Below are 72,089 nucleotides of genomic sequence, written 5' to 3'. Positions count from 1 at the left end.
ACTTTGGAAAATATATTGGCAGTTTTTCAAAATGTTGAACATAAAGTTACCATATGACCCAGCAATGCCACCCTTGGGTATCTGTGGAAGGGATATGAAAACATATTCCTGCGACAACTTGTACATGGATGGTAAATAGCATCATTATTCATAGTAGCCAAAAAGTAAATAGAACCCAAATGTTCACCAACTGATGAATGCATAAAGAAAACATGGCATGGATGGAGCTGGAGGCCTTTATTCTTAGCAAACTAATGTGGGAACAGAAAACCTAATACCACATGTTCTCACTCATACTTGGGAGCTAAATGATGAGAACACATGGACATATAGAGGGGAACAACACTCAGTGGGGCCTATTGGAAGGTGGAGGTTGCAAGGAGGGAGAAGAGCAGGAAAAATAACTAATGGGTACTAAGCTTAATACCTGGGTGATGAAATAATCTATACAAAAAAATCCCATGACACAAATTTACCCGTATAACAAAACTGCGCATGTACCCCTGAACTTAAAAAAAACAAAATGTGGCATATTCACACAATGGAAGAATATTCAGCAATAAAAAGAATGAGGTATTGATAAATGCTATAACGTAGATGACCCTTGCAAACATTATATTATGTGAAAGAAGCCGGTAACCAAAGACCACATATTTTATTATTCCATTTACATGAAATGTTAATAATGGTCAACTATATATAGAAAGTAGATGGGTGGTTTCCTAGTGCAGGGGGATGGGGACAGGAGATGAGGTGAGTTTGGAAGTGAGGTGGGAGGAATAATGGGGTAGTGACTTCTTTTTGGGTGATTAAATGTTCTAAAATTAGATTGTGGTGATCCTTGCAATACTCTGAAAATGTACTAAAAAGCATTGAATAGTACACTTAAATGGGTGACTTGCAAGCTATGCGAATTATATCTCAATAAATTGTTAAAATAAATAATATATGGAACTGTAAGAATCTTAGATTTCCAAGCACTTTGCCTTCCACAGGGGCTTCGGAACTGCTTCTAGTTGATAAAACCATTCAAGCTGAGGATTTGGGGCAAATGCTTATGCTCAATTCTCTTCAATGCACGTTACCACAGAGGGAGATAGCAGGTGACTTAAGTCTTTAGTAAGAATCATTTGAGGGGAAGAGAAACTCAAAATGACAATGTTCACTGCCAAAGCTTCTCTTTGGGAGTTTATTGATATTCCTAAATGATAGGAGAAGAAAATTGATGGAAGAAAAGGCAACAGCCTTTAAGGGGAATTAATTTGGCATCTTGTTTTTCTGCCAGTCTCATTACAGCACTTGACAGGAAAATAGATGCCTTTGATGGCATTTACTCTTTTCAACATAGCCATTACCTCAGAAATATTATCACTTTTGATTTTTCAATTTTTGCTGAAATGGTGTTTGATACAATTTTGTTCTCATTATGGCGTCTCTGTCTCAATTTGCTGAAAAAGATTGCAACCCCAGTGAAGTATGGCAGAAAATTAATTAATGTGTTTGGCTATTTAGAGATCATTCAGAGAGAACATTAAGTGGTATTTTCTACACTTTCTGACTTTGATCTGAACATTCTCTTCATAGAGTGACACAGATTTCATGACTGGCAAACACGAATTAAAACATAGATGGTTTTATTATTAGTATTAGTATTATGGTAAGAAAACTTAACACGCAATCTACTCTGAAGAAATTGTTACGTTTATAATACATTTTAACATATGTTGACTGTAGGTACAATGTAATATAACAGGTCTCTGAAGCTTATTCATGTTGCTTGACTGAAACTTTATGCTTGTTAATTAGTTACTGTCCATTTTCTCATCCTCCCCCCCCCAGCCCCTGGAAACCTTCATTTCACTCTTTGATTCTATGAATTTGACTACTTTAGATATCTCATATGAGTAGAATCATGCAGTATTTGTCTTATTGTGACTGGCTGATTTCACTTAGCATAATGTCCTCAAGGTTTATCTATGTTGTAGCATATTGCAGAATTTTCTTTTGAAAAGCTAAGTTGTATTCTATTCTGTATATGTATATACCACATTTTATTTATCCATTCATCTACCACTGGACATTTTGGTTGTTTCCACAGTGCTGCAATGAATATAGGAATGTTAATATCCCTTTGAGAATCAGATTTCAGTTATTTTCATAAATACCCAGAAGTGGGATTGCTGGATCAAATGGTAGTTCTATTTGTAATTTTTTGAGAAACCCCCATACTGTTTTCCATAATGCCTACATTATTTTGCATTCCAACCAACATGGTGTAAGGATTCCAACTTCTCTACATCCTCCTCAACACTTGTCTTTTTTTTTTTTTTTAATAATAGTGAATAATCAATAGTTGGTAGGCTAATGGCAGGTGTGAGGTATTGTCTCACTATGATTTTGATTTGCATTTCCCTGATAATTAGTGACATTTAACATTTTTTTCATATACCTATTGACTGTTGGTATGCCTTGTTTGAAAAAATGTCTGTTTAGGTCCTCAGCTCATTTTTTAATTGAGTTAGTAGTTTTTTCTTAAAAATATTGAGTTGTAGGACTTATTTGTGTATCTTGAGGATTCACTCCTACCAAATATATGGTTTTATGGTTTGCAAATAGTTTCTCCCTTCCTGTAGGTTGCCTTTTCATTCTTTTGTTACCTTTGCTATGCAGAAGCACTTTAGTTTGATGTAGTCCCAGATAGATAGATAGATAGATAGATAGATAGATAGATAGATAGATAGATAGATAACATATATGTATATCCCTACAGTTTCAGGTATTATGTTTAAGTCTGCCAATTTTTAGTTGATTTTCGTGTATGGTGTTAGATAAGGGTCCAATTTCCTTGTTTCACATGTGGATATCCACTTTTCCCAACACTATTTGTTGAAGAGACTATCCTTTTTCCATTGTGTATTCTTGGCACCCTTGTAGAAGATCAATTGACCATATATGCATGGATTTATTTAGCAGTATACAAAATCAACATACAAAAATGAGTTGCATGTCTATGTACTAGCAATCAACTATCCGAAAAGGAAATTAGGAAAACAATCTCATTTATGATATCACCAAAAAGAATCAAATACCTAGGAATAAACTTAATTAAGGAGGTGAAAGACTTGTATACTGAAAATGAGAAAACATGGATGAAATAAAGAAGACACAAATGGAAGGACATCCTGTATTCTCGGGTTGGAGGACTTAATATTATTAAAATGTCAATACTTCCCAGAATGATCTACAGATTCAAATAAATTCTTATTAAAATCCCAGTGGCATTTTTTACAGAAATATTAAAAACAATTCTAAAGCTTTTAATATGGAACCACAATAGAACATGAACAGCCAAATTGATCTTGAGAAAGAAGGATAAAGGTGAAGACACCATACTTCCTGATTTCAAAATATATTACAAAGCTACAATAATCATAATAATATAGTATTGGTTTAAAGATAGACATATAGGCCAATGGAACACAGGTGATGTGCCAGTCAGAGAACTACTGGGATTATGAAACTCTCAGAAACAAGTAATTGGTGAGGTGTCAGGGTCCCACTCAAACAGGCAAGTTCAAGTTGATATTTTGTTGTCAATAAAACATTGGAATATTTGGTAGAAGGAAACAGGATAGAAGTTTGTTTTATAGACTGCTTCAACCCAGGCTAGGGTCTATGTGAGTAAGACAGAACCCATGTGGTACACTTGGTGCTATGTCTATGAGAGCAAGGCTGATTCTAACTCCGTTGAATGGTGGGCTAATAAAATTCATGCCATCATCTAGCATGATGGAGGAGCTGGGTTTCTGTGAGTCCAGGTAAGAGTGGCTGGGAAAGACAGAGGCTGACCTCACTCAAAGATGGTGTTAACACTTGTCTTTGTTATGTAACCAGACATATGTAATAAGATGCAGCAGAGTGCAGTGATTATGAGCAGGGGCCATGTCAGATAGACTGAAGTTTGATTTTCATCTCCTCCATTGTTGTGACATTGGGTAAGTTGCTTACCTGCTCTGTGACTAACTGTTCTCTTTTGTAAAATGATGTTAAAATGATATTTATCTCTAGGGTGGTTGTCAGTATAAAATGAGACAATTCACATCAAGGGCACATAATAACATGTCAATGTTAGCTATTCTTAATGCTGCTATTATTAAATTAGTCCTTCCAACTCTGATCCCTGATTTTGTCATTCAAGCTTTGATTTAAGTAGAAAGATGGAACATTTTCCAATAAAATCAGTTCAACAAGGCACAGTATGATATAATGCCTTGTTACTCAGTATAGTCTGCAAACCAACAGCATCACCTGGGAACTTGTTAAAAATGAATAATCTTAGGCTCCATCCTAGATGTTCTGAATCAGAATCTGCATTTTAATAAGGTCCACAGATAATTCATATGCACATTAAGGCTTGAGAAGACCTGTATAATGGATTACCTTAAGATATGTATTCTGCTTTCACCAGTTGTTGCCTGTATTACCTTGCGAAATTTACTAAACTTCTCTGACTATGTTTTCCCATCCATAAAAATCGAGCAAGTAGTATGTGTTATGGTTGTTACAAATATATAATAACACTTATTAAAGTGCTTACCACAGGAGCAGGTAGTACAAACTGTGCCTGCTAGGAAATGATCATGATATAGTTGTCAAAGCTTCAGATATGGTCAGCTATTGCTAAGTCATTTGCTTTGTGTGTCCCTCACCGTCATCCTAAAACAGATAGCAATAGTAGAATATATATCCAAAAGTGATAATAAATGTGGGTTCACGAACATTTTCTTTTCTTCTCCCCCTCCCCCTCCCCCTCCTCCTCCCCTCCCCCCCTTCCCCCTCCCCCCCTCCCTCCCCCCCTCCCCCCCCCCTCCTCCCCCCCCCCCCCCCCCTCCCCCCCTCCTCCTCCCCTCCCCCCCTCCTCCTCCTCCTCCCCCCCCCCTCCTCCTCCCCCCCCCTCCTCCTCCCCCCTCCTCCTCCCCTCCCCCCCCCCTCCCCCCCCTCCCCCCCCCCCCTCCCCCCTTCTCCTCCCCCTCCCCCTCCCCCTCCTCCCCCATCCTCCCCCTCCCCTCCTCCTCCTCCCCCCTCCCCCTCCTCCTCCTCCTCCCCCTCCTCCTCCTCCCCCTCCTCCTCCCCCTCCCCCTCTCCTCCTCCCCCCCTCCTCCATCTTTTTTTTGAGACAGGGTCTCACTCTGTTACATAGACTGGAGGGCAGTAGTACCTTCATAGCTCACTGCATCCTCAAACTCCTGAGCTCAAGTGACCCTCTTACTTTAGCCTCCTAAGCCGCTAGGACTACAAGTGTGCACCACCATGCTCAGCTAATTTTTTATTTTATTTTATTTTGTAGAAATGAGTTCTCACTATGTTGCCCAGGCTGGTCTTGAACTCCTGGGCTCAAGTGATCTTCTCGTCTTGGTCTCTCAAAGCACTGAGATTACAGGGATTAGAGGAGTAAACCACACAGCCCAGCCCACAATTTTTTTTTTCTCTGAAGGGCCTGATAGTGATTATTTTTGGCTTTGTGGGCCATACAGCCTCTGTCATGACTATTCAACTCTGCCCTTTTAATGTGAATGTAGCCATAGACAGTATGTAAGTGAATGAGCCTGGCTGTGTTCAAAAATAAAAAACAAAACAAGTGGCATGATGCATTAGATTGCAAGGAAATGAAAGGGAAATTGGAGGCAGATATTGGAGTTCATTCCGTTTCCTTCAGATCTTTGGGAACCTGGGAGGGAAACAGAGATGACCATATCATTAACTATCTCTTGGAGCTGAGAGGTGTGGGATGAGGAGGAGAACACATCTTTTGATTGAGGTGGATATTGCTTCTTGTTTACCATCAAGGTTGTACTTGAGAATGGATCTACTCCTGGTGTAATCTCTCCTCGTTCAATGCTCTCTTACGCCTAGAACCTTCCTAGCCCAAGTGTACTCTGTTAAAAACTTGCTAGAGTCACATCGTATTCCCAGGAAAACAATCTTTACATAACATGGATTATACGTGGAAGATTTGTCCGTGGCCACACATCGCAGATCCCGGTGGTTCCAAATCTGAGCCTTGTGTTCAAAGGGAATTGAGTGAAGGACTGTATGGTCATAAACTGTGTGCTCTTAGTTGCTAGACTCACTTGACCTCTGTCTTTGAGCAGGGAAAAACAGGCTTAAGCTGAAACCTGGAGACTCTGGAAGGATTGACTGAGCTATATAGTCAGTGTTTTAGGTTTTAGTAAATTTATCTTGCGTTGGGTGTGTCATTGTCATCCAGATGATTCAAGCAGTGGCTGAGATCTTGGCAGCAGGAATCTCTGGGTTGCAAGTTTTTCCGGGGAAGTTGATCTGGTTGAGGCAGAGCCTGACCAGGTAGAAACACTAGGCTCCAGCTCTTCAGGAAAGGAAGCTGGCAGGGGCTTTTTGTACACCAAACCCAAAAATCAGATGGAGCAAACCCAGTAGTGAAACCTAAACACAGGAATAGGGAACGGGCCTGCCAGTAGGAGCCAGGGAATAGCTGCAGTTCCAGGAGGCTCCTAGTACAACCATCAAGCGTTTCCTCCCTCCCTCCCTCCCTCCCTCCCTCCCTCCCTCCCTTCCTTCCTTCCTTCCTTCCTTCCTTCCTTCCTTCCTTCCTTCCTTCCTTCCTTCCTTCCTTCCTTCCTTCTTGCTTTCTTGCTTTCTTGCTTTCTTGCTTTCTTGCTTTCTTGCTTTCTTGCTTTCTTGCTTTCTTGCTTTCTTGCTTTCTTACTTTTTTTTTTTTGAGATAGAGTTTCGCTCTTTTTGCCCAGGCTGGAGTGCAATGGCGCAATCTTGGCTTACCGCAACCTCCGCCTCCTGGGTTCAAGTAATTCTCCTGCCTCAGCCTCCCAAGTAGCTGGGATTACAGCCGCCCACCACCACATCCAGCTAATTTTGTATTTTTAGTATAGATGGGGCTTCTCCATCTTGGTCAGGCTGTTCTCCAACTCCCGACTTCAGGTGATCCACCTACCTCGGCCTCCCAAAGTGCTGGGATTACAGGCGTGGGCCACCACGCCCGGCCAAGCATATTCTTATTAAAGACAGGTCGAAAGGCTTCTTTGTCCACTGTGAGCCACAGAAGTGTCAAGCAGGGACTCACTGTCATGAAGTCTCAGATTTGTATACATAATTTTGAGTTTTTGTACATCATTAGATGCTATATGTTACTGTACATATTTTCAATATCATGACTTTGTGTACTCATTCAAAGATTGCTGAGGATGTTGCATTTGGACAGAGAAGGGGAAAATTCACCTGTGTGAGTACTCAGTGGGCTTTTATAGCAATCTGAATGTTCAGAGGGTTTCCAAAAACCTGTTGCATTGTAAAGGCTGAGTAACTTGGCATTTTGTATCACTCAATTTCCAGTGAGGAGGCAGAAATCTCTTCAGTTATTTTAACAGGAAAAATATGTACTTCGGTAAAAAGAATTGTTAACAAGGTGTAGCGCTGTTAACTAAGAAGCTAAAAAGACCAAAAGAACACACTAAGAAATCAGGGAGGGAAAAACTACAGAAAGCAGCTTCACCCCTGAGGCTTAGGGAAACAAAAAGATGAGGTTGGAATTCTTAATACTCTGGAAACTTAGATGGTCAGAGGAGAGTCTCCATGGAGTTGAAGCCCAGACCTCTGAGGATGGTTGGTTCTGGGGTTTACGAAGGGAGCATAATAAAACTGATCCCACGTGGCTTGGAAAAACTGTAAACTGCATTCAGCTGCTGTCACGGGAGACACTGCCACTGCGGTGGTGAAGTGTTGGTGGAGAAATCTCAGAGGGAGCAGACAGGAAGAAGCAACTCCCTCCTGCTTCCTCCAGCTCTGCAGCCCCCTTAGAGCCTAATAGGGCTCCAGCCAGAAAATCAGAAATGTGGATTGAAGAGGCCCTGCCTCCACATCACAAACCAGCCTATGGAAGAGTGAGTTAGGAGCTGAATGAGAATGAATTAATAAATCGCTGACAGTACTCGTGTGTTTTTCTGGGACAAGCTTTGTGGGTTTGTTGGGCCTGTCTGTCCATTGAGATGAGAATTTACTCAGGAAAACATTCCTGATTTTTCTATCATCACCCTCTCCCAACACCTACTTCAGTAATCCATAAAGAATCCATAGTGGGTGCTCAGTACTGTGGGTTGAGTGACTAACAAGATGAATGAAGAACTCTCGTACTCTCTGATCCTGGAGATGGGAATGAATGCAATGACAGAATTATCTGCCTTTATCTTCCAGAAAAATAGAATTCTGGCTACTGTAGCCCACACATGATCCAGTATAAAATGACTACATGGCAACAGCGTAGCCAGAGAAAATGTTTCTGTGACAAGAAAATCAGAGGCAATATCTTCTGGTAGGGAGTTCTTTTGAATAACAGCCATTCTAGAATGTGTTCTACGTCTTTGAGAATTCAGGGAAGTCAGTGACAGCTCCATCTCCTACACTGCTGCTCAGAGAGGGGAACCATTCTAAGATAACTGTGAAGTTATTTGCAGCCCATATTTGCAAGTAATATATTGGAAGAAAGAAATCCTACTATATTCAACACAGCACAGAACAGAATTGGAGCTAATTGGTAATGGCAAGAGCTAGAAGATGTTAGACAATTGGTGACAGTCCGACAGTTTTGTAGAGTTGGTTAGTTACCCCTGTCACAAAGATGACACCACTCTAAATTGGCATGTAAATAACAAAGGACAAGAGGAGTAGTTAATTGTAGACTCAGATACTATGAGAAGAAAACCTGGCTAAGATTTTCACCTTTTCTTTTTGAGGAACAATTAGAGTTGATGCCAGACTTACCATGTGTATTTATTATTAGTGTGTATGTATTTGGTTACATTAATTGTTTTATAAATCAGACATTTTTAAATGCATAGTTTATTATTCTTACCCTAATTTCTTTACCAGTCAATACATCTAGTTTATCCACCAAAATGTGAGCCTACAAGTTCATAAAAAGTACTTTCAAGTATCAACTGTAGGGTATGAATCCAGATTTACTTTTTTATCCTGCTATCTTGTAATCATGGCTTGCTCTTTTTTTCGCCTCCCCTCTCCTCTCCTCTTCTTTTCTTTTTCCTTCCCTTCCTGCCTGTCTGGTGGCCTGCCTTTCTGCCTTTCTTGCCTTTCTTTTCTTTCTTTCCTTTTTGTGAGACAGGGTCTTGCTCTGTCACCCAGGCTGGAGTGCAGTGGCGCGATCTCAGCCCACTGCAACCTCTGCTTCCTGGGTTCAAAGATTCTCCTGCGTCAGCCTCTCAAGCAGCTAGGATTACAGGTGCATGCCACCACACCCCACTAATTTTTGTATTTTCAGTAGAGATGGGATTTCACCATATTGGCCAGGCTGGTCTTGAACTCCTGAGCTCAAGTGATCCGCCCACCTTGGCCTCCCAAAGTGCTGGGATTATAGGCGTGAGCCGCTGTGCCTGGCCCATGGTTCTTCTTGATATGCACTGACTTCTTCCATTCTAGTTGGCTTCACATCATAATTTTTCCGACCACCATTATTAATGATCACTTCTGGCTCTATTATCTAACTGATCATTTTCAGTCAGTGGCCCTCTCTGGTCGTATCCTTTGACCTGTGATAAGAGGCAAGGCTTACACACCTATCCCAGGAGATCCCTCCCCCAGCAGAAGTCAGAGGTGTGGCATCAGGCATTTCTTTTTTTTTTTTTTTCCATTTTTTTTTTTTTTAAAGCAAACACTCTTTTTTTTTCACCCTTCCAACTTTTGTTTTAGTTTCAGGGGTGCATGTCCAGGTTTATTACATGGGTAAATTGCATGTCATGGGGGTTTGGTGTACAGATTATTTTGTCACCCAGTTAACGAACATGTTACCCAATAGGTAGCTTTTTATCCTCACCCTCCTCCCACCCTCTACCCTCAAGTAGGTTCCTGTGTCTATTGTTCCATTCTTTGTGTTCATGTGTATTCAGTGTTTAGCTCCTATGTATAAATAAGAATGTGTGGTATTTGGTTTTCTGTTCTTGCATTAATTAGCTTCGGATAGCAGCCTCCAACTGCATTCATATTGCTGTAAAGGACATGATTTTGCTATTTTTTATAGCCGGGTGATATTCCATGGTGTATATGTGCCAGATTGTTTTTATCCAGTCCACTGTTGATGGGTATCTAGTAGGATTCCATGGCTTTGCTATTGTGAATAGTGCCTGTGATGAACACGTGTGTGTGTGTGTGTGTGTGTGTGTGTGTGTGTGTGTGTGTGTGTCTTTATGTCGTAATGATTTATATTCCTTTGGGTATATACCCAGTAATGGGATTGCTGGTTCTAGTGGTAGTTCTAAGTTCTTTGAGAAATCTCCAAACCACTTTCCATAGTGACTGAACTAATTTACATTCCTGACAGCAGTATATAAGTGTTCTCTTTTCTCCACAACCTCCGCAGCATCTGTTATTTTTTGGCTTTTTAATAATAGCCATTCTGACTGGTGTGAGATGGTATCTCATTGTGGTTTTGATTTACATTTCTCTAATGATTAGTGATGTTGAGCATTTTATCATATGCTTGTTGGCCACATGCATGTATTCTTTTGGGAAGTGTCTGTTCATGTCCTTTGCCCATTTTTTAATGAGATTGTTTGTTTTTCGCTTGTTAATTTGTTTATGTTCTTTAAACATTCTGGATATTAGACCTTTGTTGGATGCATAGTTTGCAAATATTTTCTCCCATTCTGTAGGTTCTCTGTTTACTCTGTTGGTAGTTACTTTTGCTGTGCACAAGCTCTTTAGTTTAATTAGGTCCCATTTGTCAATTTTTATTTTTGTTGCAATTGCTTTTGGTGCCTTAAATCATCCCTTTGTAATTACAGTGTAAGCTCAAGGAAGAGTAGCCCCATGCCTTGTTCTGGCACCAATGGCAATTGCAGTTAAGATTCTAATGTCCTGAATGATTAAAACAAGTAGCAGTTGCCCCCTACAGAGCAGTACATAAATTATGTAGAGTGTATTCAATATTGATCCTTCAGTAGAACACTACCTCGTGATGTCTGTGGTTGCAGGCAAAGTTGGGTGAAGAACAAAAGCCTCAAATTCCGTAGGTGTTAGTGAATTTATATTCATATTGCTTTGCTGTGTTCCGCTAAAGCTTGGGTCCATTTTTTCAGAGCCACATGAGAAGACTCTCACTGGAATTGTTAAGAGAACAAATGATGTCAGAAATGGAAAATGCAATTTCCAAGGAAAGCAGCAATATACAGGCCAGTGTAATAATTGCAAGTTTGGTCTGCAATGGGAAGTGTCATTCCTGGAATAAAAAACAAAAGGTTACACACCATCAATTGGTTGGTTGGGCTGTTAAGACTATCTGAAAAGATTAGGAATTACTGGTTAAAATCATGCCCATGGGAGAAAAATGGAAACTACAGAATGATACACAGATGAGAGGCAATAAACACTTTTGGTTTGGTGACATGGTATTGCAAAGAAAATCTTTTGGATAGAAATAAGGGAAATAAGGTGTCCAGAAGAATATAATTTTCTTTGCATATGTGCCTGCCTCTTAACAATATTAGCTGACAGGTAGCAGTGAGAATTAAGGCAGAGAGGATCTCTGAAACACGCTAGGTGAGCAGAGATTTCCGTTAAAAACATCCTGACCGGCTGCTTGAAGTCTCCAGGTCAAGACTGCTAAGAATTATGAAATGATGTGAATCCATGTTGGAAATACAAGTGCGTATCATTCAAGGAACAGGGGACTAAATTAGGTTTCCTTTCTTTATGGAGGGACACAGGTAAAGTCAAAGAGATATTGTCCTTTTTAACTATACTCTAGGATAGGTTACATCTTATTTATTTGTTTTATGGAAGGGTAGCGTGCTTTGCCCCATGAATTTCAAGGTGAATTGTTCATTTCAATGACTCATTCACTAAAAATCATTATTTATGTTGACTGTGTGCTTGTGCTTGTGCTAGAGGCAAGTCATGCTCTTTGTTCAAGAGTAACCTTCCCCATAGAAAAAGTGGGACTGTAGCTACTTCCTACATTTTGTGGTTGATGAGCCATCCATGAAGCCGAGTAAATTGCCCATGACTTTTACGAATCTTGGCTCACATGTTTCCAACTGGATAAAACAGTTGAGGGCCGTATGTACCTATTACTTTGACTTACGAATTGAGCACATGTGGCTTAGAATTGGGTGTAAGTTTGCTGATGGGAAGTGTATTGAGATAGTGCATCCCACTGCCAAAGTCGGTTAGGGATCTGCTGATATCATCTCAGTGCCTACTTTGGTCAATTGGTCTTGGCTGCCTTCAGGGTTGAATTGAAAAGGATTAATTATGAGGACTCTGATTGATCTATGGTGTCTCTCATATGCTGGTGAGGGGAGGCATCATGCTAACACCAGGCATTTGCCATCCCTTTCCTAAAGAAAAGTATCTAACTGAATACTTTGATAAAAGCCAAGCTGTTAAAGGGTTGTATTAGATTAACTTGATAAGCCGTCTTCCAACTACCCTACTGTGTTGTTCTCTGGTTATTATGAGGCATGAAGGAACCATCAATATTTTGAACATGAAAATTTATATACTACTCACTGAATGATTCTACTTGGTGCTGTAACAGCCCAATAATTTTAACCTTGTTGCAAAGGAGATAATAAAAAGTTAATGACCAAAATATTTGAAAGGAATCAGGAAATGTGTTGCTCTAGGAATAAGTTCGTACATGACAGTGAAAAGTCAAGCCACAAAAATCCCTCATGAGGATTTACTATTTTCAAAGCTTTGTTTTCATTGATACCCACAGTTCATTGTAAAAAGAAAAACTAAAAGAACATTACATGATGAGATCTGTCTAGTATTCTGGTCTGTATAACAGTGAAATATGTCAATGGAAATGAGAAGAGCATATAATAAAAGGGAAAGCAGAGCTTTTTCCTCCTAGGCTTATCTCAGCAATGATCTCTCGGTGGAGTTTCATTAATTGGAATACATACCCTGATGAAAATTAGGCCAATATCCAGCCTTGTCTTTCCTTAAGAAGGGAACATTCTTTTCTTGTTGAATGAAAGACATTGATTCTGTTTATGTCTCCTTTTCTCCTATGTCTGTTGTATGTCAGAAAATCATCCAGCATAAGAAATAGGAAGACATTAGGAGTCTTTGTAAAAAAACCCTGATGAAAACAAAATTTGGCACAACAAACCCTATTGTTCCTCTGCATTTATTTACTGAGAAGTAACTCAAATCCTAAAGTATCACTGGTGAGTATCTGTAAAACCAAGAGTACTCTGGAAATGAGACAGTACAGATTTTTCTGCTGAAATTTTCCTGCAAGAAAGAAGCAGGCCCCAAGAGAAATGTTTTCCTGAACTTGAGGACATTCTCCTGGTGAATGGGATTAGTTAGTAAATCATAGCAAATGAATACTAATTCTACTTTATTTTAAGGAAGCATAGTAATAGCCTGCATAATTCTGAACTATAAATTGTTTTGAAAAAAAGGCATTTTGAAAAACAACAGTTTTGTCATTTTGGGGTATTAAAACTCTCCATATAGTAAGGAGTTTGGGGGCCTGCTTAATTCATAACTACCTTGTATTCACTTCATAACATTTAAACACAGACAACCAACATGGGCTGGATGAGATAATTCAGTATGGTTTGCATGTCCTGGTGGCCCTTTTGGTCAGGGTCAAGGGTGGAAGTATAAGGGTATGTTTATTACTTGATTGGTTGTTAGTGGACATATCATCCAGGTTCTCACTGCTCAGCTGGCATAACTCTGAGGTGTGTTCTGCACAGTCTCCTAGAATTTCTGTAAAGTAACTGGACTTTAATTGCCCACAGTGGAAACTTGGTTGGTAATGCTTTATTGTACACTTGTCCTTCACCGCCTCAATTCCTCATTCCATTACAGAGGTTTCCTTGGATCACCTCCTACAGGAACCACTCATACTTGCAGCTTTGTCAAATAATCCGCTTCTTGGGAAACCCAAACCAAGACACATTTACATAAAAAATAAATTGCATGAGACTGAGAGGGAGAACGGCAAATATAGTTTAGGATGAAAGACCTGGAGGTTTTATTTTACTGTAGACGTAATGAGTCAATGACTGTGATGTGGGAGAGGAAATTATTTCTATTTCAGATTCCAAAAATGAAAACAAACCTAGTTGTCCAGATCAAGGAAAGTTTTACAGTCATTGTCATTCAAGCTATGTGTGTAAGACCAGTCCCTTCACTGTAAGAAAAGCATTACTGAGTGAGATTTAAAGATATGGACATCATACTATTGAGAAAGCATTACAGGAACTGGAAACCTTCAGTCTATACAAGAAAAGAAAATGTACAGGAGACATCAGAGTTGTTCTCCAATTGTAAAAGAAGTAGAGGTGGGAGTATTTTTTTGTCTTTTAATTTTTTTTATTTTTGTGGGTACATAGTAGGCATATATATTTATGTGGTACATAAAGTATTTTGATATAGGCATGTAATATTTAATAATCATATCAGGGTAGATGGGGTGTCCATCACCTCAAGCATTTATCCTTTGTGTTACAAATAATCCAATTATATTCTTTTAGTTACTTTGAAATGTACAATTAAATTATTATTTTTATATAGTTACCCTGTTTTGTTAGCAAATATTAGGTCTTATTCATGCATTCTAACCATTTTCTTTTGTGTCCATTAACTATTACCACACCCCAGCCCCACACTATCCTTCCCAGTCTCTGGTAACCATCTTTCTGCTTTCTGTGTCCATGAATTCAATTGTTTTAATTTTTAGTTCCCACAAATAAGTGAGAACATACAAAGTTTGTCTTTTTGTGCCTGGCTTATTTCACTTAACATGATGACCTCCAGTTCCATCCACGTTTTTACAAATGACAGGATCTCATTCTTTTTTATGCCTGAATAGTACCCCATTGTGTATACGTACCACATTTTCTTTATCCATTCATTTGTTGGTGGACATTTAGATTGCTTCCAGATCTTAGCTATTGTGACTATTGCTGCAATAAATGTGAGACTCCAGATAATCTCTTTGATATCCTGATTTCCTTTTTGGCAGGGGTATATATCTAGGAGTGGGATTGTTATGTTGTATGGTAGCTCTATTTTTAAATTTCCAAGAAACCTCCAAACTGTTCTCCATAGTGGTTGTACTAATTTACACTTGAGGTGGGCTTATTCTGAATTATTCAGCCAAAGAAATACTGATTGGGGGATACAGAGGAGGGAATTTAGTATTCATGAGGTAAGTGGAATGAGACAAACTTGACTTGAAATCTCGTGTATGTAATTTACTTTGTAAACTTTCTGAGGGTTTTCTCATCTGGAAAAAAGGAATAATATCACTAGCTCTGGGATCAGACATGTAGAGAACCTCATCCCCTTTCCTTAATTCTATAACAACTAAAGGTAATAAACAGTGGCATTGGGAGCTTTGCAAAGGGAAAACCATGACAATCAAGTGTTTAAATAACTAAATCAGTAGTGCATATTGCTTATTGGATTCCTTTGATCAAGAAAATCTAGTTCTAGCTCAAGATTCTTTTACTGTAAGAATTTGGGTATACTGAAAGCATCTATATATTTGGATTAGGAAAGTTGATGATTTTGTGGCATCTGTATTCCCTGTCTGACAAGGAAGATGCTGCTCCACCTTTCTTTTAGAGTTAAGGCTCTCCATGGAATCACCCCAACCCCTGCGCCCTTGCCAGATAATTTTAGCTTAGACTCTGGAGAACAGTGGAAACTATTTTTAGCATCACTCCTCCTCCAGTTTCTCCCATATCAGGTAAGAGCAACCCCCACTCACCACTCCCTCTACTCAGAGGTTCTTCTTGCAGATACCTCCATGAATGAAGTGGAGGCAACAGTGAGTATAAATGCTCCAAGGCAACAATATGCACTGCTGGTTAGAAGAGAAGGCCAGTGTGACTGGAGTGAAGTGAACTATAGGAAGAGAGGTGGGAGATGGAGGTGACAGGTAGCTAGAAGCCAGTGCAAATGTCAGGTCCATAGAAAGGGCTTCCCAACTGCTGTCTGAAGCAGTGCCCTCAACCTCTGTCACTTGCTGACACCCTTACCCCATTTTACTTTCTTTCTCAAGACTTATCACCATCTAGCATGTCATATATTTATTTTATTATTTGCTTAGATGTTTCTTCATATCTGAATGCAAACTCCATGAGAGTAGATACTTTGACTCTTTTTATCATTCATTTATTCTCTGAACCTAGAACAGTGGCAGGTCACAGTAAGCAATTAATAAATATTTGTAAAGCATGAAATGCATGTTGAGCCTGAAGGTCTATCAGGGTGTTGAGAAAGTAAGCAGTTGCTGCATGACAAACCTACTCCAAAGATTAGTAACCTCAAAGTACCACCATCTTCCAGGAAGTTCGTCTGGTCTGGGTCTCATTCAGCCCTTTTCTTGGGCCTTAGGAGTATGTCTTCCTTGTCTGACAGTTTGCCAGCAGTTTGGTGAGGTGGGGACAGAAGGGAAGTATATTAGTCCATTTTCATGCTGCTGATAAAGACATACCCGAGACTGGGCAATTTACAAAAGAAGGACATTTAACTTTCTTAAGATAGAGGTTGGACTTTTAGTTCCATGTGAATGGGGAAGCCTCACAATCATGGTGGAAGGCAAGGAGGAGCAAGTCATGTCTTACATGAGTGGCAGCAGGCGAAGAGAGAGCTTGTACAGAGAGACTCCCATTTTTCAAAACCATCAGACCCCATGAGACTTATTCACTATCACGAGAACAGCATGGGAAAGACGTGCCCGCATGATTCAGTTACCTCCCACCTAGTCCCTCCCACAGCATGTGGGAATTCAAGATGAGATTTGGGTGGGGTCACAGCCAAACCATATCAGGAAGGAACCTGGATTCTGCTTTGTTCATTATCCTGCAGGATTCTGCATGTGTTAAGTAAACTTCTATTCCTTTAGCCAAGTCAGGAGAACCAACCCAGATTCTAGTGGTGGAAACTGGGTGGGGTCCCACCCATTGATGGGTGGAATTACAAAGGCACATTGATCATGAGGGTTTGGTGATGGGGAATGGAAGATTCGTGGCTATTTTTGCAGTTTACCACAAGCTCTTTGTTCTTTGTCTAGTTGGCTAGTCTCTATTTTATTGAGCTACATGCCTATTTTTAGAGCAGTCAGTGAGCTATCTTGTTTATCTGAACATTATCTAGTTCCAACTTTCTATTCTAGTCTTTGGAAGTTCATGTCTTTTCATGAAATTGTTGGGCATCCCCAATTGTTCTGATATTGTTTTATCTTGCCTTTTTTTTGTAGAATAATTTTGAAGCATGTAAGCTATTTAAAATCCAGATAACTGTCATTTTGTGGTGATTCTGGCATGTGGCTTTCTTCATAATTTTCATGGTTGGGAGGAGCTGATGTTATTTCTGTCTATTGCAGAAGCATTTTATTATTGTGGCATTTCTAAGCCAACATCTGATGTCCGTGATCCACAGTTGAGTCATCCTGTTTTTCTTTTCAATAGGTTTTTCCCTTGCCGTTTGGAGAGTCTTTTTCATTTCACTGTTGGCCTACCCTTTTTTCTGTGGCCTAATGTTTTGTCTACGTGTCTATAAATGTGGCACAGTGTTTTGTGCCACGTTTATAGAAACGTTTTTGTTCACATAGCAATGCGAAAACACACATGCTATTACCTAGTAAAACATACATGGAAGCAAATGTATGCTGTAGCACATGTTGGTTGTGTCCCTCACCATTTTCATCCAACTTGCCTGCACCTATATTTATTGTTCTGAGGCTTCTCTCTGGCCTCCAGGGTCTTATTTGCCTACCTGCAGCAAGTCATAAAAAGTGCCACAGAATTACCCATTCCCCACCCCATCCCTCAACACATTACTAAAAAGAGTTGGGGTATAAATCCCCACCTCCTTCACCTTTGGGTTAGAAGTGATAATTTTGAGATGTACTCAGATTTTCTCAGAGGGCTCAAGCTCCAATTTCTTAGCAGGTAAATCTGCTCACTCGTGTACTCTTTATTTCCTGTCTTCCCTTCCCCAGTCATTTGCATTTTCTTCCCAAATAAACTACCGGCTTGCCATTCCTTGTCTCAGGTTCTGCCTCTAGGGGACCCCAAACTAAGATATATGCACCTATCTTTCTAATTTGCACAGTAACATTTCCTCAAACCTAAACACTCTTTTACTAACTATTACATTACGTTTTGTTTCTGTTGCTTCTGGGAATCCAGATCTTAGAAAGGTCAGATTCTGTCAGATAAATGGTTGCTATTCTAACAATTCCTGCCCCTGCTTGTAAGTCTGTGTGTGTGGGGGGAGGAGAGGAAGGTGGGTATGAATGTAGGTGAGCTTGTGTGTGCATGTGCTGTTTGCGTGTGTGTGTTCAAGGGGGTGGGAATAGGTGAATGTATATATGTGTGTTTACATGTATCATGTGTCAGTACGGTGAGGGGAAAAAGATGTGGAAGTATATTTTTTAAAAGAATTTAAAAATTTTAAATTTTATATATTTTGTTCACTGCTGCTGTTAACAATTTCAAGAGTGGAAGGGTGATGTTAGTACTGCATTTAATGACAGTAACATGCTTGGTGTTAAGGGCAATTAGTAGTGAAAAGTGAAGTACAATAGCAAGAGATCTTGTTTGTATTACTAAATTATAAATTGAAACATCTGTAAGAATGAGGTTGAGGCTCTACCCAATAATCTCACTAAGTGTTGTCAGTGCAGCTAGGTAAGGAGAAAAAGTAGCTTTGTTCTTGCTGCACGATATGGTTTGGCTCTGTCCCCACCCAAATCTCATCTTGAATTGTAGCTCCCATAATTCCCACGTGTCATGGGAGGGACCTGGTGGGAGGTAACTGAATCGTGGGGTTGGGTCTTTTCTGTCCTGCTCTCATGGTAGTGAATAAGTCTCACGAGATCTGACAGGTTTTATAAATGGGAGTTCCCCTGCACACTCTTTCTTGCCTGCTGCCATATAAGACAAGCCTTTGCTTCTCATTTGCCTTCTGCCATTATTGTGAGACCTCCCCAGCCATGTGGAACTGTGAGTCTATTAAATTTCTTTCCTTTATACATTACCCAGTTTTGTGCATGTCTTTATTAGCAGCATGAGAACAGACTAATACCCTATACTTCTGTGGGAAGGTAGGATTATGCCCTAAAATCTGCTTAGACAGCTGTTTTTAGAGCGTGCGTGTGTGTGTGTGTGTGTGTGTGTGTGTGTGTGTTTGTGTGTGAGACGGGGGCCAGATGGGGGATGTGAGTGGATGTGCATGCATATATGTGTGTAGCAAGGGGTGGTATGTATCTACCAAAAAGTCAAGTCATCTTTCTCTCATGCTCAAATGCTTATTTCATTCTCAGGCCCCAAATCTAATGATGGCTAACTTTGTGTGTTGCTGTTTTCCCCTAGTGTCCTGGAAAGGATGAGTTACTTTCATTTTCTTAGATACTCCTACCAAGAAGTAGAAGACATGTGGAACATGGAAGTATTAGCAGAATATGATCATGCAGAGTTGTTGCATGTACTAGGATATCATCACCCCAGAATGAATAATCAGTAGTGATTATATAAATTATCTTTTCAAATATCAGTTGCATTTAGAGCTTTAAGTACCAATAATAATATTTTAGTAAACATATACTACCTGGTTTTTTCCTATTAGAAACAATGGTTACAAGTTAAGAATGTTGCAAATATCAGTGGTAGAGAAGCCTCAAATTAATTCTCGTCTGATGATTTTGTTCACGGTCCTGGGAAGTACACAAGCTCTTCACTCAACTGTTAGATGGAGTTTCCATTTGTACATCATTCTTTTTAATGGACAGTTGTGCTAAATCTGATTTGTTGGTGAAATATAGAGATGGGAAACTAAGATGGGACAACTGAGATGGAGGAGATTGTATAGCAGTGGGTAATCCCAAGAATAGCATATCCTGCCAAGGCCTTACCACCAGGCCTCAAAGCCATGCACCCAGTCCATAGAGGACTGTCTTGGGTATATAGTGTTGTGGCTCAGCAGCTAAAATTTCAAGATAATAACATAGTGTTATTGTCAAAGTAACTTGTCATCAGCTGCCAAAACTTCCTAGATGCTACCAAATCTCCATCACTTCAACTAGAAGGTGATTGGGGATGAAGTGGCAGAAATGATACCAACATGAATTTTGAGCTTGGCACTTGTTCTTGCCAATGAGTTATGCTCCCTGTACATATGTTGTGGCTTAAATTCAAAACATTTCCAGGGTCAATATCGGATGTTGGGTTAAAATTACTAATATTATATTATCAGAAAATATAAAACTCAGCACCTCTGGTTATTACTTGAAATATGTGGGTGACAGCCTGCAGTCAAGTTTATGAGACTATGTTTCGACTTTCTTCTGCTGGAGATCTAGCTCTTTATTGAGATACAACTGCAGCAGCTATGTGTTCTTCCCTTACTGTACTGAACTGCATTAATTTCTCATGTATTAGTAGGCTCTTATATTTTAATGTCCTGACAGAACTTCCAATCTAGTTTGGAAGAAATGATCTAGAAACTAAGCTCAATATCATATATGAGTGGAGCTCTTCTGTGAGTTTTTTTTGGGGGGTTTCAGGAGTACATAGACTTCTGGAAGGAAGCAGAAAGCAGGGGCTCTGTGGGAGGGACCCTGACTGTTAGATGGGGGCACAGGAACAGGGACACAGACAATGTTTGGTACTCAGAGTCATCCAAGGGACAATATGATTAATCAGAACAGGATCCAGGAAGCTTGCAAGAGATTGTGGGAGATAGATGGTGAGACACATGGCAAGAGGATCTATCTGCATTGGGAAGAAGGATGTATTTATATGTGTGGAAAGAGTTAAAGTGCTGGTCAGGTGGGCTGAGATTTAGGGAAATGTGCAATGCCAATATGATACTAAGGCAAAAACTCAATTCTACAAGATAAACAGCAAGTGTGAAGGCAAGATATGGGGTACTCAGGGCTCACCTCATGCATGCCTGCTATGGAGTCTACAACAGGACTAACTTCAGGTCCAAATGTTGAGACTGACGTCTCTGTCACAGTTGAAGTCTATTTGGACCTGGTAGGGAAAGTGGTTTCCAAGAGAAAAATATTAAGGATGACTGGGGAAAGCAAGGGCTTAATTTCTGTCCAAGTTTTAGGATCATTCCTATACTTTAATTGATTTTACTGTGGTCTAACTATACATAAGCTGTTTTTGTTTTGTTTGGTTTTTTTGTTTTGGACACTGAGACTTGTCTTTTCCTACTCCTAAGTTGGATTTCCAGTTTCTAAACGCTTGGCTTGATTTGGCAACGGTGGGTACTCCAATTCCTAATTTTCTACTTTGTATTCAGATTTTGTGACTTACACTGTGAGCTCCTTGAAGGCAGGAAAACATCTTCCTGATCTTTGAATCTTGAGCCTATACTTAGTGCCAGGAATGATAGATTTTCAGCAAATAAAGGAATATCTAAATCTTCTCACAGGACCTGGCCCAATAAATCTTGACCCTGTTGTTCCTTATGTCTTAATATGGCTATCTGTATGGTTATGGATATGAAAACACATCATGCTAAAGCTTTGTTATAACCAGATATGAATGCAGAGTTAAAGCACAAACAACAAAGTCTTACGTGTCAGAATTTGGCAAGTTTCTGAAATGAGGCTCCAGTAGCCTTTTTGATTTATTCAGTAGTGACTAATTTTAGCTTATTAGGAAGGGGAAATAAATTCAACTTTTTTGACAAACTCATCTGACAGTCCCTAAATCTCTTATGTCCTAAATGTTTCTTTTTCCATTATCTAACTACCTAAGGAGGCAAAAGCCAACATAAGTCAGCCCTATCACCGTCTGCTCTAGAGACCTCTTTAGTTCTCACTCTTATTTTCTCCTGGATGTGTCAAGTTCTTACTAAAAAAGAGATCACAGAGTGTCCAGAATGCCTTTTGAAAACTCAGGGAATAAAAAAATGGTCTTGTTTGTTAAAACATAAAAATTATCCACCTAATACTAGCATTAAAAAAGAAATGGTCTCAATATGAATGTTGTTGGTGTCACATCATACCCCCCCAGCACTACTCTCTGTGACAGGAGACTCACACAGTTGCATCTCTTTGCCTGAAGACTTTCTGTGGTTACAGGAGAGGCCAGTAGTGCTAGGGAGTTAGATGCTCCTGGGAGCAACGCTTCACCAATGATGGATGTGGAGGTGATCATTAAATATCTGAGGTATTGCCTAGAGGTCCCCAGCAGTTCCCTGTCGAGCCAGTTGCTCACAGTACACACTGTAGTTGCTTCTTTCCCTTCCCTGCCTTATTCCACCACTCATCTCCCAAACAAACTATTAGTATTCAAAGCTTTGGCTGTGTGTCTGCTTTTGAGAACCCAAACAAAGGCATTGGGTGGATACAGACATGGACTGTCAATGTAATTTCCTACTGGATATTAAGATGAGCCCATGTAGGTAAAACCAGGATACCTAGGTCTTAGTATTCATGTGAACCCATTTGTGTAGCAGCTGGCTGATTAACTGGGGCAGTGTACAGACAGTCAGTGGGGTCCCCAGCACCGGTTCACATTTCTACCATTAAATGAATGTCCTTTTCTCTGAAGTTATGTCTCTTATAAAATGATGTTCACAGTAGATGGAATTTTCTTTTTTTCTTTTTCTTTCCTTTTTTAAAATAAAATTACTCAGCAAAATGATAGTTTGGCAAGTATACTCAGCAATCAGTGGTTTTGTGTTTATAATTGTACCTGTCTGTAAAAATCCCAAAGTCCTAAACACACAGTTGTCATGGAAGATGCAAGGATATAGAAAATATATGGACATGGGAAATGTATAGTACCATATTGGCATTGCACATTTTCCTATACAGGACATAGAAATGCCGATCTGTATTCCAAATCTCAGCATAATGCAATATTTCCATGTAACAAATCTGCACATGTACCTCCATATTTAAAAGTTGAAATTTTATAAAAGATATCTGAAGTGAAGAAATGAAGGAAAAGGATCTGCAGTTTTGTAGGTGAGCAGGTAACAGTGTTGTCTACATATTTGTGAGGAAATCCATTGAACTCTCTCGTCCTCTGTATCCTTTTGAGTGAAACAAGAGGCTGTCAGTGATCTCTGAGGCTTCTTCTAAGGTCTAGCAATCTTGAACTGCTCTGGCTATAGGGCCTCTCAGACTGTAAAAATGAACATGGTCTCTTTGGTGGCCTCTCATCTCTTTTTTTCACATCTTTCTGCTTCCCCAAAGCCTGCCTTAAAGCCCGTTGGGCTGTTTTTCCTAATAAACATGCATTCTGAGGACACGAAGCATCGCTTAATCATCGTTTAATCTGTGATATGGGGGGTATTTATTTAAAATATTATGGAATAAGTGGCTTCTTCAAATCATGTATCTGAGTCATTTTGTAGAGACTGGCTGAGTTGGCTAAGAACTGGGTGTGACATAGGGCCCAAGGAGAGCTGGTGCTCAGAAGTTGCCTCCAGAAGAAAAGAAAACTTGAGGCAGAGAAAATTTGAGCAAAAGCCTATTGGTCTAGGAGATAAGAAGTAGATAGACTATGTGAATTCAGGAAAGGCAGCAAACTCGGGGTGTTATAAAGCCTAACCACTCTTCCCCACGTAGTAAACTGAGCCTCAGAAATCTAAAGTGTTCCCATCACCCAGGTAATTAGCATGATATCCGATCTGTATTCCAAATCTCCGCATCATGCAATATTCCCATGTAACAAATCTGCACAAGTGCCTCCATATTTAAAAGCTGAAATCTAAAAAAAGATATCTGAAGTAAAGAAATTAAGGAAATGCATCTGCAGTTTTACAGGAGCACAGGTAACAGTGCCCTGGGTTTCTACCAGAGTGCTAAACCATTGCTTCCAACGTGGGAGGAGGAAAGTGCCAGTGGTGACTTGCTTGCTCTTTAGAATGAAAGGGAAAGGGATGTGCAGATGGAGACTGGCCTCAGGCCCTACAGAGGGGAGAAAAGGGAGAGCGTGTGTCAATATTAGCAGAGAAGGAGGTAGGAGATAGTGGCTCAAAGGTCAGCGGCAGGTAGGCGCATGTGTCAAATCCTTGGTGTTTCACCTTGTTATTCTTTTTTGTTTGTACTTCTATGAGTCCTTCAAATTTTTGTGCTTTCTGAATTTAGTTTTACTAGTTTTAAAAGTAATACATATTAATTATTATGAATTTGGAAACGATGAAAAAGCAAGAACAAGTGAATAAATCACCACTAATTTCTATGCTTTTTAAATTGATCATTTTTACAACTTCCCCCCCTTGATATTTGCATATGCTTTTTGTTGGTTTTAAAGCAGTGGCATCATAGTATGTATGTGTGTGTGTATGTGTATATAGACAGATACAGTTTTTTTACCCTGGTTTGTTTTAGTTAATTTTATGTCATGAATATTTTCCTAAATCATTAGTTTTCTAAAGCATAATTTTTAAAATGATAAAATATCATTTCACTTAGCCAATTCTTGTTATGCGTCTGGCACTTTGCTAGATACTGAGGTTATAGATATAAATAGGACAGGACAAATTCCATCTTTCATGACAATTATGACTTTAGAGCACAATCTCATGAACATTATTGGAATTAGAGTTTGTTCCCAGTAATGTCTCATTGAGAATGGCTTCAGGCTTGAGGTAAGCATTGTGTGTGTGTGTGTGTGTGTGTGTGTGTGTGTGTGTGTGTTTTGTATAAACAATGGTACACAGAGTTACATCAGAGATGTTCTCAGTTTTGTCCTGGTCTGTCCTTCTTCAACTCCTGTGTAAACTGGAATAACCCAAAGATAGGCCACATGAACTTTCTGATAACAACTATGTAGAAAAATACTCAGTATAAAGGAATAACTGAGTTCTTCTCTAAACAAATCTTAAAACTGTGATGGGAAGAGCCTCCTTGCAGGATTATTGCTAACCTAAAAGAAAGCTCCCTTTGACCCAAGGCTTCCTCAATTCATAAGATAGCATATAGGTTCGGGGCAGGGAGGGAGTCCTTACATGGATCCTTCACATCATTGTGTCAGAGGGATCTACTCATGGGCTCTATGGTCGTATAGATATATCATGGTAAGTGGAATGTCTTGCTATTTCAGGCATATCCATTTCTAACACATCAAAAGTAGCCTATCTATTAACTATATATTTTGGGATTTTAACATTGATTGGATTGATTACATTTTTTTCTAAAGTAGCAAGAGCCTTCTCAGATAAGTCCAAAGTGCAGAAACCATAGGTATCCAGATGAATTTTCACAAATTGAACATACCATGTAACGAGCAGCTAGATCAGTAAACATGGAGCATTATCAGCACCCAGAAGCCCTCATTGTGCTCCCTTGCAGCCGCTGTTCCCCTCATCTAGGTAACCCCTTTAAGCAGCATGGATAGCTTTTATCTTTTTAAAACGTTATAGAGTTTGCTGTCTTTGTATTTGGATTGTTTTCCTTAATATTATACTTGTGAGATTCAAACATATTGTTGACTGCAATTTTGTTGTTGTTTTTCTTAAATTTCTCATTACTGTGTATATTTCATTGTAACAAATATACCACAATTTATTTTTCATTCTACTGTTCATGAATATTGAGATTTGTTCTGGTTTGGAGTTTTTAAGAATACTGCTGCAATAAAAATGCCTATAGAAGTCTTTTGATAGGTAATATGCACACATTTCTGTTGAGGACATACTAAAAGCAGAATTATTAAATCATAGGGAATACATATATTAAGCTTTGATAGAAGTTGACCAGCTGTTTTTCAAAGTGGTTTTACCAACTTAGACTCTTACCAGCAGTGCATGAGAGTTCTAGTTATTCATGCCCTTGCCAACATTTGGTATGTAGATATATTTATATAGTTTTTTGCCTTTTAACCACAGTATTTATAAGAAATAACCAAGATTCAGATTTTTGGGCAGTATGTTCAGAGAGCCTTTAATCATCTTTGTATCAAAAATGTTTAATCAGAAGATATAAAACCAGGTGCTTAGTAATATTCCATTCTTATTAAAAATGCGAAGATGTTATTTCAGAAGATAATAGTGTTTATATTAGTTTGTCTTTTTTCCTTTCCTCTGAACAGAACTCAGACACAAATATTAGTTTTTCTCTAATATTCACTTGACAAATAGCTAATAGTAACAAATAAACAGCTGCAATCCCTTTTCACTCTGGCAAAATGGTTTACCTGAGCCCTGCTAGGAAAGAACAGTGACATTCCATTAACCATCATTTAGCTACACAACCATAGACAATTGAGAAATGAACTTTAACAAATAAAGTTTTATTGGAACACAGCCACACCCATTTGTTTACGTATTGTCTGAGACAAAGTTTAGTAGTTGCAGCAGAGAATACATGGCCTGCAAAGCCTCAAATATTTACTATCTGGCTCTTTACAGAAAATGTTTGATGACCCCTCCCCTAGCAGTATCTATTTTAATTACTAGCAAAATCTGAGAAGCGCGTTTACCATGCTGTTTAGTGAAAATTCCAAAGTCTCAGTCCTCATAGGTCTTCATTTAAAATTGATACCTCTAAGGTAGGGTTCGTCAATTGTTTTCTGCAAATACTTGAGGAGATAAAGCTTTATTTGCAGATACTGGATTTGAACTTCATATATTTTTCATGTTTTATGAATTATTACTCTTCTCTTGATTTTTCCCCAGCCATTTAACAATGTCAAATCCTTTCTTAGTTCATGAGATGTACAAAAACAGACGTGCTAAAATTTACCTGCATGCCATAGCCTACTTATCCCTTCTCTAGGGTATTAATTGCTGATAAGCCCTATGAAGTTAGAGACCTTGTCTGCTTTGTTTCACTCTGGAGCTCCAACCCTGGTATCACACCTCACGCAGAGTCTATGCTCCAAAATACTTGTGGAATGAAATACTACTGCCATTTTAAATTTTGCAGCATGGCACAAATCGTATGTTGAAATTGAGTGGGCTATATTTATTTTACTCTGCATATATGTATCATATGCCTACTATGTGTTCTCCTTGGTGCGAAAAAAGATTATTTACAGGACGTGATGCCAGCTACTTGGAAGAAAAACTCATTAATGTGTCATTCATCTTATACTGCAGATGTCCTACATTCAGGACACTGGGTATTAGTATAGTAAATTCATGTGTCTATGAATAGCCACAGTTATTATCTGTCAGGCATTTTGATGAGAGAATCAGGAGCATAACTTAATAATGAAGTGGGAGATATTTTTTTCCCTTTTCCCATAGGCAAACGAGAACAGCTAACATTTCTTTAGATACTTCATAATAAATTATGCATAAGTGCAAATGTATAAACAAGTCAAATCTCAGCCTGCAACATGGGTTGATATAGTACAAGCTGGTAACACTTGCGTTTTCTTTTATCGTACTCATTATTAAAATAACTAGTCGTCATATAAAATTTTTAGACATTTACAGAAGAATAAGGAGGAAAATAAATACCTAGTAAAATTATCACCAAGGTTACCAGATTTGACATTTTGTTGCGTCTTCCCTGACTTTATCATCTCTCTCTTCAGTCAGGACATGAGAAAACTACAAACTTCGAATTAAACCTACTGCTGTTCATAGTGGCTCATGCCTGTAATCCCAGCACTTTGGGAGGCTGAGGTGGGTGGATCACCTGAGGTCAGAAGTTCGAGACCAGCCTGGCCAACATGGTGAAACCCTGTCTCTACCCAAAAAAAAAAAAAAAAAAAAAAAAAAATTAGCTGGGCATTGTGGTGTGCACCTGTAATCCCAGCTACTTGGGAGACTGAGGCAGGAGAATCACTTGAACCCAGGAGGTAGAGGTTGTAGTGAGCCAAGATGGTGCCACTGCACTCCAGCCTGGGCGACAGAGCAAGACTCTGTCTCAAAACAAACAAACAAACAAAAAACTACTAGTATTATATCCTCTTTTTGTTGTTGAATGACTGTGTGACTTTAGGCAATTTCTTAATATCTCCATGCCACAGTTTTCTTACCTGTAAAAGTAGGATAATAACAGTATGTACCAATAGGGTATTATGAAGATTAAATATGATAATACTGCAAATTACTTGCCATAAGTACACAATAAAGGTTGGTTGTTATTAATATTGAAATTTATAAAATAGGCATCACACCAATTTGGTATTTTTTGTCTCCTCCTCCCCTTCCCTATTTTCCTTCTCCCTTTCCTTATTTCAGTTCTTCCCCTTCCCCTCCCTCTTCCTGATCTTCAATGGCTTCACAATGTTCCCTTTTATGGTTATGCTCTAATTTACTGTAGAACAGTTAGGATTATTTTTCACTTTTCACTACTCTAATATTGTAGTAAATACCCTCGTGTATCCATGTATGTTCATTTCTCATTGAATATGCCATTATTTCCACAGTATATTTTGGTAAAATGTAATTGCTGGGTTAAAATGTAAGCCTATTTTTAAACTTAAAAAATAGTAAAATTTGCCTTTTTAAAAGCTTATACCATATAATAGTCATAAAAGCAGTCTGTGAGAATGGCGGTTTCACTGCCATGTATCTTTTACTGCTGGCTATTACCTGATTCATGCCAGATAACACGGAGTTTGTACTAGGGACTACCATTTCTTGGCTAATGTCTGTTCTTCATCTTTACTTAGTAATAAAATCTCCACTTTTTAGCTAAGGATGTAGGCGCAGGGAGCAAATACAGCATTTCTCATATTCCCATGCAGTTGAGTGTGGTCATATGATGCCAGAAAATATGATATTTGCAAATCCTAGCTAGAATAGGGAGAATTACAGGGAGAAAGGAGAATATTTCCTTTTCAAGGAGGGAAACGAGATCTTTTGCCGATTCCTCATTCTTACTGGCTAACATGAAAATATAATGGCTGCAGCTCTAGCAATTGTGCACCATGATGTGACCTTGGGAAAGGTCAATAGTGGAGCAGAAAAATAGAAGCAGCCTGCATTCCTGACGCCGTAAAGCCCCCAGAGCAACTCAGGGCTTCTATCTTTTTAAGCTATTATTTGTGAGACTTTGGCTAATTCTTCTTGATTCTGATTAAGAGTTTTCTTAATAACTTACAAAAACTCTTTATAAATTAAGAAAATCCATTTCTGACAAATTTTTCAAATATTTCTCAGACTGATTTTCCATTTCATCCATGGTCTTTGTTATATATAGATGCTTATTATTTTCATATATATTTAGAATAATGTCTACAGTACTTCTTCTGTGCTAAGCATTTTTCTAAACACTTTCAAATATTCACTTAATCTTCATGACAAATCTATAAAGTGGAAACTCATTAAAACCCAATGATAAGGAAATTTAGGCATAGGGAAATAATTTACTTAAGGTCACACATCTAGCAAGTGGCCGAACTGGAATATGGGAGGTCTGATCCGGAACCCACATCCTTACCCACTGTGCTGTGCTACTTCAGTTGTATCTCCTCCAAGTCAGTCTGCGTTTGTGACTACTGTGATCGTTTGGAGCTTATGAGCCTTCTAGATTTTAAAAGAAATATACTTTTTAACTTTTTTGTTGACTGTTTTTGTTTTGTTTTTATATTTAACACTTTATGTAGAATTTCTTTTGATGGATGGTATAAGATAAAGTCCTTATCTGAAATTTTAAAAATATGAAAACTTTCCACTCACTTTTGAGCATGTATCCCTTTTTCACTGCTTGTTACAGTTTCCTTTAAAAAAAAAATACTACATTCTCATATATTCTAGGTTGCATTTCAAGTCTACTTAGTCCTATCTATCTGTCTGTCTCTCTGTCTGTCTGTCTATCTATCTATCTATCTATCTATCTATCTATCTATCTATCTATATTTTGAGACAGAATATCACTCTGTTGCCTAGGCTGGAGTGCATTGGTGCCATCTCAGCTCACTGCAACCTCCGCCTCGCAGGTTCAAGTGATTCTCCTGCCTCAGCCTCCCAAGTAGCTGGGACAACAGGTGTGTGCTACCACTCCCAGCTAATTTTTGTATTTTTAGTATAGACGAAGTTTCACCATGTTGACTCAGTTCACCTGCCGTGGCCTCTCAAAGCGCTGGGAATACAGGCATGAGCCATTGTGCCCTGCCTTGATCTATATGTTGTTTCATGCTCTATTTGTCAAACAAATGTCTACATAATGCCTATTATGAGCTGGACATGCTATTTAAATTATTGCAATTTTATAATATGTTTGTCAGTTGAAGAAGTATAAGGTTCATAAATTTGGAAAGGAGAGCTTTAGTTCTTACAAAGAGTTGTAGCCTACAGGTTGGCCATTTTGACAGTCTGGGAAGCCAGAAACAGTCAGTTCAAGAGAGAGGGAAAGGGAACAGAAATTTATGCTGAGTAGGTTAGCTAATTATACACATTCAACAGGTTATAGGAGGAGCTATGAATATTCATGAAGGGGAGGCACAGGCATGCATAGTAGGCCAGCATATATGCAACACGAGTTCCCATGTTCACTTTGGGGTAGAGACTTAACATTTAAGTGTATTACAGTTAGACCCTGTACTTCAAAAGGTGAAGCAGTGGACACAAAGTCCCTCTGTGTGCAGCCTCTGTAGACTGGCTAGAACCACTCCATGGTCAGTGGTCTCTTACCAAGAAGGAATGCTATCAGTTGCTCTGTCAAAACTTCAAAAAGAGAGGGACAGCAGTCAGTGAGCTGGTTGAAAATGGTGGTGGAGCAAGTCTTTTGAAAGGCCTGGTTTCTATTTAGCACTTAGGAAAGAAAGCCTAATGGCAGTAAGGGAGTAATGAGGTATAATGAGGCATGCCTGACCTCCCATCCCATCATGACAAAGGACTCAGTTTTAAAGGTTTCTCTGGGATCTCCTTGGCCAATAGAGTGTCTGTTCAGTCAGTTGAGGAGTTTACAATTTTATTTTTATTTCTCATGTTTAACAGAGAGCAAGTTCTCACTCTTTGAAAACCATTATTGTTTTACAAAAAAAGTTAAAAGAATATTCTTCCATTTGAGATTTGTTCTATTAATAATAGAATCTATTTTGTGTATGATTACTTAAGCCCATGAATTAACTTGAAGTGATTGACTTCTTTTAATGATTCACTCTTTACAGGTGGATGGTAGTATGTATCTCCATTTATGCAAATATTTTTTTCCTTACTCTCTAGAGTACATATACTCAAGATTATTATCTGAGGTATTTTTGCATATTTTGTTGTTATTCATTATCATATAGCTATTATTTTTTGATAAATAGAACACTTGATATTTTCTATTTTTTTATTTTGTGAGTTAACTAAATCTTGACTGATTTTAAGAATTTTTCAATGGATTATCTTGAGGTTTTTTTTTTTTTTTTTTTTTTTTTTTTTTTTTTTTTTTTTTTGAGACGGAGTCTTGCTCTGTCACCCAGGCTGGAGTGCAGTGGTGTGATCTCGGCTCACTGCAAGCTCCGCCTCCCGGGTTCACGCCATTCTCCTGCCTCAGCCTCCCGAGTAGCTGGGACTACAGACGCCCGCCACCACGCCCTGCTAATTTTTTTTGTATTTTTTAGTAGAGACGGGGTTTCACCGTGGTCTTGATCTCCTGACCTTGTGATCCGCCCGCCTCGGCCTCCCAAAGTGCTGGGATTACAGGCGTGAGCCACCGCGCCCGGCTTATCTTGAGTTTTATAAGAAAATTTTTGGCCGGGCATGGTGGCTTATGCCTGTATTCCCAGCGCTTTGGGAGGCTAAGGCGGGTGGATCATGAAGTCAGGAGTTCGAGACCAGCCTGACCAACATGGTGAAACCCCTTCTCTACTAAAAAATACAAAAATTAGCTGGGTGTGGTGGCGCGTGCCTGTAATATCCCAGCTACTCAGGAGGCCAAGGCAGGAGAATCGCTTGAACTCAGGAGGCAGAGGTTGCAGTGAGCCAAGATCAAGCCACTGCACTCCAGCCGGGGTGACAGAGGGAGACTCTGTCTCAAAAAAAAAAAAAAAAAAAAAAAAAAAAAAGAAAATTTTTGTCTCCTCTTTTCAAAATGATTTTATTATTGTTTCTTGTTTTATTGCCTTATCCAGCACTTCCAGATCACCGAAAAGGTAAGAATATAATGAAAAGAGGCCTTTTTATTCTACTTAGGAATTAATGTTTTTGTGTATGTTTATTAATAATTAACATTTTTCATTTCAACCAAAGTGAAGTCACATTCTTCTCATTTATACTTAACAAAAGTATCTTAGAAATAGATACTGAATTTTATTAAATGCATCTTTGACACAGTTTGTGCTTTTTTGATTTTTGATGTGATATATATTTAATATTTGTCTTAAGTCATATGCACATTCTAGTGAAAACTCTACTTGTCATATTGTAGAAGGTTGAAATAGTTAATGAAATTTTTTGCTAGTATTTGATGTGGAATTTCCGTTGTAATTTTCATAAATAGGATTGGGTTCTAAATTTCCTTTTTGTGCCACCTTTGTCAGGTATGACAGTTATTTAGCTTCTCAATATGAACTAGGTAGTTATCATTTGAAACAGTTTATAGATCTTGGGGATTGTCTATTTTAAAAAAGTATTTTAAAGAGTTCACCAGTGAATTTGAACTGGTCTCTCATTTAAACAAATTAAAAAATGCCATCAGAGTTTATGAAAAAATTCTTAAAAGTATCAAATATGTGACAAATAGTAAGAAATTGTCTTGCAAACATTTAGTGAAGACGGGAACACAGAGATGTAGGTAAAATAGTGAAGCCAGTTTTTTATTTTATTTTTAAAATTGACCTATATTTTGCAATTTAAATTGTATACATTTAAGGTGCACAATTTGATGATTTGATATACATGTACAATGTGAAATTATCACCACAAGCACACTAATTGACATATCCACATGCCTCCTCTGTTCTGAGTCTAACCGGGGTTCAGAAACCACATTTGCAATGAGAGGATTGGTCATTCTGGCACACTGGTTTTGAGTTTTTAAGGTGTCATATTTGTGGATGGGGAGAGAAAATGAAAATAGGAAGTAAAATAGGAGAAGCCTCAAAGTTGAGACACCAAAATGTTACAAATAAAACATTTCCCACCACCCCACATCCATTGTGCTGCAAGGAACTTTACCTGCTACCAGATGCTATTTTAAGTGCTTTTCATACATTAATTTATGTAATTTTCCTAGCAGCCCTTTGTGGTAAAAAGCTCCTATACTCCCTTGCTACATCCATTCAAAAACACTTCTTTTTATCTAATTTTTACATCTCAGAGGGATCGATCAATAGCATTTTACAGTTTTAGTTGTTAATGGGTTTTTTTCCTTTCTTTGAGGCACATATAGTGATGGTGGGTAGAACTGAGGCAATAACATTGTTTTGTCCTCATTTACAAATGAGAAACCTAACATAGAGACATATTAGTTGGTAGAATATTAGACCTGGTAGTTGGTAGAATAAGGGTTTGAACCTAGGAGGTCTGGCTCCAGAGTTTTTGTTCACTCCCAGAGTCCCATACTGCTGTAAGCTTTCCACAAGCTTCTTTACTGTATCCCTTCCTCTTAGGCTTCTTATGCTGACTGGATTGTGGTGCATTTGGCTGCTCTAAGCTTTATGACTTGCTTAGATTACCACGCCTGCTTGAACTTTCTGAACCTCATATCCTTGATGCCTGCCTACCACCCTGGTCTGCTCTGCTGCCCCAGGGTCTTGAAATCGAAGGTCAAGCCTCTCAGGCCTGTCATATGCCCACCTCTTGCATCTAATTCCTCATCAGCTTATCTCTAAGCCTTATCTTGACCTTCTGTGCTTGATTTGTTTCCCCTGTGTAATTCACTGCTTATCTCAATGTCATTAGTGCCGATAATGATAACAGGAAGGAGATATAAGAATGGAGGTTCCTGAAAACGTGCTTCCAAAGTGTTCTGGCTAGCATACCAATCAGTTGTGAATATAGAATCCAGAGATAAACTCAAGCGTTCACACATTTGTTCACTTATATACAAACATGATAGTGCTATGCCTTTATAACTATTTATTTGATACAAATTATCTCCCACAAATACTTAAATATATTCAAAATGTTAAATAATTTAGGGCCTGGGTTCAGGGACCTTGTCCTGTAGTCTCTGTCTTCCCTGGAATTTTCTACAGATTTTTAGATGCAGTGAGTGCTCGCTGTGTTTGGATGGGATTCATTGCCTTGAAATGCATTTGGGTCCAAGAAATGACATTATATCCCCTTTGCATTTATTGTTCAGCATTTCTAAAGTATCATTTCCTTCCTAGGTGGGAAACCTTTCTGTAAACAGCACGCTTGCTTTCTAATCTGAGCCTGTTCTATATAGTTAAGAGAGAGAACAGTTTCTCAGTGTGGCCTCAAGGGCAACTCTCTGGATAAGGACGATGACTCATCCTCCCAGGGTCTTCCTGCTGAAATGCTGCAAATAAATATATTCTGCAGAGGACGCAGAGTACTGTGGTACAAATAACAGAAAGCCCAACCCTTCTGGACAAGGATGATTTGAAGTCACAAAACTGTCAGCCACAGCTGAGAAACCCCTTCCAAAGGAAGAATCAGTGGATTAAATGGTGCTCCTGCATGTTTTGCCACTTTAAAATGGTGCAAGCTTATTTACTTAAAATTTTAAAGAATTTGCTTAATTGCAGAGCCTGGAAGGCAACACTGAAATGCAGAGATAATAAGAAAATGTCAGGCCAAAAAACTAAGGATCTTGGTGAAACATTAACAGTGCCGAACCATAAGAGGTGTTTAGCTATATTTATGCAAATAGCTTGTTTTTGGATAATACTTGTAATTATATAATTACTGGGAAATATAAGAAAACAGGTTTTTAAAAAAAATCTCTCAACCTAGATGGTAAACTCCTTATTGAATATTTTCTCCAAGGATGAGAACATAAGGGACAATAGGTCATGTAAAATATATTCCTTTAACAAAGCTTTATTAACTCGGTAATACTTGTCATGGCCATGCCAGGCGTGGGAGTAGGATGAGGGCTTGTGTATATATCTGGAGAAGAGCCCAGAGGAACCCACAATCCATTGTGGAGCAGCCTTATAAGCACCGGGAGATATAAGAACACATAAGAGCCCCATACTTGGGGGAGGGGATGGTAGTGATCAGGAAAAAGATAGATACGGAGCTGTGTTTGGAAAGACAGGCTTGAGTTCCCTGCATGAAGAAAGGTGGAATTAAGATTGATTATTCCAGACAAAATGAGCAGGTTTTGCAAAGAAACAAAGTGTGAGACCCCATTTTCCCTTTGGAGAACTGTAAGTAACATTCTGTATAGCTAGAGCTTAAAGGGAGAAGGGAAGCATGACAAGGCTGAAGTGGAGAACAGGTAGACCTTGAAAGGCCATGTCTTAGGTTGGGTTTCTCCAGAAATAGGCCCTGGGATAAAAACTTTAAGGCCAGTGGTTCATTTGGTAGGTGGTTCCAGGAAGCACTGTTAGAAGAGGGGAAGTGAGAGCAGATTACAACTGTGGGTAACTGGGCATCTATCCACTGGGGACCTCTGGAGAGACTGTGTGTCTCTGAGTTATCTCACTTGACAAATGGGAACTGGGATCTATATCCAGTCAACTCACATCTATTTTTGGGTAAGGGCTGCTCCCTGATACGGGGGGCTTTCTCCTGAGGCTAGAAAAAGCCGTGAGGCAGAGACTTACATGTGCTTGTGGTAACAAGCTGGTGGCATGTATAAGAAAGATGAGTGCTAAGAGGTTAAGGATGGGACACTAATAGTATCTAGTCTAGAATAGGCCATGTATGCCATGCTAAGGATTTAGGCTTTTAACCTAAGGGAAATGAAGAACCACTGAATTATTTTAATATGGAGGGTGGTGATGTGATGAGATTCGCATGTTAGAAATTTTTTTTTTTTTTCTCGTACCAATAAGAAGAAGGGATTACAGTGGTCCAAGAAAAGTGGTAGAAATAGGCAATTACATTGCTTTGCAGTAATTTAGAGGCAAAATCATGAGAGCCGGAAGCATTGGTGTGCTGCTGAATGTGTAACAGTTGACTCACACACATACACAGAAATCCTGATTTGTAAGGTTTGGTGATACTTCCAGCATGGCCAAGTTCAAGCTCCCAGTGTGCTGTCACTGAATGCTGAGTCAGGAGGAAATAGATGTGCACTATCATCTCTCACTCCAGCACACCACTGGGCCGACTGTGATTGTGTGAAGAATAAAGAAACTATTTGAAGAGAAATTGAGTAGAATCGTAACTGATGGGGGGGATGGGTAAGATGTTACGAGGCAAAAAGAATGACACTCAGATTTTTGGCTTCTACAACTAATTAGGTGATGAATCCTTCATTGAGACAGGAAATTTAGAATAATGATAATATCAGTGATAGCAGTGGCAATAGCAAATAGAATGCTTACTATGTGCCAGGCACTACTTGAAGTCTTTTACACACATTAACTTATGTAATTTCCACAAAAATCTTAAAAGCAAGTTATCATTATAATAACCATTTTACCAATGAAGAAACTGAGTTGCAGAGAGGTGAATCCATACACCCCAGTTGTTATGTGGCTGAGTCAAATATCATTAAATACCCAGTTAGTGTTCAAATTTGCCTGATTGTTTTCTAAGTACTTTCACAGTTGCTCACTCAAATCCGTCATTCTTTTTCATTTATTAGCCGAAATTTTTCTTATGAGATTTTTTTTCATAAATTATTTGGTAACTTTGATGTATAGTTTTGTGAAAGAAAAGCAGGGTAAATGCTTGATTCTTTCCCTTTAGCTGCCAGTTTCAGAACAGTGAGTAGGTTCACTGACACCTCCAAAGATGACCACTGAGTTTTAGAAATTCATCAAAAAGTGGGCAAAAGACATGAACAGATAATTCTCAAAAGAAGACATTTATGCAACCAACAAATATATGAAAAAATGCTCATCACCACTGGTCATTAGAGAAATGCAAATCAAAACCACAATGAGATACCATCTCACACGAGTTAGAATGGTGATCTTTAAAAAGTCAGGAAACAACAGATGCTGGAGAGGATGTGGAGAAATAGGAATGCTTTTACACTGTTGGTGGGAGTGTAAATTAGTTCAACCATTGTGGAAGCCAGTGTGGCTATTCCTCAAGGATCTAGAACCAGAAATACCATTTGACTCAGCAATCCCATTACTGGGTATATACCCAAAGGATTTTAAATCATGTTACTGTAAAGACACATGCAAATGTATGTTTATTGCAGCACTGTTCACAATGGCAATGACTTGGAACCAACCCAAATGCCCATCAATGATAGACTGGATAAAGAAAATATAGCACATATACAGCATGGAATACTATGCAGCCATAAAAAAGGATGAGTTCATGTCCTTCGCAGGGACATGGATGAAGCTGGAAACCATCATTCTCAGCAAACTAACACAAGAACAGAAAACCAAACACCGCGTGTTCTCACTCATAAGTGGGAGTTGAACAATGAGAACACATGGACATAGGGAGGGGAACATCACATACCAGGGCCTGTTGGGGGGTGGGGGCTGGGGGAGGGATAGTATTAGGAGAAATACCTAATGTAGGTGACGGGTTGATGGGTGCAGCAAACCACCATGGCACATGTATACCTATGTAACAAACCTGCATGTTCTGCACATGTACCCCAGCACTTACACAGTAATAATAAAAAAGAAATTACCATATGAATACCTGGAAATGTTTTTAACGGCTTTACTGAAATCTAATTTGCATACCATAAAATTAACCCCTTTAAAATGTACAGCTCAATGGTTTTTAGTATATTTACAGAGTTGCGGCACCAGCACCACAGTTTAATTTTAGAACATTTCCATCGTCTCCAAAAGAAACTTCATGAATACATAGAATTTTTTAGATGTTTGATGTGTTTCAGTACATTTTAGTATGATTCTTTTGAGGCTCAAATTGTGCCATATTTGGTCAGTGAGAGCACCTTTGAGATAGTTTCTATACCAAGTTACAGTGAATATAAAATGAAAGAATCATTTTTCAAGATGCCTAATATTTAGGGGGTGCTAAGATTGTGGTCATCAACCTTGGATGCACATTGGAATCACTGCAAGAACTTTAAGACATCTTGATATGTAGTTCATTCCCCATACCAATTACAGCAGAAGCACTGTGGGTGATACCCAAGCATGAATACTTTTAAAATCCCCCATGTGGATTCCGATGTCAAGTCATGGTTGAGAACCACTGAACTTAGAGAATGTGAATTCATTTCCTTTCTTTCTCCCTCTCTCTTTTCCTACACCCTGCCCAGCCTTTTCTCTCTCAATCCTTACTTCCAGTCCCAGTCAACTATATCACTTTTTGGCCCAGTCACTCAAGCAAGCTACCGTAATCACTGGACACTTTTTTTCTCCAGCATTCTTTAAATCCAAAGGATTTTATGCAGATGGATGACCAAATCATATTTTTACTATAAAAAGGATAATTCTGTCAACAATATGAAGAAGATATTGATGAATCAAGTGAACCTACTCACTATTTAAGTGCTTCCCTGGGTGTTACTGTAATAACCTTTATGTAAAATTCCTTAACATGATATTGTAGGCTACCCATGACCCAGTCTCAACCTCTGTTACCAACCTTATTACACACTCTAAATCTCTGTGCCCTTCAGTATGGTCGTATTTGTTGTATACATTTTATCTAACACCTTGCCACAGAAAGGGTCGCCTGTCATGGACCTGTAGCATTGGCATTCCCTGGGATCTTGCTAGAAATATAGGATTTGAGGCCCCACACATAGGCCCAACTGAATGCAGTTTGCATTTTAACAATAGTCCCCAGTTGATTCATAGGCACATTAAAGTGTGAGAACATTTCTCTAACATACCATGCACTTTCCAGCCTATTCTTCCCTCCTTACGCCCTGTTATTTCTGTACATGTCAGTTCTTCCCCTTTTCTCTTTTGATTCATCCTTGAAGCCTTAGTTCAAATGTTGTTGCCCTGAATTCTTCATTGATTTCCCACATTCCCACCTCTGAATATAAGGGCTCTTTTCTTCTTCACAGCTTCGATGGTATGTTTGTCATATTATTCTCGTAAAACCTTAATTTGGGTTTTTTAGTGACTCAGGTACATGGGAGACAACTATATTCAAAGCTCTTGAGTGCAATAATCATGCCTTATTCATTTCTGTATCTACCTAGCACTGTACTTTGCAGATATTACAATTTCTATTTAAAAAATAAAAAGGGGAATACATGAATGAATAAACCTGGTTAGAGAATGTCAGCATCTGCTTTCCCTGACCCTTTCTGTAGAAGTCACTGATGTCTTCAACTGGCTCACTAAGCCAGTTTATTTTTCTATCCAGTCTTGACCAAGGAAAGCAGTTTATATTAACATCACACCCACTAGATATTGATGTCTGGAATTACTGTGGACATGAACTCTACCACATGTGTTTGGTGTGAGCTCTGGGTACTGCATGCTCACTGATCTGCTTCCTTTTCCCTATTCCTAACCCCCTTCCAATATTACTGTGTACCCAGCATGTAAAACTAAATTTATTTCTATGCTTGGTTTGAAATCTCATTCTTCTTCTGTCTTCTACCAGACTCAGTTCACCCTCTGTGGACATATATATATATATATATATGTGTGTGTGTGTGTGTGTGTGTGTGTATATGTATATATTACCTGAAATCACCAACATAGCACTTTTGAACACTGCACTTTAGACTGCTGGTCAATGCTGTCCACCAACCCACACATAGACACACATGCACACACCACACGGACAGGTTGCTTCCTTTAAACCAGTCTTAAAATTATCCTGCTTTTTTTCTGTGGCTCCTGCTTGAGCTTATTATGGAGAAATGCAGTCCTTGAGACTTTGACTTGGACTTTGGGACATAGCGACTGAAGGTTGGACAATTGTGGCTTTACCAGGTACTACGAAAGCTGGTCTGTTTTGTTAGGAAGTATTTTTTATGAAGAGCCTTAGCACTAGGCTGAGGTATTTGTGCTGTGTTTGCATTGTGCTGGTAATTCCACCTATGCTATGCCTTCTTGTAACTACTGTCCTAGTCCAAGTTAGGTTGCCTAAGTACCTAAGTACATAAGCACTATGGAATGGGTGGTTTATAAACAACAGAAATTGATTCCACAGTTCCGGAGGCTGAGAAGTCCAAGATCAAGGCACTGACAGATTCAGTGTCTGGTGAGGGCCCAATTCCTCGTAGATGTCTTCCCAGATTAACCTTACACGTGGTGGAAGAGGAGAGGGATCTCTCCGGGGCCCCTTTTATAAGAACAATAATCCCATTCTTAAGAGCTTTACCCTCATGATCTAATCACTTCCCCAAAGTCTCCATCTCCTAATACTATTACATTTGGGGTTAGGATTTTAACATATGAATTTAGGAGGACATAAACACTCAGTCTATTGCAGCTACTTAGGGCATAATAAATTGATTCATATCTCATTAATGTTTCTAACTTATTTCTATAGACCCACAAGTATTATTACGGCCAATATATCTCCTAATTTAGTGTTTTCATTTATCTCTGAATTGTCCAAAAACTAATGGCTTACCTCATTTATAGGGGCAGGAACTCAGTCCTCCATCAGTTCTAGATGGGAGGAGAAATGGTCTCTCCACTCCTGTTACCTTTTGCTGCCATATGGTGTTATATGAAGCATTGTCCTGTGACATCCTGTTTACTCCAGGGTAATATGTCTGCTGACCCAGGTTTCCATGTAAGCTGCAATGGTGTGCCAGATTTGGTCTCCAAAGCAACAACTCTCTTGGATTCATACTCACATTCGCATCTCTTATCTGCAGATATCACTACTGCTAGTGTATCTGGGTCTGAAGGGCCTTCCAAACATAAATCATATGCTGATTTTTTTTTAACTACTCATATTTTTTTTCTTTTTCCAGACGGAGTTTTGCTCTGTCGCCCAGGCTGGAGTACAGTGGTGCGATCTCGGCTCACTGCAATCTCCGCCTCTCGGGTTCAAACAATTCTCCTGCCTCTCAGCCCCCCGAGTAGCTGGGACTACAGGTGCCCGCCGCCACACCCGGCTAATTTTTCTGGTTTTTAGTAGAGACAGGGTTTCACCATGTTGGCCAGGCTGGTCTCGGACTCCTGACCTCAAGTGATCCACCCACCTTGGCCTCCCAAAGTGCTGGGATTATAGGCGTGAGCCACCGTTCCCAGCCTTAACTACTCATTTTATACGTCTAGCCATGTCTGTGTTCTTGGACTAGATTTACTGATTTTTCTTCACATATATAATAAATTCCACTCCTTAAATTTGACCTGTGACCTTCATCTCCCAATACCAGTTGTTGTTCTTAACTCAGCAGGTTGTTGTAATTTTCAACATTGGGAGATCCTGATATTTGCATATTTCTGGATACATGTCAAAATTGTTTTAAGAATTGTTTTAAGAATAGGTAGTGGGTTCACATTTTATTACATAATAGGCAATAATTAAAATACTGTTAAACCAAATATAAGTTGGCCATGGATAGGTCAATCATGTGAATGTGCCATGAAGTAAAGGTTATAATGAATACAATTCTGTGTACCTGGGTTGTAAATAAATTAAAGCATTTTTCAGTTTTGGTCATACAACTATTTTTTTCCCTTCATAATCCAAGTGACACCAAGTAGAAAAGTAGTTCACAATTTTATCTTTGAAAATTTCATATTCGTCTTAGAACACATTAGCCTCATTAGTAAGAAATCTGAACTTCATCAATCCATCTCCCATTTTGGGATAAGAATCAAACTATAGGCTCTCTGGGGTGTGGTTTTCCTTGAAACTCCTGCTTGTAAAACAGAGGGAGTCAAATGCCTGCTGCCATATGCAAGTTTGGGTCTAAATTACTAGACATTCCTTTAGTGAGTTAGTCTGTTCAGTATTTACTTAAGTATGTGTGAAATATTATGGGTGATGTTCAAGGCTAGCATCTTGCAAAGGCTAGTCCTAGAAGACTTTAAAAAGTATCGGTAGTAGAGAATAATGTTACCTCTTTATTGAGACATGCATGCAGCACGCATACTGCATGCATGCCTCTAAGTTAGGTTCCAGATCAGTTCCTTGTTATCATACTTTCTAAGTTTTATTAGCATCTTCGGAGTATGAAAACTCTTCTGCATGGAGGAGTTGGTGTTGCCAAGTCTCATCTAAACTTCATCTAATTTGAGCTCTTCTGTTTGTTGAACTCCTGAACCCCACACCCATGACCCAATTCTCTGGGAGAACAGTATACTCTGCCCAATGTTGCCCTCATTGGAGGTGACTGGCCATGGAAATGAGTAAGAATTGGCTACCAAAGGGTTATACTCTACTTGGTTTCTTTGTGGAAGAAGGAACAAGAACATGGCTGCTGTTGGGATATTGGTGTATCCAAGGAGTATTACTACATTTACTCCCATTTAATTATTTTCCCCAAAGGCCAACAATAATACCTACTCACTATAAACATTCAGGAAACAGAAAAGTTTCAAGAAGCAGGAAGAAAAGACTCACCTATGATCCCAACACCCAGAGGCAATAATTTATCATTTTTGCTGTATCTTCTTTGTCTTTTCCTATGTGTTGCCTAATGTAGATATGTAACAGCTTGTGGTTTAAACCTAAGCTACACCCATTGTTTGGAGTCAGGCATATGTGATAAATTTGTAGGAGGCTCACCAGAAATCTTTTTGCATGATGAACCTACATTAAGCAGAAAAGATAACTATTGGATACTGGGCTTAATACCTGAGTGATGAAATAATCTATACAACAAACCCTGTGACACGAGTTTACCTATGTAAACAACCTTCACATATACCCCCCGCACCTAAAATAAAGGTTTAGAAAAAGAGAAGCTTTATAGGACCTAACAAGCAAATGAAAAGATGCTGAAAATTGTTAATCACTAGGAAAATGAAAATTAAAATTGCAATGAGATATCATGACACACCCATTAGAATGGCCAAAAGTGAAAAGTCTACCATTGATAAGGATATAGGGCAACAGGAACTCATACACTGCTGGTGGAAATGTAGAACAATATAACCACTTTGGAAAACAGTGGTGGTATCTCAAAAAATTAAACATGTACCTACAATATAATCCAGACATTTCACTTCTAGGTATTTATCTAGTGAAATAAAAGCATATAACACACATAGACTAATACATGAATTTTCATAATAGTATTCAACATAGTAGCCAAAATCTGAACATAACCCAGTTGTCCATCAAGAAGTGCATGGATAAACAAAATTTGGTATATCTATAGAGTAGAATACACACAACTTATATGAATCTCATAATACTTAAGCTGAGTGAAAAAAGGCAGAGGAAAATAAGAGTACATAGTGTATGATTTCACTTATATAAAATTCCAGAAAATGAAAACTAATCTCTAGTGAAAAAAGTGCAGATTATTGGTGCTTGGGGATAGGGGTTACAGAGGGGCAGGATGGAAGGATTACAAAGGGACATAAGGAAAGATATGGTGGTGATGGGTATGTTCCATACCCTACTTTGTAGTGACAGCTTCATGAATATATACGTATGCCAAAATGTGTCAGATATTCACTTTAAATATGTGCAGTTTGTTGCACGTTAAGGACAGCTCATGAAAGCTATGAAAACATATTCTTTCCTGGATGAGACACCATATTAGTCAGGGATCATTGGTTATAAATTACAGAAAGTGACTTGGTCTCAATTAAATTAAAAAGAATTTATTAAATGGATAAGGGGAATTTATAGAACTGTTAGGAAGGCTGAAGACCAAGACCTGGAAGGGAACAGAAAAAAAGACAATTTCAAAGACCCAGAAAATAGGAAGGAGAGGACTACCTCATACCTGGTACCATTTGGTTAGAGTGTCTCTGATGCTTGATGACTACCTCCTGCCATTTTCAGGCTAGAGTAATAGGATAATGGACTTAGAGCATTATCATTCGGTGAAAGAGTAAAATTCCGGTGAGGGAGTATTCTCCTTGGCTGGGAGAAAGGGGCTATGGCTAATTTCTTAGGGAGATCACAGTGCTATTAGGAAGGGAGAGGAGATGCTGGGTACCATTTTAAAATAAAAGCAAAATAACAAAATACAGGCTGGGCATGGTGGCTCATGCCTGTAATCCCAGCACTTTGGGAAGCTGAGGCAGGCATATCATTTGAGCCCAGGAGTTCCAGAACAGCCTGGGCAACATGGTGAAACCCCGTCTTTGTAAAAAGTACAATAATTAGCCAGGCATGGTTGTGTGCACCTGTATTCCTGTCAACCTGGGGGACTTAGGCATGCTTGAGTACGGGAAGGTCAAGGCTGCAGTGAGCCAAGATCGCGCCACTGCTCTCTAGCCTAGGCGACCGAGTGAGACCCTGCCTCTTAACAAAAACAAAAAGACCCCAAATGCCTACCATTCGTGAGAACATTCACATTCTCTTCCAGTTATTATTGATCCATAACAAATCACTCTGAATGATATCAATTTTTCTGGAGACTTTTTCTTCCATATCCTTTTTTTTTTTTTTTTAAATTTCTTTAAGTTGGTTTTCACCGTTCTCTGGTACCTCCTTGAGTAGCTTAATAATCAACCATCTGAATTCTCTATCTGGCAATTCAGAGATTTCTTCTTGGTTGGGATCCTTTGCTGGGGAGCTCTTTTGGGAGTGTTATAGAACCTCGTTTTGTCCTATTACCAGAATTACTTTTCTGGTTCTTTCTCATTTGGGTAGACTGTTTCAGTGGAAAGGTCTGGAACTCAGGGGCTACTGTTCAGATTCTTTTGTCTCATCGGGTGATCCCTTAATGTGGTGGTCTCCCGCTTCCCCTGGAGATGAGGCTTCCTGACAGCCGAATTGCAGTGATTGTTATTGCCCTCCTGGGTCTGGTCACCCAGCAGGGCTACCGGGCTCTGGACTGATGCAGAGGAATGTCTGCAGAGTCCTGTGATGTGATCTGTCTTCAGGTCTTCCAGCCGTGGACACTGCTTGGGTGATGGGTTCACCAAAATCTCAGAAATCATCACTAAAGAATGTGTCCATGTAACTAGACACCACCTGTTCCCCCCAAAACTATTGAAATAATAATAATAAATCACTCCTAAACTTAACAGCTTAACATAACAAAAATAATTTCATTATTTCTCATGGGGGTCAGGAAATTGAGGAAGGACTTGCTTGGGTGGTCTTGGCCCCAGCTGTCTCTATATTTGCAATGAGATGGAGCTGAAATAGTAAGGGACTGGAGCATCTTGGCCCTTCCCGGGAACCTTTCTCTTCTTGTAACCTCAGTTTTCTTTATGTGGTTTCTATTCATGAACTAGTCTGGGCCTCCTTACAGCATAGCAGCCTCATGGTGGTTGAAGTCGTCAAGAGAGAACATTCCAGTTGATGAGACAGAAACTACATTGCCTTCTGTGACCCACACTCAGTGTCACTTCCACCCCATTCTGTTGGTTACAAACAAGCCACAAGCCTACCCGCATTCAAAAGGACAGGAGACATACCCTATCTCTGGATTAGAATAATGTTAAGGTCACATTTTGAAGGAGCACCTGTGATGGGAGATACTGTTGTGGCCATCTGTGGAATATACATAATATACATACTGCTTACTAGTTAGGGCATTTCAACTCTTCTGGTCTGAAAGTGTGTAACTTAGCACACTGAATTACACAATTCTTGTGGGACGGTGTCTTTAATAATGAAATCAGTCTTCTGCTTTCATGGAGGCAGTATAACTTTCTATTTGATTCTTAAAGATCTGTTGAAAGCTGGACTCCAAATTTTCCCTTGGCAATGCCTAAAGAAGAGATGTCATGGTAAAGAGCACTAGAATGATATTTATAAGCTCCAGGGTCCTATCCTGTCTTTGTTGTAATCCTTGGCAACTGAATCTCAGTTTAACTCTCTGTAAAATGGAAATTCTGTTTCTCCTATGCACTCCACAGCTTTATGGTGAGGAGCAAATAAGGTTGTTAGTGTGGAAACACTAAAAATGAAAAAAGGTCACATAAAAATGAGATATTGCTATTGTCCTTTTAAGTAATTTTAATGTTTCACAGCCCATTGAGGCAGGAAGCTTTTCCTAATATCTGACTTAAATATATTTAGCTGTCATAGTTCTCTGTAACCAACCAACTTGAAGTTGGTTGTGCTCTCTGGTGAAATGGTGACAGAGCCACATGCTCTGTTGTTTTCACTGTATTGCCACCATATAATTTGATTTGTATTCTGTGCATCACATAAACCTATTGCTCAGCTAGGAAACAATTCTGAGCTTCTAGCTTCTAGCATAATCATTCAAAAATCCCCAAATCATTATCCTGATCACTGCATTGCAATGCTATGGCTTAGTACAGACTTTCTGTTTTGGTTCATTGTCTCTAGACTTCTTATTTTACATTTGTCTACATTAAACTGCATTTTCTGTTTATTGGTCCAGTCCCCATAAGGTACCAATCCATCTGAATCATGCCGTTGTATTTTTTTCCAATATACTGTGTATATACCATATAAAACTAATAAAAATCTATGTCCCTTAGAAGAGGTTATGAATATTTTATTGGTTAAACTTCAGGGTCAGACTAACAACTCAACACAGGTTAAGTCAATGTTCAGGATACCAGGCCACTGAGCAAAACAGAGCTTCCAGGAGGAAAGGAAGCCAATATTTTCCAAGGGAAAGCTTTGATAAAACCTGGTTCACTCTATAAATTTGTACTATATTCTCCAGTGGCCTAGGGCTCATAATTTTAGAACTCTCATTTTATCTCTGTTTAAATACCCATGTTATAGTACCTTTAAAAAATACTTTCCTGAAAAGGAATATGATCCATTCAAAATGAGACTGCCTATGTCAGAAAACCAATTAGTTCGGACCACTGTAAAAAAAGTTGCTTAAGAATTAGACACATTTAATGAAAATTAAACTCAAATGATGGCTGTCTTCATTCATGCGAAACATGTTTGGGGTCTACCATGTGTCGGACAGTTAGCTGAAGTAAAAAGTAAACTGCAGAGATCTGCTTTCAAGAAATTATAGGTTAACAAAGGAAAAACTCAGTGATAAATCATTACAGTTCAGTTCTATGTGAAATGTCTTGGGATATTTCCATAGAGAACTGCAGGTATATAGAGCATGTGGTGACTAATTCTGCCTGGGAAGATTAGGATGTTTGAGAAGAACAAGAAATTGAGTTTAAGCAATAGTATTGAGTATTGAGAGTATTGACCATTTTCTTCCTTGGCTTGGAGACATTGTGGAGTATGAAGAAATCACATATTCATAGGGCTAATATAGCCTGTTATCTCCCTGGTCCTCCCACACCTACCCCAGCTTCTGGAAGTGATAGGAACTGCTACAAGACTCCTGGAAAATTAAAGGGATGATCAGGAATACATATATATATATGAATGTTTGTGTGTATATATGTGTGTGTGTGTGTATATATATATTCTTTCTAAAGCTTACTGAAGATAGTGAGATGTTATAATTGGAGGATCAGGTAGAAGAAATTTACAAGATAACTTGAGGTCACAATTCTAAAGAGCAATGTATTAAGTAGACAAAAACAGTCAGTTGCCTTTTTTTTTTTTTTTTTTTTTTTTAAGATGCATAGGCCTGCAAGGGGTGTGTGACCGTGTCATGCACACACATGTGTATGTGTCTGGATTTGTGCAGGGAATCAGAAAAATATCATCTCTGGTGGTGCGTTGAGAGGATTAAGAAAACTCTTGAATACAATATTAATGCTATATTTTATTCATTTATTTTGATGAAATCTTAACACCATTGAGTAGAAGAGAATATTGTGATTTTTGAAGGATTCTTTTCCCAAACTCAAGTGACAGCATAAGTCAGTTTCCTTCAACTGATAATTAATTATCCATGACAAAGAAGTATGAGAGCAACAAAAATATCCCTTTCCCTAAAGGACTGGCCATGACATGGGAGATAATCAGTCATAAAAACAAGAAGGAATTCCAAGAGGAGTCATGAGGCAGTAAGTGATCAATCTGAGCTCATTTGGTTGTTTATCTTTCCTATATTTTGAATGGCTATAGCGTTTATTGTCTCTTCTGCCTAATTTAGCACTTAATAACATAGTCTCCCTTTGTCCTTTGTTTGATATATGAAGGTCTTGTTTCTCCAACCAGACTGTATTCTCTCTGTAGCAGGAATTTTGTTCTTGTCTTATCTCCTCTCCCCTCACCTGCCAGTGCCTGGTGGAGTGCTTAATAGTCATCTATTAGATGTCCAGTGAATACATATTTGTTGATGGTTTAAGAGGCCATGCAGTCAGGCTCAATTATTTTACTTCTTCAGCCCCAGCTTCCATTTTTGGAAAACAAAGTTTTACAAAATGATTACACTTGATGATTTTCTAAGGCCTTTTCCAGTCCTGTAAATCTACAACTAAGATTTTAATCTGCTTATATTTAACTATCTGGAATAAACCTACCATTAACATCTGTAATCATATGTTAATATTATACAGATACCTGCTATTTTTCTTAATTGTGAAGTCACCATATTTTACTTATCTATCCAAGAAATTATACCAACAGATGCATAGCTTGCACATACTGTGTGCTAGATATTTTAGGAGATACTGGAGAGTCACTGGTGAGCAATGTAGTTCTCACCCTACATTGAGAAAGAAAGGAAGGAAGGAAGGAAGGAAACAGATCATTTGACGATAACCACAAAGTGAGATGAAGGCTATGCTGAAAGGAGATAACCAGATATGGAGGAATATGTCTGAGTACCCAACCCTGACCCTTGGGATTCTGAGAGTCTTGCTTGGTAGTGATATTTTGTCTGAGATGACTTGATGGATGAGGATGGGTCAATTGATTAAAGTCAGGGAGCAGAAGGGCAACACATGTAAAGGTCCTGAAGCAGGACTTACTGAAGGAATTTCGGTTAGGCCTGGAGTGAGATTTTGAAAGAGAGATAAGGTAAGACATGAGATGCAGAGATGGGCCCAAATTCAAACCTTTGGAGAACATTAAAACATCTATTAAGAAGTATGGAAGCCACTGGTGCAGGGAAACGGGGGGCAAGGAGATGACATGACAGACTTGTATTTCAAAAAATCCCAGAATGTTCCAACAGTTATGTTTTATGTTCCAGCCATTGAAATCCAACACACATTTTCTGACATAATCTAAAATCATCTGTATCTGACTTAGACATAAAATGCTTTAACTTTGTTATAGGTAGCAGATGCTCCTAATTGATTCTCTGACAGATTTCAATGTTTTTTAACAGAGATGAACCATAACTGTTTTAAGTAACATTAATGCAAATTTAAAATAGTGCCACTGATTATTTTTGTAATTAACTTGCTGATACCCTCAATAATTTATTTTCTTTTAATACAGTTGTTGATCTGTAAAAATGTTCAGTGCGGAGTTAGTATGAAAACATAGTCAAATACATTGGTGGAAAGAGCATAGACTGAATTTGGATGCATACTGGCTCCTTAATTGTTCATAATGCAGACTTGAGTAATTCATGTGACCTCTCTCGGTTTCAGTTTCCCTTTTGCAAAAGAAGGTTTATAAATCAGGGTTTTGGTAAGGATTCAAATGACTTTTTGTAACATATCTAGCAAATGATGTGACCCACAGTAAGAGCTCAATAAATATTAACTCACTTTCTCCTCCCCAAAGGCTCTTTTCAGTGGGAAATGGAAACTGGGGTTTCTCTTCATTTTATATCAAAAGCTTAATAAGAGCTATTGCATGGCAAACATCATGCTAGGTCTTAAGAATGGAAATATGATTTAGCACCTGATGTAAAACTTAGCCTGGTGGAGTAGAAATATGTATTATAAAAAATGAGATAACAGCTTTCCTTTCTAATCTATAACTTTCCTTCATAGGACAAAGAATTGTTTCACTTTTTGGCTCAAAGTCTTTATAAGAAAATTTTGATCACGTCTCAGATTAATCAGGCAAGTAGTCAATTTAAAAGGAACCATTGATGTGTCCTGTGAGAATGGCTTTTATAGTTCCAGGCTTTTATTTAGGTCAAGTTTATGGAAGCCACAGTTTAATCGAAATAAAGTTATCTCTGCCAATTTACATTAGACACTTTAGGGCCAGTACGTAATTCTAAATAAAAAAATTAATAATCACAAATACTAATACTATTAAAAATTGAAAAGCATCAATCAACAAATATTTATTGAAAACCTACTATATTAGTAATAATAACATTATGGATAATAATGGTATTTAGAAACAAACCTCTTTACTACCCTGACTCTATGTGTGATACTTGATGATACTTTTCATTTTATACATGACAAAACTGAGCTATAGAGAGGTAAAGACATTTGTCCAAAGATATGTGACTAATAAATATAGTAGCTGGAATTCTGATTCAGGCAATTGGGTCCTGGATCTCACATTCATTACCTCCCATGCTACCCTGACTCTATCTGCAATACTTGGTGCTATGTGCAACTCAATGTGTCAGGTGCTATCTGTCAGGTATTCTGCGCACTAGGAAAACAAAGAGAAAAACATGTCAACCATGACCTCCAAGAATACATGATCTAAGTGAGAGACAAATCCACTGACAAGTAATTATGGTACTGTCTAATAATTGTTATTATAGTGTTTATTTCCCTAGGTCTCAGGGGTATGGGGTGGGAGATAGTCAGAGTGAAAGATGTAAACAAAGCAATACACTCATTATTTATTTATTCTTCATTAAGGCAGAGTCTGAAAATTGGCAGCCCCAGTTTTGTTTGACCTTCTGGATTTTTTAAAAATTGTATTACTTGCCAGCATTGAGAAGTCAGGAGATTTCACATAAAATTCCAGATTTCTGGTTTCTACTGAAATATCAGAATATTTGGTAATACACGGCCCATAGTATGCCATGACAAAAACCACCCTGAGCTTAGCAGCTGGCACTCGCTTTCACCAGAAAATGTGCCCTTTTATTAGCTACAAGCTCCCGCAGACCTACTTTAGGCATTCATGTGACCTGTTGGTTCTTGTAGATAGATAAGTTTGCAGTCTGCTGTTTCTAAGGTTCACCAGAGGTTCATAATGTATCAGGGTATATAGTACCCTCACTGATACCTAAATAACTGAAGTAGCTCAGTCCTGATTGCTCAGAATCATAGATAGGCTTACCATCGTGTTCATTTCTTTTCTTTCTTTCATTTTTTTTTTTCCCCTGAGGTGGAGTCTTGCTCTGTCATCCAGGCTGGAGTGTAGTGGCGTGATCTTGGCTCACTGTAACCTCTGCCTCCCAGGTTTAAGCAATTCTCCTGCCTCAGCCTCCCGAGTAGCTGGAACAACAGGCACCCACCACCACCTCATTGGCTAATTTTTGTATTTTTAGCAGACACAGGGTTTCACCATGTTGGCCAGGCTGGTCTCAAACTCCTGACTTGGTCGTGATCCACCCGCCTCAGCCTCCCAAAGTGCTGGGATTACAGGCGTGAGCCACCACGCCCGGCCTGTGCTCATTTCTTGTGTGAGCCCCAAGGCCCTGGGAAAAGTTCTAGCAACATTTTCACATAAATCACATGTTTTTGAAACATTTGCAAAAGTCAGATATTTTAGGTGCAACTGGTTAATGCTGCTGTCTCTTTCCATTCTGAGTTCATTCCCCACACATCCCTTCCTGTTAGGGGTGCTGGAGTGGCTGTGGGCATTTAAAATAAATATTCTCTTCTCAATTCACTTCTAGATGAATATTTATTTTTTTATTTTTAAATATATTTTTTATTTTAAAAATATTTTAAAATGTTTTTAAAATATTTTAATTTTTAAAAATCTATTTAAGCATCGTATTTTTTCTTAAAGAAGGCCCTACATTATATAAGCTTCAATCTTCCTCTGCCCAGGTTGCTTCATTCTTACCTCTAAAGGTATTGGTGTGCTGGGGTCAGCTTGTAGCAGCTTCTGAGAGACACTGCTACTTTATCAGAAATTTTGGGAGCAGGCTTTTAAGCACAGCCAACAAGAATGAAATTATATAGACATAATTAATACATTATTTTATAAAAATGGAATTAATACAACTCATTAAGTCCTAGTTGTTTGACTACATTTTGCTATTATCCATGATCTTGAGGTTATTTACATCTGTTTTCTCTGTATGGTAGAAATACTTCATAATGGGTGTACTGCACGTCTCTTCCCAACTCTGTATTCAGTGATGTAATGCTGGTAAGTTGAAATTGGCCAGGGTCAGAACATTTACACCACCGAAATTGGCAGTCTACAAAATCGGGCTTTTTTTTTTCCTGGAGAGTTGACTATTACATGTTCACCAACACATTGCTATCTGATAGTGTTGCTGTATATTTAGACTGAGTGGTGCTGGTACCATCTTTCCTAGGGCAAGCAGCCTGAGTTCTGGCGACACACACAGATCAAGATAATGGAATGGTTCATAGATAATTTATTATGCAGTTGGATGCTTTCTAAAATAGTTTTTTTTTCTCTCTCTCTCTCTCTTTTCCTTGTCATCCATAAGGGGGAGAATCCAAAGATCTTTTCCCATCTGCTGCTGTTCAGAAAATAGCGGTATATTTCACATCCTGCAAGGGAATAGGAAAAGGTATACCTAACTTAGTCTAAGAGGGAGGTGGTGGTGTTCAGAGAAATACTCTGAAAAAGGGGGTAAACCCCCAGAATTTATAAATGAGATCCAAAAGTTCTAAAATGCAATCAGAAACTAATGAAATAAAGGAGGTTGACAACAGGGGTAGATGACAACATACTTTTATTGAACTTTGAGTGCACCAGGCATTTTTCTAAGCATGTTACACATACTTAATCTCATTTGATCCTCAGAATAAATAACCTTTGGGGGTTGATATTATTATGCTCAATTTACCAAAAGGAACCTCAGGCATAGAGAGGTTCAGAAACTTGCTAAGATCACTAGCTAGTAAAATGTTCAGGCCAGGATTAGAACCTAGGTTAGTCTGACTGCAGCACCCCAGCCATCTCTCAAATATAATGCTTTGCAGCCTGTACATTACATATGGTGCAGATGAAACAAGATTTTTCAAAGAAATAGAATAATTTGTGACTCATAGAATGTAAACTCAGATGCATGTTTAAGATCTTGTAGAAATTTGTGTGGTGTGAAGTTAGGTATTAGGCAGATTTTCACACAAAAATTCTGTGATCTTGAGCAAATTGATTAATATCTCTTTGCTTTAGTCTTATGATCTTTAAAATAATACCTTTAGCATTGCTCTGAGGAACAAATTTATAGTAAAGTAGCTTACATAGGATCTGTTACATTGCGAGTATATAAAAGTATAGCTTCTAGGTATTGAATGTTTTCTAGATGGCAGACACTATCCTAATACCTTTTGATATATTAGTTAATTGAATTATATCAGGCAGGTACTATTATTATCTCCATTTTACAGACTAGAAAAATGAGTTACAGAGACTAGACAAGATGACCATGAAGATAACAGTTCGTAAAGGTCAGAGCTGGGATTCAGTCTCTACTTGTCTGGCTTTTAACCACATGTCACAATAAGCATTTATTATTTTATTGTTATTAGTATCAAAGAACAGTAAATTTTGGTTTAGAAGACTTCATCCATCAATTGGTTATTAAGCACTTACTAAGTATCATCATGCTTGGGGTCATAAAGATAAAATTAATATGGTTACTGCCCTCAGGCTGATAGGCTAGTGGTTAAATTAGATTTGCAAATGAACAATTATAATACTATGTTATATACTATGATAGATGAGAAAACACCTATTGATTTTCAGATGTTCAGTATGATCTACACAGGAGATGGCACAAGCTAATTTTGATAAAGAGAAGTCTCCTATCTCACAGAAAAGTGAGGGAAAGGGTACTAAAGGAAAAATATACAAGAGAAAAGGCATAGAAGTGTTCATTTATTGCTTCAAAAATATTTGTGGCGCTATTGCTCTATACCAGGCAAACTCAAGTGCTGGGGATATAATGGCAAACAAGAGAGAAGCTTTCTCTGAACTCATTTAGCAGGAAATAGGATATTAGAGGAAGGACATGTAGTTCAAGCTAATTGGGCCAGGGAGCATTTGAGAAGGAGTGATGGTAGGAGGCACTTCTAGAAAGGTAAGGCAGGATTCTGGTCATGAAGAGCAGGTAGGTAGAAAGACTCCTTGACTCTGGGTAAAATCTGAATCTCCCTTCCCATTCATCTGCTGCCCAGAAGCTCAAGGATTGTATTAATCAGAAATGAGGATGCCATTCTATAGAGTGGCTGCACTTTTGTAGGCTGGTGTGAATGCCTTTCACTGCTCCCCATTCCTGTTAGTACTTTTCTTCCCGTATCTCTTTATAATCCTATAACTCCAAGAGAATAATTGAATAGCAAGGGGGGAGGTGGCCGTGACAAACACATCTGTGGAAATATAGTCTAAACAGGCAAAGATAGGTCTGAAATAAGAGTTCTCTGGTGACAGGTTATGTTAAAATTTTTAGTTCATTGTTATCAATTCATTATTATTTATTCCTTATCCTTAAAGATGCAAGGGAGTGAGGACAATAGAGAGTGTGTTTCAGTAACCACAAAAGGACTGCAAAAAGGTTCCTAGATGAAGGACTGTGGATATCACCAATTTACCATTTCATCTATAGATATAAGATAGAAATTTGACTAGCACCCAAGTAGACAGATTGATGGCCAGAGAAAATCTACAGATCCTCTAAATAAATGGGAAAGATAAATAAAATAGCTGGGACTTATAGAAAAGAAGTTGCCAAAACAAATGAAAGACAATATCCTCCTGAAGACGTAGAGAAAGAGTGGACCTCTGACAATTATTAATTACAGAAATTAGAAAACTATGAAAAATGTATTTGGGAGCCTTTAAAGAAATTGTTGTCAAACTCTGTTCTGTGGAATTCTAGGATTTTGCAGACATTGTTTACTGTTTAAGCCAAGATAACCCAATCATGATGATGAAAATACATGTATAAAATCATTCAAAGAAACTTATGGCATCAAATATGAGAGAAATTCAGATTATCTGTAAAAATCTTATTAACATCTGTGATATTGCTAATGTCATTGAGGAAACTGTGTATAAGACAAGCAATCTGACACAAAAGTAGAAGTAGAACCAGTGTCTGGTAATGCGGTCCAGAGAAGAATATTCACAAAATCTACTTGAATTAGTTTGAATGCTGAGATGATATGAAATTTTTGCAATTTAATGGAGAGTATGACTGCTATGGATCATTACAATTTGCTTGTTTTGTGGAGGCTGTCATCACCACAAGAAATGTTATTTTTAAAAAACATTTGATATATACTCAATATAACAAAAAATGTAAGATGTTTCTCTGTACTTTATCATCAAATAAGGTGGAATATGTTCAGTGATGGCTGTACTGCTCGGGGAAAAAGAATGGTTAGAAAAATAGTAGGAAGATAGGATTTTATAAAGGTAATTTTAAAATATTCAAATATTCAAGTATTCGAGGTATATTATGAAGAAAAATACAAAAATTCCAACGTCTTTCAAAGTAGTATTGATTACTGTCATAAATATTGTTATTTTATTCCAGCGTGCATGTGTATGTTTGTGTTCTCCCCACCTGCTTCTTTCTCTCTCTCTCTTTCAAACCAGAAATATGCTTACTCTCTGAGTATATGAGTAACACATGCCTATTGTAAAAAAGAAAAAAGATAAAGATAAAAAAATAGGGAAAACATAAGGGAGAAAACCAAAGTATCACCCAGATAGTACGTCTGCTAAAGTTGTGGTATTTATAATTCTAGACTTTTTCTAAGCATGTATAATACGAGCACTGAGAAACACACTAGCATAGGCCTTTTCACCTTACATTGCCAATATGTATGATTCGATGATCACGTTCAGTGACTGCATACTATCCCATTGATTAACTGTACCACAATTTAATCGATGAGTTCTCTATTGATTTTTTTATCCTAAAAATAATTGTCACAAATGTGCTTGTGCACATCCTTGAAGAGTTATTTTACTATTATTTATGACAAACTGATAAATTGCCAGTCAAGAGGGTATTTATGGATTTTTTATATTAATAATTATTTTAATATTTAATTGAATGTATGCATAATCTTTTTTGAGATGAGGCCTCACTGTATTGTCCAGGCTGGTCTCAAATGCCTGGCCTCAAATGATCCTCCTACCTCAGCCTCCCAAGTAGCTGGGATTATAGTTGTAAGCCACTGTATCTGCCCATAATCATTTTAAGATAAGAAAAACTAGAAAGAACAAGCTAACTAAAATCCTAATACTCAGGGCAAAAATTCTAACCCCTAATATTTTTCTGTCTACATAGATTAGATAGATAGATGGATAGATACATGGCAATACAGAGACAGACAGAAACACGAAGGAAGGAAAGAAGAAACGGAGCTAGGGAGGGAGGAAAGGACTGAATCACATTGGGTTTAATTGTACACATAGTTTTATATTAAAAGTAATTTAATTTACCTGAATTTTTCATAAAGGTAAGTCCACCTGATTGAAATCTGAACCTCAGATTACAAACAAACAAACTTTCCTCATCACAAGAGATGTTATATCTTCTAAGAGCGCTGTAAGTTTCTTCAGGTTCAAGATGGTTACCTAAGCACACACATTTGCATCCTCTTTCTCCTAAGCCAGCCCTGCAACAATAAAAAATCAATCAAACAATCAATCATGAAAATAATAATGACACGGTGGCAAGGAAAGTCCCTATAAAGGATGAGAAATTTCAGCAAATCTCTGGGAATTAGAAAGCAGATGGAAACAGGTCTACTTACAAATACTTACTACCTACATGCTCTACAAGGGCCCCAGAGGATTAGCAGACAGAGTAGAAGGCAGAAGTGAAAAGTGGGGATGAAATTGGAAGATTAATTGAAGAACAACTGAAGCTTCTTTACCCATCTGTTCTGAATACACACACACACACACACACACAGACACACAGACACACACACACACACACACACACACACTAGTTACCTTAGTACGTATGTGTTTATTTAGGGGATAGTGGGCTTAACACATTTTGGGAGCAGGGGCTCGTATTTGTTGTGAAGAAAGGTAGTTGCCGGAAAAAGGAGTTAGAATTCAAATGTTGGAAGTCTTGTCTCTAATGCTATAGACGAAAATGTCTGGGGCTTCCAGGGTGCATATTGTTGACCCTAAGTAAAATCTTCCCCAACTCTAGCACATGGAGGTTCCTAAGACTGACATTGATGTCTCTTTTACATACTTGTCTTTCTTATACAGTAAAGGTGGCCAGTTTATATGTTCCATGCAGACACATACAGAGCTCTGAGTCGCAATTTCCAGTGAAGGTTCATGATATTTATAACAACATTATAAACTGTAAACTTTTCCATTCTAAATTTTTTTCCTTATTATATTTGTTTCACTTTGGATACTATTTTGTGTAAAAATTAAGTTGCAAATTATTTTAATTATAATTTTTCTACTAGTTAACTTTATTTCAAAATCATCCCTTAACACTTCTTCTATTTATCCATCGTGGGGAAATTAAATTTTTGGCATTTCCTTCCTCTGTCTTTGAGGCAAGACCTAACATGTTTCACTTTCCCTGTTTATTTACCTCTTTCCTTCTTGGTCTTGTTAAATGTATTTTCAGTGTTATGTTATTGTTATAATATATTTTGACAATAACGATATTTTCCTTGAAGAGTTAATGTTTGAGTTCTAATTTATAATTCTATTATAAACAATTATACATTTCTCTATTAACTGGCTTTGATGTTCATTTTCAAATTCTTTCTTCCGTGTTCTCTTCCTTCTTGATCTTTTATTTTTTATTTAATTTCAGTAAGTTGGAAAAAAACAAAAAGGTTTTATTCAGAAACAACACATGAATATTACATGCTGTCTGCCTTTCAATACTTGCAGACATTTTTTGATGCCCTTACCCGTAAGTCAACATTTAGTTGGCTATAAAATTTGAAATCATATTTTTTCGTAAAACTTGCTAGAAATTTCTTGTCTTTCACTGTTCGTAGATAACGTCTGATGCTAGCCTGATTTTTTTTTCATTATATGTAACCATTTAAAACATATTATATAAAAATATATATAATCAAGTTATATTAAGAATAAATATATAATTGTTAAGCTGATGGCCCTCCTTGCTGACACCATTGCCTTTTTTTTTGCTATTTCATCACCTTTCTGAGGGAGCAGGCTTCTTGATAATTGCCTTCCAGGGTTGCACAAATTGGTTTCATCAACTAATAATGATTTTAAAATAGACTTCATCAAGTCTGTTTCTTTGTTTCTCATATAGCATCCACAGTATGGTAATGCTGCTATCTTTGGAATGGTTCATGAGGCCATTATAACACCTTGACTTGCTGAATAATAACAAAACATTTTTATTTGGTTCAAACTATTGAAATGTCCTCTGTATCTGACTAAACTAGGCTCAGGAAGGAAGTAACTCTGAAATGTAGTCTATGAGCCTAAAGATTTGTAATGGATGGTCTCGTGGAGTTCATGCAATACCTTTTATATCAGAACATTGAAAATAGTTCATTACAAATTAATACTTTAATTACAACTCCCAATTCCTTTAAAATGATGGGCTTATGTCTGTTGTAAAAAGAGATAATGCATGTGAAAGTGCTTTCTACACAGAGGTAGTGGGTGATGTAGTGGGACATAGATGGGTTTGATACCAGAGGGTTTGGATTCATAACAAAGGAATAGAAAATGGCTACTTGCGAGCTGATAACTTTGTGTTCCTTTTATGTATAGGGACAATGAAAGTACTTACTTAATTGCATTTTATAACTATATTTGAATGTATATGATGCACATAGCACAGTGCCAGGCACAAAGTAGCTTTTTGATAAAAGTTCCCTCTCATAAGAGGAGAGACTCCTGTTAGCTGCTATTGTGCTAGAAAGATGAATAAATAGATGGAGAAGAATAACATTTATCATTGAAACTGATATCCATCCAGACATTCCTCTTATAAAAGTGATGATTATCAGGTGATGAAACCAATTTGTCTACACTGGAAGACAATGATAAAAACACCTGCTCTCTCAGAAATTTAGTGAAATAGTACAAAAAGGCTTGTGGTGTCAGCTAGGAGGGCTGTCAGTTTAGCTATGTGCTTCCATCTGAATAGTGACAGTGTTCTGAGCTCTAGACCCTTATTGAGGTCTTCCAACTTCTCATTAGCCAATCTGGGCTCAGTGAAGCTCTGATGCCTGGTAGGTAGTGGCCAGAAGATGCCAGCGATTCACGTAGTAGCCAGGTAGGAGGGAGAGCCCCTCTGCCCTATGGGATGTGGGAGTGGAGACATTGTTTTCAGGTCAATATCAGAGGCTAGGTGGATTTCTAAATAGATTTCAAAGAAAGAGGGACAGACAAATCAATTTCTTCTCATCCCTTTCTCTAGTGGGAAGAAGAAAACTTGACTTGTCAATTGTTAGTTAGATGACCATGTGAATTTATATTCTCAGCCGAAGCTGCGGATTGTTTACTGATGGTCCCATGTCTTATGCTAAGCAGGTTATTAAAGGCTTCTGAAATACAAAAAAAAAAATTATCGGCTCTAAAATATAAAAATAAAAACTGCAAAGTCAAAAATTACATTTCAGTGAATATCTCCAAGATGTACTATCAAGTTAAGTTTATTGTTAACTTTTGGCAGTCTTCGAAAACTTAACTACATTTGAAAAATACTGAAGTTGAGATTCCCTAATTTGATACCCTTCTCCAGTATGCAGCATGATTGATAAGCTATTGCAACCAATAATAAATTAGTGATATACGTGTGAATAATTCCAAAACTAAATTCATAAAACTCCTCTAAATATTATAGAGGAAAACATTTATAATAACTGTGGGATATGAGCACATTATAATACATTTGGTATGATGTGGGATGGAAAGTCTGCATTAGAAAGATGGCTTAGAGTCTACATAGATTTTAAAATTACTCTAGTACCAAGTGGTTTTTATATCTTTTTCCAATTCAAAACTCTAAAGGCTTAAAATGTTCTTTTGTGTGTGTGCAGAAAAACTCCACAAGCCAGGAGTCTGACGATTGAGGGGTTGAGTTGTTTCTGTGAGTGAGTATATTAAGGAACATTTGAACATTCCCTAAGCTTTCAGGGACCCACGTTCAGTAACATTTGCAGCATCTAAAGTTAGTTGGCTTTTCCTGAAATCTGAGAGGATGCAAATAATTAAATCCTTGAAATGAAGTAATAGTAAGGGAGTCATCTGTAAACATAGCCACCAGAGTCTTTTATTATAGGAATAAGCCTAACTTTTGGCAGTGACTTAGGTTGTTAAGCTCAACATTTGCCTTATTTATCGTCTTGTTTGTGATCGCATTAATTTGAACGGGGTCTGACATCTTGTCTCGGTTTTTGGAGTATTGATGATGATCCATTTTGTAGAATTTGAAAAGTTCCACTAATCATATTGCAGAATCTGTCTGTTTGTGTCTGTTTTGTCTTGGCAGCAAGTAAGAGGTTCAACAGAGTTTGCTCAGCTGTTCTATTACCAGTCCCATGTTTCTGAATCTTCATATTTAATCCAATTGTCAAAATTCAGCTCTCACTGTAAGTCACTGCTGTTAAGACTCTTTTAAAAAGCGCCTGTGGATACTGTTATTTACCTTTCTTGTTCTTCACTATGCATGCCTCTTAGATCCTTGGCTCAGGCTTGGCCCGGGAAACAGCAGCTTCTCTAGGTACCTCAGGCAGAAAGAAGTTTAATATCGGAAATTAGAGGCTCACACAATTATTGAAGGCTGAGGGAATAAAAGTCAGGAGGATGGATTTCAGGAAATTTACCATCTGCTGATGCCCATGTTCCTCAATGCAGTTGCCAGAGAACAATAATGCTCTCCTTGTCTAGCACAATGCGAATCTCTTGGAGGTGCCTCTCATTGGTAGGTTCTAGCTAAAACCCTGCTGGCAATGGAATCTGGGAAATGTAGTTTCCAGACTTTATGCCCAAGTGGTATAGGAAAGAGTTATAGAGGGGTGGGAATACTGCTTAGAATCAACAAATAGTATCTGGTTCATAAGTATATCCATGATATTTTTGTCCAATCATTCAAAATAAACTGGTCAAAATTAGACCTGGAACATTCACATAAGGAAGAACAGAGTGTGGGCATGCTAAATCATTCAACTAACTTCTATTGTGACCTACTGGAAAACCAAATTGAGGTGTTGTGAAAACATGGAAAGTATAGAATGTACGATTTTTAATAGTTCATATTTATGTAGATGGATTTTGCACAAGGACAGAGGTTTCATTTGTTTTGAAGAGAAGGAAGATGAAAAAAGTTGATATTCCATATAAAGCAGTAATAAAGACAAGCACATTGCTTCTAATCATTTGCCAACTGTATCTTTTCTCATTATTACTGGCTTATCTTTTTAAAAAAAATTCTCAGTCCCACAGTGGAGGGTGGAAGGGATGCTATTTGTTCTGTGCTGTATATTAAATGACATCAGAATATAAGAGAAGAAAGTTAGCATTGATGCAATTCATAAAATAGCCTTATAAAATGAACTTGGAGTTGGAGGTGTCTACCCTCTGAATCATTGGCTCATTAATACAGTTAATTAACTAAATTTTGATCCTTTATTAGAAAAATCTAACATTTCAGAGAAATGTGTGACTACATGTTATTTGATCTCCTTGGAATTATAGTCCCTACATATATCCCATAACATATTTTTGGAATGAAATGACATTGGTGAAGGGGTCTCAGTCATGTGAATATCGAACTCGTTCATCTGTAAAGTGCTCTTTTACAGGAAAAATAATAGAGAATGAGTTTTCCGGGTAATTGCTGCAGTGTTCTCTATTTATATACAGACTATCAGAATTTGGCTGTTGCATCGTGATGCCATTTTGAAGAATGGACTTTAAATTAAATAGCAAGAGTTATCGAATCTTAAGCTTGGAGGTGAGCCTAGAAGTTATCTAGTAGAACCAGTCAACTGATGGTTGACTTCCTTCTACAATATTCCTAATGAGAAACTCTGGGCCTAGTTTGAGATGCTTAAAGTAGTTCATTCTAACTTGGAATTTACAAACCTACTGTAGAAATTGTAGTGGTTTATAAACAGAACATCTTTATTGCATTTATCTGAACTCTGCCTCTTTGTGTTTTTGACCTATTTTTGCAAACACACTCTGAAGCCATAAAGAACAAACTTAATTCCTCTTCCATATGCCAGGCTATCACATATTTTAAAATAGTTAGGGTGTTGTCCCTGATTCTTCCTGTATCCGTACCAAATAGTCTCTAGTTTCTTTTAATTTATTTAATTGTTCCCTATAAATATCATGGTTTTATTGCCTTTTGCTGTGTTAATAACACACATTACTTTTGCTTACATCCACATCTAGCCACATGAGAGACTAGTAAATATCTTTATTCAGGACTGGAATGTGTGTAGCTAAAATTACATTGCTTTTAATTATGGAAGAAGTCGAGAGCACACATGTGAAGATAACTAACAGTCTTTTATGTGAACATTTCACCCACACTTACGGATTCTACTTTACTTCTAGTTACACTGCTTTCCCCCTTATTCTCAATTTTATTCAATATTAGTTTAGATTTCCCAGCTTTCTTTTGAATGTTTTTTCTTCATATCTTTATCCAATCTTTTATTTTAAGGCTTTCTCTGTGCAAAATGATAATCTTTATCTTGTGTCTGTAAAATTTAATGAATTTATATTGATTAAGGTTACCGCTATATTTGGATTTTTTCTACTCTAGTATTTTATATGTTCTATTTATCCTTTTTCTGTTTCTTTTTCCTTTTCCATTTCTTACTTCCTTTTGGATTGTTAGTTTCTCTTCCTTTTCATCGTTCCCCATTTTTCTCTCTACTAGATTGGAAGTAAAGTCTATTTTTAGTTTGTAATGATTATCCTAATAATCTTAAAGTGCTGTCGGTGTCCTCCAACCAAAGACCTCTAGGGATATATCTGTAGTCAAAGAAAGTTCGGTTTCTTGTGGCAAAGAAGGGGACGGCATACCCTGAGGAATGGTGAGATGTCTCAGTATGACAGTGTTAGGTGGGGCTTGTTACGGGATTTCGGTTTGTTTTAGGTAATTTTGGGTATGGACTTTGTCTGGATTGGATGCTCTCAGAAAGGAGGGCCAACTGGCTGATTGGGAAACAATGATGTTTTAACCAGAAGGCAGAAGGAAAAGAGCTAGGCTAAAACTGTCATTGGTAAAGAAGCAGCAGCCATATATATTAGCCAGGATGGAGAATGTTTGGTCGTTTGTGGTTTGGACAAGGTTCATGTGTTTCCTGTGTTCAGATATGATTACCAAGTTGTCCTGCTTTTGTATTGCTCAATCATAATCACAGAGTGGCCTTGCCTGGTGTTGATGTTATGTGAGATTGTTTAGTTTTAACGAAAGAACACCATGGCCTTGCTGTGTTAGTCAGACCTCCTCCACGCTAATAGCTGTCAGGGACTGCTTTTTTTCTTTCTCATTATTGTAATGATTATCAAAGTTTAAAATTGATTTATCATTTTCCCCATTTACAGAAAAACAGGGACTTTAGAAAATATTAACTCCTGTCATGTCTCTTGTTCCTTAAATGATGTTTTTATTTAGGATTTCAGTTTTATCCTGGTTGTTTTTAACTTCTCCTAATCAAGGTTACTATTATTATTATTGTTGTTTTACATACTAAATATTTACATAGTATTCCAGCATGTTTACCTTTTTATTTATTCTTCAGTCCTTTCTTACACTTCAGGCCATTGTTCTGGGACTATTTTACTTCTACTTTAATTTTGTCATTGAGAAGTACCATTGTGGGATGTGGTACTGTAAGTGATAACACTGAGGATTAGTCTCTTTTCAAATTATTGGAATACCAGTGGAGCTGGAGGCCATTATCCTTAGCAAACTAAAGCAGAACAGAAAACCAAACACAGCATGTTCTCACTTATAAGTGGGAGCTAAAAGATGATAACACACGGACACGTAGAAGGGAACAACACACACTGGTGCTTATTGGAGGGTTGGAAGGTGGGAGGAGGAGAGGATCAGGAAAAATAACTAATGGATACTAGGCTTAATACGTGTGTGATGAAATAATCTGTACAACAACCCCCCATGACATGGGTTTACCTGTGTAACAAACCTGCACATCCTGCACATGTACCCCTGAACTTAAAAGTTAAAAAAAATCAGTAAATTTAAAAAAATAAAATTATTGGATTATTCTTTTCTTTTTTTTGAGACGTAGTCTGGCTCTTCGTCACCCAGATTGGAGTACGATGGCACGATCTCGGCTCACTGCAACCTCAGCCTCCTGGGCTCAAATGATTCTCCTGTCTCAGTCTCCTGAGTAGCTGGGATCGTAGGCATGGGCCACCATGCCCGACTAATTTCTGTATTTTTTAGTAGAGACAGGGTTTCACCATGTTGTCCAGGCTGGTCTCGAACTCCTGACCTCTTGATCCACCCGCCTCAGCCTCCGAAAGTGCTGGGATTACAGGCATGAGCCACCGCGCCCAGCCAATTATTAGAATATTCTTATCCATTATCTTTTCAAATATTGCCTCACCACAATTTTAGTTTCTCAAAGTTTTAACAGACTGATTCATACCTGTCGGGTGATTTTTATAATCTCTTTTTCTTTTGTTATGCTTTAAGTCTTATAAATATATCAAGCAAATTTGTTTTCTATATCTGATAATATCCAAATCTCCAATCTTTGTGGGCCTGATTTTGTTGTTTCTCTTAGTTCTTCCTCATAGTTTTCCTGTTTTGCTGATGTATTTACTGATTTCTTCTTTATTGTGAGCTCATGTTTCTGGGAACTTTTGTGCCTGTAACATAATCAGAATTTGTATTGCTTCTTTTGGAACCCAGGGACACTATCACCTAGCGTCTAATAACCTCATTTTTCATCTTGGATTTTTGGGCCATATGGGTAGTGTGAATTTAGACCCCATGCCCACATGAGTGCAGACAAGTGGTTAGGCATTGTAGAGTTTTGTCTGTCCCCCTGTTCTATGAAAAGTCGTGACCAAGATAGATAGAAATCTCTATCACTTTTCACTAGTTTAGCAACTGAAAGTGTGTCCCTTCAGGAACTGTATCTATATGTTGGATCTTTGATCTGAATTTCCATGCTTCTTGGATCTCAGGGTTTATTTATTGTCCCCACACATAATGCATTGAAACTGAAGCATTAAATCACTATCCCAGAGAACTCACTATGATTTACTTAAGAGTCTGTTTTTGAAGTGAATGTGATTTTCTTTTTCTTTGTAATACAGATTTCATTCTACTACTGGATTTTTACTTTATTAAATTTTCTTATGTAACCTAGCTCTGTTTTAATTTCATTAAGCCATGGCTTCATGTATCTGAACCAATATTCCTTTGTCTGAGAGGCCTTTCCTGACTCCATAATAGAAAATAAGATGCCCCTTCTTTCTGTCTTACTTTTTACATGTGAATTTCCTTTCTTGTATTTATGTAAACCATTCCTATCCTATTTTCAATTTTGGTTTGTTTGTTGTATTGCCTGCATTTCCCAGCCTACAAAGTAAGGTCTATTAGTGCAGGGACCCTGTGTGCCTTGTTTACTCTTGTAGTCACAGTACCCACACTCATGGTGAGTTCACAGTAAGTGCTCAGATCCCCTGGGATCCCTTCTACCCTTTGTGTGTGCCTATCCCTCAGCTACTCTGTACCTTCCTTTTAATGCCTAAATAGTGTCTGTGCCTCTCTTCAGAGAATTACCCTTTGGCTACTGGAACTGCTTGGCTTGCTCTAGCACACAGAGAGTTGGAACCACCTGGGAGTTTACATAGCCACTCTGGGTGGGCTTTAGCCAAAGACTGACTGGTGTGAGAATATTGGAGGTGCAATTTACACTTCAGGCTGAAGCTGGGAGCTTGCATCTCCCACTCCCTCACTGGTCTTTTCTTGGAGTGCTTCCTTTAAAAAAAAAAAAAAAAACACTTGCATTGGAATCCTCATTTCAGAGTCGGCCTCTTAGGTCTGCCAGCCTAAGACTGCCCAATAAATATGTATTGAATGAATAACTAAATATATCTTTGCCATCAAACTTTTCTTGTCAGACGGTTGTGCTACCTCATATTTTATCTCATTTCAAAGATTATTTTTTCTTGGATTTTTATTAAAGTCACAATATAATTCACTGTATCATATATTTTATATAACAAAATTTTTTTTCTGCTTATCAGTGTTATGCTTTAGTATAGAATATTCTTGTGTCGTATGCTGCAAAGTTTTGTTACCTTGTTTACTGTCATTGAATGAGAAACAGTTGATCTGGGAAATTAGTTGCCATTTAATAGAGTTGAACAATTATTGTTGGTTGCTCTCCATGTTTACTTGGTTACCATTCAAATCCTCCTTTCCAGTCTAAACTGGCAGGCATTTGTATGTGTGAAGCTCTTACCTAAATTCCTCAGTGCTACCAGTTATTATTTGATGTTGGTACTAAAACCAGGAAGGACCTTTTGCCACCTGGGTAGTGTTGTATGTTGTGTTTGTGTGTAGGAGAGGGAGGGCTAATTTATTTCTTGATTATTTGATTGAATATATGCGTCATCGTTTACTTCATGTCATACTATTTCATCTCTGTGAAGAGGAAACAATTTTGATTCATTATCACAGTTTAGTGTTCAAGTTATTGTAAACACATTGCCTTGCCCTTGGTTGCTCTCTATTCCAAACATCCATCCTCAGTGTTTGCAGAATTTTGTTCTTTAAATAAAATCCTATTACTTCATCCCTTTATTTCTCTTGTTAGATCCAGAGTTATTTAGAGGAGAAAGTCCATATTTCTTGTCTTAGTTTCCAAGGTTCTTTTCAAATCCCTTCCTAATCCCTTTTTCCAGACTTAGTTTCTTCCCCTTAACATTTATTCTAATTTCTATTTGGATTCATTTTCACCTTTCTCTGATTATGTTTTGCTCTTTCACCTCCATTATTTTATCCATGCTCTTCCTGGGCTTGAAAAATGGATTCCCCAGGTTTGTTACTTAAAATAGTCATCATCATAGTCCATGCTTCAGTTTAAATACCTCTTCAATTACATTTTACCCAGCCGGTACTTTCTACCTGCATCACACAGAGTTAGTTCATTCCCTTCAGCTAACCCCTGCTGCACTGTGTTTATATCACATGTTGATGCTGGGCTTTTTGCTCAGATTCCACTTTAGGGTCTTTTCCCCAAGTTGCTGAAAATGCATTTCCCTTGTTTGTGAACAGCTGCCCTACCCAAAGTCATACCTCCTTTCAGGCGTGGACTGCATTCCAATCACTTGTTGGTATAGGTGATATGATGACCCGACCTCTTGTACCAGTTTAGGACAATTCTGAAAGGCAATCTTGGCTTCAGAGCTCCCCATGAGATTTGTTGAGGACATTGTTGAAACTATATGGCAAACTAGCCTTTCCCTGTGCCAAACCTCTCTTCCTTCTCTTCCTCCATGGATGTTGATCCACAGAGCGCCCCCTAATAAATTTCCTGCATAATTAAGCTTCTCAGAATCTGCATTCCATGGAAACTGAGCTACAATACCACGATTATGGCTTATTAAATTTAATTTTCATTCCTTCCCCTTGCCTTCCCCACTTAACTGTGAACTACTTTAGGATGGTACCGTGATGTTAATTTTTGTTTTCTAAACACTTAGCATAGATCCCGACATAGTAGATGATCCATAAATGTTTCTCAAATATATATGGATGGATATTCTTTTATTCCAACCAGTTTGATAAGAAAATAAATCTTGTCTATTTTATTCCTTATCCTATTGGCTGATATGCTATCATAACTTGCAAAATTTTCTTATACCAAATATTAGTTTATTACGATGTCTACAATATATCACACCGATTCTTTCCCCTTAAATATAATTAACTGAATAAATTGAATTTATTCATCCAAGATTAATATAAATGGTTCACATAAGACTAAAATTTCAAAATCCTTATGTACAAAGAAGTCAATTTTTTTCCTCTAGAATAAATCTGCAAGTGATTAAGTGATTTCTTTCTGAAATTAGGCTTATTTTTGGAAGAAAAAGGCTATTTTTTTGTATAAACTAATAATGTGGATGACTTGAATTACTTAGCAAGGCTTACTCTTTCTGCAAGTTACAAATTTCCATTAGAATTTTCCTAGGGCCTACATGCAGATTTATTCTACACTTGAAAGGACGTCTATGTTTAAATATACTCAGTATACATGAGACTGTGTATTCTCTATAATGATAGAGATACATTTTAGAGAGGGAGTGTCATAGAAAGTATGTTGAATTAGGACTCAGATAAGCCCAATTTATTCAGCTCCTGATAATTTTTTGGAACTTTAAATTATTATTGTTATTTTTTGCTCTGTCTTTTAACATTCATAATGAAAGCATTATGAACATTGAAAATGAAATATGAAAATGAAATTATGAAATATTAAAATGAAAATTAGTTAATATAATAGTGAGAAAAGTCTATAAGTATGTATAAGTATGCTATTTTCATCTTTATCACACAAAATCATGGAGACATTGGAAGAATTGGAAGTCCAAGCAACTTAAAGATCACAAAAGTAGAGGAGCTGGCATTTAAGACTGAGTCAAAGTTATACTTAGCATTAAATTTCCTTTAGGGGAAAAATATGAAATGGGTGATATTTGTCTCTGAATCCCACCCTTGTTTCCTGTCACCAATCCTGCTAATACCCTTAAAGGTTATCAAATCCCTGATAAGTGCTTAAAGTATAGCCCCAGGTAGGGATGTAAACATTTATTTTAATGAGTAATTTTGAAAGACCATCCTTTAGGTTTTGGCTCTTCTCCAAGTTGTCTTCCATACTACATAGCTGGACAACTGGAATGTAATGCTTAAGATAATACTCAGAGTGTCTTCTTTCTTTACTCCTCCTCTATCCTTTTCCCTTTCTTGCTACAAGAAGCGGTGAAAAAAAGGAGTCTTACTATAGCACCTGATGTCCATAGGCAGCTTCCTGATCCTTGGATCACGTCTGTATGGGCAGCATAGTTTTAAACCTAAGAATTTCAGTGATGACCCCTGATTCCTACTCCTCCAGGGCTTCTACTGGTTTTATAACGCCTAAGTTCCTGATTTAAATCTTCCTTTTTTTTCAAATAACTAGAATGATTTGTGTTCCCTGCTAGGTGTTCTGACTTATACAAACACAAATTATAAATACTTCACAGTAGCAGTTGTTTTTTCTTTGTTGCCTTTGAAGTTTAGAGGGCAAATCTTACACCAGTGGATTATTTACACTGAATAACTACAAGAACCTTGTTATAAATTGTCAATATTACTAAAGATGGTATTAAATACAGACTTTCTGTAAATCATGAGCTAAAAAGTGCTTTTGCCATCTAGCTTTCAGTGCTATAGCCTATTCTAAGAAGAGTTTTCTCTGATTTTTTTTAAATCTTCATTTTCCCTTTTGACATCACTTTTTGCCAACATTAAACTAGAGTGAGTGGGGAAGCAGGTTAAGGGTCAAAGAACAGAGGTCAGAAGACTGGTTTGAAGTCTATAGCTCAGCTCTTAACCACTTGTGTGAGTGACCTCAGGCCAGTTCATTCCTTATCCTGAGGCTGTTTTTGTATCTGAAAAAATGAGGACACTGATTATCTCTGAACATGTGGCACAGAATCATACATAAAACTAACAGTGTGGTCACTGTTGGGCTGGCATATGAATCCTGGCCACCTAGAGTCCTTTGAGCATTTGCGCTGATTGTCAGTCTATTTTACGTGGCCACAGATACGTGGGTAAAACATTATTTCCATCTAACCTCGTAAGGCACTATATTTGGGTCCCGCTCCTCTATGATTTGCTTATAAGACAGATCAAAGAGTGCTTCACAACTTCCACTAGTTCAACCTATAAAACCACATTTTTTTTCCAGTATTTTTTTTTACTTACTTATTTATTTTTAAGTTCTAGGGTACATGTGCAGAACGTTCAGGTTTGTTACGTATGTATACATGTGACATGTTGGTGTGCTGCACCCATTAACTCGTCATTTACATTAGGTATATAAGTTTTCCTATTATTCAAATACCAGTTATAGTTTTAAATATCAGCATTATTCAGAAGCTCAACTGTGTTTACAAAAAGGAAACATCAGCTAATTAATCTTAATTATTGAAAAGATCATGTCTTTTGTGAACATTGTCTGGGTAGATGTGTTTTAACTTGCCATAAAACAAGAATCATCAGTATGCAGTGAGGAGGTATTGAAGAAAATTGCCTTAGAACTAGAATTGTCCCTCAGGAGTCGGCGCCTGAATAGGCTGAATAATGTATTGGTTAAGAACATGGACTCTAAAATCAAGTTGCCTAGGTCGAAACTTCACTACCACAATTTATTAACTGTTTGACCTTGGGCCAGTAGCATCACTTCTTTTTAATTCAGTTTATTCACATGTAAAATGAGAATAAACATGGTACCCATTTCATAGGGTGGCTTTGAGGATTCATCATATGAGAGATTTTCAAACATTTATAAAGTGCTTGGCACACAGTAAGCATGAATATGTTAATTACAGTACTGTTTTGTTAGGAAGCATCTGCCTTCTCTCTTTCTGTGCCGCCGATTCTCCAGTGGCTTAGAGTGAGTCCTCTATACTTTATTCACACTTTGACCTTGCTAACATTTTCTCAAGTAGAAATCTTTCTCTGCTTAATGAATTCTATGCATTTGTTCTCTCTATATATAATATATTGTTTTCTTTGCTTATCGCTAGGTCAGTTGTGCAAATTACCTATAAAATATCTGCTAATTTAAGTTAATATTTCTAGTATTGCTTAATTTGATGAATAATGACATATTTTAATATTTTATTAATATATACCTTACTTATAAAATAATTCTGTGGGTCAATTTCCTTTTTATTGTAGGTTCCAGTTCAGTTGAAGAAATTCAACTTCCTGTAATCTGTAGACTTCTTCCCCTTGACCTTGTAATAAGGGCAGTTTAGACAGAAAACATTAAGCAATTTCCCCAAATTTCTGTTAGGAGGGCAATAGAGAAGACTTTTAATAGTCCTCAGCAACCTGGGGGTTGGGTTAAGAGGATGGAGATATGGACTGAAATGACTAGCAAGCAACTGATCCTATTAATTTTCAACACCTTCATGACGCTTTTGGAATCTAATAATCCCCTGGATTTGCCTCTGAGACACGAAGGGCCTACCTACCTATCTTTTCGGTCTCAGGTTTCTCGCGTATGAGAGGGGCAAAGCCCTCTATCCTGACTTATTGATTGGTGCCTGATATTCTGTCTTTAAATAACCAGCTTTATTTCCCAGAACTGAGTCCTTGGTTCCACATTTTCCTGCCTTATCTTGGATAAACTTATCTAGATACAACTTTTACTTCTCAAAATGAGCTACTGTCATATCCAAGTTTATGTCATTAGTCAATTCTCACAGATTATGCCACTTGTTTTTTTTCAGCATCTGTCCAAAATTACACTAGATTCTGAACCTACTGAGTAGTATTGAATATTGGGTTTTACGTTTTGTTTTAGAATTGCATTTCATTAAGACTGTTTATATTTTGGTTCAGAATATAGTTATCCATTACTTTCTGGGCCACTGTTTTCGTCAAGGACTACCGTGCATGCCAACTAATTTACTCCCTGTAGTTCAGTACTTTATCCCTCCCAGCATACTATGTGTCTGCTGAAGTATCCTAAAGTCCTCCTGTAAAAGTTTCACAGACACTATCTTCTTAGTATCTCCATATAGCTCTTGGATTTCTTTGTGGAAATGTGTGAATTGGACAAAACATTCAGGGGTTTGGGTTTTCTAAAGCTAAGCTCAATTGCCTCCTGAGAACTGGATCTGAATGTTTGTACAATTTCTGTTTATTCACTCTTTTGAAGTCAGACTTTCCTATTGGAATGGGTGGGATGAAAATAGAAATGAATTCTTTTAATTTTTTTATATAGCATCTTGTTTCTAAAGGATCACTTTAGAATTTAATTGTTATGGTAACCTGGAAATTTCAATCATTTCTGTCTATTAAGCTG

Source organism: Macaca thibetana, chromosome X (genome assembly GCF_024542745.1).
Source record: "Macaca thibetana thibetana isolate TM-01 chromosome X, ASM2454274v1, whole genome shotgun sequence".
Classification (NCBI taxonomy): domain Eukaryota; kingdom Metazoa; phylum Chordata; class Mammalia; order Primates; family Cercopithecidae; genus Macaca; species Macaca thibetana.
Note: the sequence above shows the minus strand (reverse complement) of the source record.